A 68757-nucleotide genomic window follows, 5' to 3' on the forward strand; every position below is an offset into this window, starting at 1 on the left:
GGGGGGGGGGGGGGGGGGGGGGGGGTTACCTTACCAATCCATTTATTAAGTGTGTTAAGGGAAAATTGCATCTTTGGTCCATGAGTACTAATGATAATAACGACTCAGTCCCTGAATTATGGCCGGGTCCCTATCCGTTAAATTTGACGAAAAAATTAAAAAATATTTAAAATTTGAGGGATAAAGTAGAAAATTCATATTTTATTCTCTTTATTATATCAACACCTCTTTCACACCATTATTTTTCACTTCTTAACATCTTATTTCAATCTTCAAAAAAAAAAAAACATCTTATTTCATGATTTTCAATTTTAAAAGCATTTCAATAATTTAAGTATGACTTGTTAGAAATCTGGCTCTATAATAAATTTAAGACTCAGCACAAACAAAGAAACACTTTATCATTGTTTTCAGGCGTGTGAAGCACACTATACTAAAAGTTTGTGATTTCTCTTACTAAACATCAAGGGTAATCAAACCAAGGGAGTAACTTGAGATTTTTAGTACGTATACTTCTTTCATAAGCTCTCCAATAACTTAATCAAGAAATCGTATATCATGACAATGTATGAAAATTATATTATATATATCCATCACTTTCTCTGTCTTCTTAAAAATAAGAGTAATAAATGAGGAACTTAAGACTCAGTTATGAAAATTCAAAAAAATGATTATTGACTAAACTACTGCATATGAAATAAATACTCATTTTTTAAATACTAAAAATCTCAAGTTGTTCCGTTGGTGAATTTCTCATAAAAGCAATTTGAGAAATTTGACATCATTTTATATCTCAAAAGTTTTGGTTTGATTACATTTGTTGCTTAGTAAAGAAAATTGAAAATTGTTAGGATAGTGTGTTTCATACGCTTGAAGATAATGATCAAATGTATGTTTCTTTGTTTGTGTTAAGTCTTAAGTTTGTTAAACGAGAGTCATGTTCCTAACAAGTCATACTAAAGTTATTGAAAAACATTTAGAATTGAAGAATCTTGAAATAAGAGGCTAAAAAGTGAAAAATAATGTTGTGAAAGGGGTTTTGATATAATAAAGAGAATAAAATGTGAATTCCCTACTTTACCCATCAAAATTTAAATATTTTTTAATTTTTCGTCAAATTTAACGGCCATGACTAAACTCGCCACTTCGCAAATAACTGAGGAACTAAGCTTAGATATGGCCATAACTCAAGCACTGAGTCGGAACTTAGGTATAACTCAGGGACCAAAGATGCAATTTTTCTTGTTTTAAATTGTAGGATAGTTAATTAATTAAATTCTTTAGGTGATGGGGAAACTCATATATACTACTCGAGGATGTATACCGGGTAAATCATACTTTGTAATTGTAGTTGACAAAAGATCACAAAAAGGTAAATCGACTTAAGTTGTTCATATTAAGACAACCATGGCATGTCATATATTGGCAAATTGTGGAATGTACCATGGTTTATATTTTAATATAGACCATGAATGAATGTACATTTTTAATGTACTACCAAATAATGAACGTTCAGTATAAAAAAAAAAAGAGTATTCAATGTATAAAGAGTGAACATTATGTCAATGGTTCTCTTTAAAAAAAAAAATGAACATTTAATATATTAAAAATAAACTTTAAGTATAATGATTGGCATATATTACAACCATATATATATATTTGCGAACTTCAATTATTATATTTTGTTCAATCGTTATACCATGGACCAGGGTTCACAATGCAATACACCGTAATACAAAAATTATGTACCTTCAGTTAACATATTATGTACTTATAGTTAACAATTTCTGTATATGTAAACAAATAACTTGATAATTGTTGACACATAATATGATAGTTACACGTATAAAAACGGTCAACTACATGTATAGAATGTGTCAACTACAGATACAGAATAATTGCTGACACATAATATGATAGGACAAATTATGCTATGGACCCGGGTCCACTTTGCAAGGTGGACCGCAAAGTGGACCCAGATTAATGTTCACAATTTAAAAACTCTATGTTCACAATTTTAGAATTCTATGTTTATAATTTTAAAACTTTATGCTCACAATTTTAAATTTCAATATACAAAATTACATTACTCAATATTATTAATTTTTGAACTCTATATTCACAATATTGTTATATAGATTCAAAAATTGTGTTATATTATTGAATATAGAGTTATAAAATTGTGAACATAGAGTTCTGTAATTATGAATATATAGAGTTCAAAAATTGTGAACACAGAATTCAAAAATTGTGAATATAGAGTTCTAAAATTATGAACATAGAGTTCTAAAATTGTGAACATGGACATAGGTCCATGGCATAACAGCTGATATGATAGCTACATGTACAAAAACTGTGGTACAGAATGCGTTAACTAGAAATACATATTATTTTTGGAACATAATCTATAATACAAGGTAAATCCTGATCGATGGTATAATTTGCATTTTTTGTTCTTATTCGCATTGCATAATGAGCCACCCACAAATTATGTTTAGCAAACTATGTCATAACATAATGGCCCATTGGCCTCAGGACTAAAAAAAATAAAATATCCTTCATGAGTATTCATTAACTTATAATAAAGACAATAAACTGATAAAAGAATCATAATTCCTCATATTCTCTGATACTATTAATAAATTGTTTCACATAAGGTGTATAATAGTTTTTAATAAACATATAATACAAAATATAATATTTATTAATTCATAAAAAGTATGAAGTGTTACATTTTTACTAACAAATATTATATATTTGAGATTTATTTGACACAAAATTATTTTACACAATCTTTTGTGTGTTTTATCAGTTGTAAATTTAATTATTTTACTATACATTAATAAATATATAAAAATTCTATAGTGTAATGGATGATTGGGATTACACTCAGTGGCATGATTAGATGAGCAAACAAGAGCTCGTAAAAACGTATATATATGCACAAGTACTATTTGTATAACATACATTTAAATACTAGTTTTATACGCGCATTGCACGTATGAGTTAATGCTCAATGTTTATATTTAAATAAATATTTGAAAGTATATCAATGCAAGATTATATAGGAAAAGTTTATATATGGATAATTGAATGTCGAATTTTTTATTTAAATATCTAACTCAAAGTATATGAATCCAAGATAATATAGAAAATTAATTATAATTATTACTAAAATAAATGTTTGCAACCTTGTAAAATCGATAGTCTAAATATTTGGTCTAAAAATGATAGTCTAAATAAATACTACTTTTCATTTGAATTTTTCTAAGTGTTCTTAATTCTCTTTTGAGTAACATTGTCATTATCTTCATCTTTACTATTTGTTCTCTTCCTTTTTGTTGGTAGTGTGTTATTTGCAATTCGGTTATTGTTGGTAGCATAGATGACAACGTCATTCAATGAGATTATGATATAGGAGCTATGGACTTTCCTTTAGGTGTTCTGCTTGGGGTTCATTTGGTTCAACCATTATTGTTGAATGAGTTATTGTGGATAAAGAAATCCCTAATTTAAGAAAAAAGATTAAATAAATTAATAAAAATTTGAAAATTTAAAATATTATATATTTCAATGATATTAAAATATTGTTTCTCGCTTCAATTTGCTGGGTAATGGGTTATTATTTGTGTACTTTCATTGTCAACAAATCTCTCAAGTAGTTAATATGATTGGTTTCAAACTATTCTTTTTTATTTTTTTCATGGTATTAAAGAAATACATATGTATCATTTTTTGGTGTAACTACTAATTTATTTAATTCAATAAGAGTAAAATAGAGCGATTCCGCTTCAATTTGTTGGGTTATTTGAGTACTCTCTTTGTCAACCAATCCCCAAGTAGTTAATATAATTAGTTTCAAATTATTTTAAAATTTTTTGTTCATAGTATTAATAAAATACTTGGTAAATAAATATATAACATTATTTTGTACTATAACTTTGATATTTAATTACAAGATATTGTAAAAATAAGATAATGGACAATGTAATGAATATCAATTGATAAACTTGAATGTAAAGAATCTTTGCATGAGAGAAAATAAAGATAATATAACTAATGAAATTGTTTCTCTTATTTAATTTAATTTTTTGATAATGAATAATTTTTTCAAATAAAGGTATTGTAGACACATAATTCTAAATTAAAGAAATAGATATGTATCATTTTTTGTTGTAGGCTTGTAGCTACTAATTTATTTAATTTAATAAGAGTAAATAGAGTGAAAAACTTAATTGTGTCAAATTTGATTGAGATGAGGTTCGAACCTAAGATCTTTCTTATAGAAATTAATGGATAAGTTAAAAGTTAACAGAATATTAACGGAGAAGAAAATATTTAACGGAAACTTAACGGATAATCATAAAAGTAAGGTTAAATTAGGTAATCTCTATTAATAATATTAATCTGAATTATCTTAACCATCTATTTGATTAAATAATTTGACCGCCATTTTAGGCCTAACTCTCTTTGGCATATATATAGTAGATGAAAGGGATAAATAGCATTGAATATGGCATTCATTCCTCCATATGTAACCTCCACCCCACTAAGCACAAATTTACTTCCCACTATGGCTCTCTCTCTCTCTCTCTATATATATATATTATATATATATATTAGCTATACTTTTTTTTTATACAGGGTCTTTCTCTCTCCGTCTCGTCACTTGTGGGAATTGAACCCGGGTTCTCCCGAAATTCCTCCCCACAAAGATCCTCCCGGAATTCCTCCCCACAAAGAGTGCTCACTTGCCACTTGAGCTACCCCGTTGGGTTATATTTAAACATTCTATTAGCTAGTGTATTACAAAACCAACTGTATCCATAATGGGTATTAAAGTACTATTTAGATGGAATAAACCTACCAAATTTTAATTTTAATTTTTTGAATACTACAAAATTTTAATTAATTACTTACAAAATCATATTTTTATTTTATAAATATTATATTAAGTTAAAAAAAATTTAATTAATTACTTACAAAATCAAATTTTTATTTTATATAAATATTATATAAAGTTAAAAAAGAAGTCAAACTCCTTTTGATATTAGGCCATGCAAAAAGGCTAGAATAACAGAACCAGCGCAGGTATAGTGAGAGAGTGTACCAGAGACCACAACACTCTCGCTCCTTCATTCATTTCGCTTCTCTCTACGCATATATTATCACCATTCAAACTCTCCAGATCACACTCATCCCAAAAAAATTCCCTAAAATAAAATAGAATAAATAATGAAAAAAATATAGCATTTTACCCGCATGCTACTAAAAAACCACTTCAAAAAGTAGGTTGAATCTCTTCATCTGATCTTCTGTCTCTTATGATTTTTCCTTGGTAAAATCCAAAACCATATACAAAGAACATTTATTTTGGTTGAAGAGAGTTAGTAGTTCATAATGGCATCAAACATCACCTTGGAAGACATCAAGAACGAGAATGTTGATCTTGTATGATCCCTTTCCTTCATCCTTGTTTCTTAAGTTTTGAGAATTGTATGTTTTTTGTTGTTTTGAAGCTTTGTTTTTTGGGGTGAATTTGCAGGAGAAGATTCCGGTGAATGAGGTGTTCCAGCAGCTGCGTTGCACCAAGGATGGGTTGTCGACGGAGGAGGCGGAGCATCGGCTCCAAGTCTTCGGCCCCAACAAACTCGAGGAGAAAAAGGCAATTAAGCTACCTACCCTTCTACCTTCATTTTGTTGCTTAATTCACTAAAGGATTGCCCTTTTTTGTGCTTTTTTTTTTTATTTTAATGATGCTGAGAGTTGTTTGTATATATATTGTGACAGGAAAGCAAGGTTTTGAAGTTCTTGGGATTTATGTGGAATCCATTGTCTTGGGTTATGGAGAGCGCAGCCATCATTGCCATTGCTCTCGCCAATGGACAGGTAATTGATCAATAAATATATATATATATATACACACAAATATAATGATCATGCATGGCGGCATGCATGGCCAATCCCCGGGACAATCGGAGCAGTTGTCCCTTTCACCCCTCTTCAGAAGGAGACAGTGAGAGTAGTTGTCCCCCTTTATTTATATATATATATATATATATGTTTAGATAGTTTAGCTGGTTGTTACTTAAAATTTGATATCGGGAACAGCTCAACCATGTTATTGATGTATGTATGTATGTTGTTTCAGGGAAAGCCACCGGATTGGCAAGATTTCGTGGGCATAGTGGCGTTGCTCATCATCAACTCCACCGTCAGCTTCATCGAGGAAAACAACGCAGGCAATGCCGCGGCTGCTCTAATGGCAGGGCTCGCCCCCAAGACTAAAGTGTTGAGGGATGGGAAATGGAGTGAGAAGGATGCGGCCATCCTTGTTCCGGGAGATGTTATCAGCATCAAATTGGGAGATATTGTGCCCGCAGACGCCCGTCTTCTCGACGGAGATCCCCTCAAGATTGATCAGTCTGCTTTGACCGGTGAATCTTTGCCCGTCACCAAGAACGCCGGCGATGAAGTCTTCTCCGGCTCCACCTGCAAACAAGGTGAAATTGAAGCCGTCGTTATCGCCACCGGCCTCCACACTTTCTTCGGCAAAGCCGCCCATCTCGTCGACAGCACCCATCAAGTCGGCCACTTCCAAAAGGTAAAACATATGAGTTTATACGACTATGAGTTAAATTTGAATACAGTCCCCTGTACATTAGAGCTCAGTTGAGAGATTCTGAGTTAAATTTGAATATAGCTCAGGTGCATTATAGTACAGTTGAGTGATTCTGAATCAGGTCAAAACTGATGTTATTATATTTCATTTCTTTAGGTGTTGACGGCCATTGGGAACTTCTGCATATGTTCAATTGGGGTTGGGATAGTGATAGAGATAGTGGTGATGTATCCGATCCAGCACAGAAGATACAGGGATGGAATTGATAATCTTTTGGTTCTTCTGATTGGAGGGATCCCAATCGCCATGCCTACTGTGTTATCAGTTACCATGGCAATCGGGTCGCACCGCCTTTCGCAGCAAGGCGCCATCACCAAGAGGATGACTGCCATTGAAGAGATGGCCGGAATGGATGTTCTTTGCAGCGACAAGACTGGAACTCTCACCCTCAACAAGCTCACTGTCGACAAATCCCTCATTGAGGTTCACGCATTTAACAAACCACCACATATATATATATATATATATATATGTAGTATCTGCAAATTAATTTAGGTCTGATGGATGGATGTTTTGTTGTAGGTTTTTGCAAAGGGTGTTGATAAGGAAATGGTTATGCTCCTCGCTGCCAGGGCTTCCAGGGTGGAGAATCAGGATGCTATTGATGCTTGTATTGTTGGAATGCTAGCTGATCCCAAGGAGGTATAATCAAACACTTGGATATATTATAATTAGAACTGTTAACTTAAAACAGGCTTTGCCTGCCAGCTGAATTGTCCCGCTTCCTATCTAGGTAGGAGGTAGGTAGGGCCCACCCAGTTTGGCTTGCCCGCTCTAGGGTTACCCGTGCAATGGGTAGCCTGATCGGCCTTACCACTGTCTAGGTAAGGGTGGTCGGCCTCAATTTTAGAGGCATGTCAAAGAGCAAGTCTTAGGGTAGCCTATATTTTTAATCATTTGAATGTAGTGATAAGTGTTTGATACTGAACACTTTTACTTCTTTAATTCTTTAGGCTAGGGCAGGTATTCAAGAGGTCCATTTCCTCCCTTTTAACCCAGTGGAAAAGAGAACTGCAATCACATACATAGACTCCAATGGGAAATGGCATAGGGTGAGCAAAGGTGCACCAGAACAGGTAAAACCATACTCTTTCTATACCCACACTCAATGGTGATCAAAATTTAGCATTGCATTCCCAATTTGCTTAAACTCGTGTTTTTACGCCAGATTGTTGAGCTTTGTGCGCTAAAAGGAGACGTGGAGAAGAAAGTCCATTCAATCATAGACAAATTCGCCGACCGTGGCCTTAGATCTCTCGCTATTTCCCAACAAGAAGTCCCGGAGAAGAATAAGGACGCCGCCGGAACTCCATGGCAATTCGTCGGCCTCTTGCCTCTCTTTGACCCACCCAGGCACGACAGCGGGGAGACCATCAAGCGCGCCCTTAACCTCGGCGTCAATGTCAAGATGATCACCGGCGATCAGCTCGCCATTGCTAAGGAAACCGGCCGCCGACTCGGAATGGGAACCAACATGTACCCTTCTTCCTCCCTTCTCGGCGGCGAGAAGGGCGACGGTTTCGAGAAACTTCAGATTGTCGAGCTAATCGAGAAGGCCGACGGGTTCGCCGGAGTTTTCCCCGAACATAAATACGAGATTGTGAAGAAACTTCAGGAAAGGAAGCATATTTGTGGTATGACTGGGGACGGTGTGAACGACGCGCCGGCGCTGAAGAGGGCGGATATTGGAATTGCGGTGGCGGATGCAACGGACGCGGCTAGGGGCGCGTCGGATATCGTGCTGACGGAGCCCGGGTTGAGCGTGATTGTTAGCGCGGTTTTGACGAGCAGAGCTATTTTTCAGAGGATGAAGAATTATACGATTTATGCGGTTTCCATAACCATCCGTATTGTGCTTGGGTTTATGCTCATTGCGCTTATTTGGAAATTTGATTTCTCGCCCTTCATGGTGCTCATCATCGCCATCCTCAACGACGGCACCATCATGACGATTTCAAAGGACAAAGTGAAGCCCTCCCCCATGCCTGATTCCTGGAAACTCAAAGAAATATTCGCCACCGGCGTTGTGCTCGGCACTTACCTCGCCGTCATGACTGTCATCTTCTTCTGGGCCGCTCATCAGTCCGATTTCTTCACGGTAACATCATCCCCACTCTTTCCCTCTTTTGCCTCCTTTTTTAGGTTTCCAGAACATCCAGGCTCGTAAATCTTGCCTTGTAATCCTAGTTGCTGAAAAACTAAACCAGCAATATCTAAATTCAATAAATCGCTTGACCAACTTGACTGCTGTTGTCCTCATTTATAGCCACTACCCAAGGGTCTTTGTGACCCTAGTCAGCAAAAGACTAAACCATCTTGAGTTATATTGCGTATATTGCGTAAATCTTATATGCACCTGCTTGTGACTTGATTGGACTAAACCTGCTTGTGACCTGATTGGACTAAACCAGCCTAGGTTACGTTGCAAGTTCAATAGGCTGCTTCTATTGAGAAGTTGGACTACAGCCTAATGCAGCTTGTGACCTAATCAGACTAAACCAGCTTAGGTTGTTCAAACCAGGTTGCTTCTATTAGGAGCTAGTGTGACCAACTTGGCTGGATTGTTTTTTTTAGGGAGAGAAACCCATAGCTACAAATCAAGGTCGGCTCAAATCAAAGAAGCCTAATACCTATCTACCGGTGGGAATTTACCAACAATCTGAACAATTTGACTGGAATTCTTCCACTCTAACTCACCATTACTACATCTTCTTGCTAAACAGGAGAAATTCGGTGTAAGATCAATCAGGGATAACTACACAGAGCTCAACTCCGCTTTATATCTTCAAGTCAGCATCGTAAGCCAGGCCCTCATCTTCGTCACAAGGTCCCGCAGCTGGTCTTTCGTGGAGCGCCCCGGCCTCTTACTGCTCTTCGCTTTCGTCGTGGCACAGCTCATCGCCACCGTGATCGCCGTGTACGCAAACTGGGAATTCGCAAGAGTGAAGGGCATCGGATGGGGCTGGGCCGGCGTGATCTGGCTCTACAGCGTAATCTTCTACATCCCACTCGACGTATTAAAGTTCGGCATCCGATACGCGCTCAGCGGCAAAGCCTGGGACAACATGCTGAACAACAAAACCGCATTCACATCCAAGAAAGACTACGGAAAAGGCGAGCGTGAGGCGCAGTGGGCCACGGCGCAGCGCACATTGCACGGCCTTCAGAACCCTTCGGACACAACTAATCAGCTCTTCGATGATAATAACAACTTCAGGGAATTGTCGGAAATCGCCGAGCAGGCGAGGCGACGCGCCGAAGTTGCGAGGCTAAGGGAGCTTCATACTCTGAAGGGGCACGTGGAATCGGTGGTGAAGCTGAAGGGGATTGACGCCGACGCGATTGCGCAGTCGTACACTGTGTGAGAGAGGGAGATAGAGAGGTATATAGTAGCCGCGGAGGCGCCGATGATAAGCAAGAAGAAGAGAGTATATATATGTAATAAGAAATGGGAATCCCATTGTACTGTTTTACTTCTTTTCCTCTTCCTCTTCATCATATTCTCCTTTGAATGAGGAGTGAAGAGGGTTTGCTAATAAAATCCAACGAAATATTTATGTTTGATTTGTTGGAGACAGGGTACTTTGTTTTTCTAGGTCTTATAAAATACCGAGTGGGCTTGATTGCTAGATGGTTTTGCCTTTGAGCTTGAGCTTGAGCTGCATTCACCACCTAATTTAAGCTAGCTTTGTATTTTCTTTGTGATTAGCTCTACACCCAGAATTAATAAAATGGGATCCTGTGCTGTCATCTACACATTCTGCAATCTTCTCATCTTTGTTTGCATTATTATATTCTCCACTTATTTGCTAGGTAAACACCACCTATAAAGAACCTAAGAAGATAAACAAAGCTAATTTGGGTATAATTGATAGTAAAAATAAGTTGTGTAAATCAAGAATTTAAGATGCATTATAGGGCTGGTTTTTGGATTTTTTGTGACCCCGTTCTTATAAATAAATGAGGCATACCATCTACGAAATATATAATTTTTTACTAGTTGAGACATCCACCATCTATGCTGGGAAACAATGGTTTTGCCATACTCAATTAGGTCCTAATTATTAAAAGAAATAAGTGATTTTATTTTATTGAGCCCTATAAAAATTGAAGCCAATGTGTTCTTACCCATCTTACACACCCCAAAATCCTGCCATACCTGCGTAGGCAGCTCAGTTATAATATAATAACCTTGACCAATTATATTCTCCAACTAAATTGAAAAATGGCATTTTAGGGTTTCTGAACTCAACAAATACACAAACTAACTATAGCTATTTAAGCTTATCATCATCTTCATTATTAATGTTAGGTTGTTGTACCGGTTTCCCAACTCAAGAATCAAGATGATATGGCACATTTAACAAGAGGCAATTAATTCTACATTGAATTGAATTTCAGCCCCCCATTTGCATGCATGAAATGTGTCTTCCATTGTTTCCACCATCTCCCTCTAGTTGTGTCCACCTCACCAGCTGTATATATATTATATATATATACACACATTGACATTGTATGTGTGTATCCAGTAGTGTTTATGGAGATGAGGATGATGAATATAGTAGTGGTGGCTTTGTTAGCACTGTTGTTCATAACATCGGCGCTATTTGCAGAAGCTAGAGATTACACTAAATATGAGCAACAGATTACTAGACCAGAAAGAGATGAAGAAGAGAAAATGGTCAACGGCGTAGAGATGAGTAGAAGAAAGTGCCATCGCCGCCACCTCCGCAGATCATCAAGGCGGTGCCGTTCGCCGTTTCCTTTAGTTCCGTCCCCTCCGCCGCCCTTTTTTCACTTTCACGCTCCGCCGCCGGCAATCATCTTTCCGCCGCCATTGGATCTTTCCCCACCGCCACGCAGACCTGTCTTCCCGCGGCCGCCTTGGTTAGCTCCTCCCAACCCGCCGCCTCTCGTCCCCATATACTCTGATCCGCCGCCACCGTTTTTCCGCGTTTCGCCGCCGCTACCGGGGTTCCAGCCACCGTATTTCTCTACACCGGAACCGCCACCGCCACTTGTCCCGGTGCCATAAATCCCATTTCCCAACTCCATCTAAATTCTCACAGTATTGATTTAATATTTTACTTTTACTTTTAGTGTGAAGATTATTTGTCTTGTTGCTTTTAAAGTACGGAGTATGTATTTTCATGGCAATATGTAGTGTAGGGTTTGATTAATGTAGGATAGATCTTCTGTCTTTAATATATTTCCTACAAAAGATGATAGATTGTGCAATACGCTAGTAGTCTCATGGAATTTCTATTATACATCTACTTTAATCTTATATTACAAAATCCTTTTTTAGATGAATTTGGTGTGAAATTGGATTTCTCGTGTGAATAGTTTGAATGGTTTCAATTTCAGTTAAGTAATTAGATAAAGAGAAAAATAGAGAATATGAAGAAAATAATGGATACTCTTATTAATCATCTTTCAGTCCAATATATATAAAGGGGTGTTTGGTAAATAACTGTTAACTGGTTGAGGTCAAATTATTGCATGAACCATGGTTGTGTGGACCAAAACTAAAAAGCACATTACTTTTGTACTAAAGGTACATTATTTTTGTACTGTATGTACATTATTTGATAGTATATATCAAATAATGTATCTTCAGTACAAAAATAATGTACCCTAAAATAATGTACATACAGTACAAAAATAATGTACCTTCAGTACAAAAATAATGTACTTTTTATTTTTGGTCCACACAGCTGTGTGGACCATGGTCCATGCAATAATGATTGCTGATTGAGTTAGTGGGTTTGACTAGTTGATAGCATTAACTGATTGTAGAAATTTGTTTGGTAAATTAGTTGTTAGCTTATAGTTGATTACATACAAAATAATTTTATCAAAAAACTTATGAAAAATTTAAATTTTAGTGTTTTGGAGCAATAAGTTATTACAAAAAAACCAATTAATGAAATTGTTTGTTTAACCAAAAGTCAAATAACTAATAGTGGTCAACCAAGCCAAAATTGACTAATATGTTAACTATTTTACCAAGCATGTCCAAGACGATATACAAAGTCTTAATATGACTATAAGATTAATAAAGATAAAGAAATATTATCATTATATAATACCTCTAGTAATGTTCACATCTAATTATTTACAACACTCCTGGCCTCCATATATATATATATATATATATATATATATATATATATATATATATNCAAAAATAATGTACTTTTTATTTTTGGTCCACACAGCTGTGTGGACCATGGTCCATGCAATAATGATTGCTGATTGAGTTAGTGGGTTTGACTAGTTGATAGCATTAACTGATTGTAGAAATTTGTTTGGTAAATTAGTTGTTAGCTTATAGTTGATTACATACAAAATAATTTTATCAAAAAACTTATGAAAAATTTAAATTTTAGTGTTTTGGAGCAATAAGTTATTACAAAAAAACCAATTAATGAAATTGTTTGTTTAACCAAAAGTCAAATAACTAATAGTGGTCAACCAAGCCAAAATTGACTAATATGTTAACTATTTTACCAAGCATGTCCAAGACGATATACAAAGTCTTAATATGACTATAAGATTAATAAAGATAAAGAAATATTATCATTATATAATACCTCTAGTAATGTTCACATCTAATTATTTACAACACTCCTGGCCTCCATATATATATATATATATATATATATATATATATATATATATATATATATATATATATATATATATATATATATAAACTCAATTAGTCAATTTATACTTCATTCATGGGTCAAATAAATNTATATATATTTATATATGTAAACTCAATCAAAAGAGAAAGAGTATAGCTCTTGATTTTCAAGATCCAATCTTCAGGATTGATTTATGTAAATATCACTCCCCTGAAGATAACAATCTTCAAATTACACATTTGATATAATAAAGCTTTTCAAAAGAAATAAGGAGAGAAATTTGGTGCAATCTTCTAGATTGTCACTAGAGCGAGCATACTATATAAAAGTCTTGTGTCTCTTGTACATAGAGCTCACGTAGGTTGATTTTGACACTATATATATGTTCTGTCAAATATTCTTAAAAATACAATTTATTATTTGTGCAACACAAGATTTATTTTCCTCATTTAGGATATTGGGACGGTCATTCACCTGTCATTTGTTATAATTGGAGAGTTTTGGATAGTCCAGGGGTTAATTACACTTTTTTAGATTTAATGGTGTGATTGTACTTTTCTGATTAGTTGGATGACCATTTTGAATGTTTTTCCAAAAAATAATATCTGCTTGTATAAGATTTATGTGCAAATTGGGCCTATTTAAAAAGAAGTATTAAGATAATGAATGCAATTATTTTGAACTACATCAAAAAAGCATCTCATCATATTTCATAATTCAAATTCAAAAATAATACTCCGCAGTAATTTACTTGTGGAGTTAATTACCGATTTGGTCCCTCGACTATGAGGATTTCACCACTTTGATCCTTGACTTTCAAAATTATCCAATTGCATCCTCGACTATGGAATTTCTTTTCGAAATGGTCCTCGGTCCAAACAGCCGTTTATCAGACGTTAAAACTAAGGATAGAAATGTAATTTCCTTGGCTTTGCCTTCTCAGGTGTTATTTTCTTCTCAGTTGGCTTCATTTACAGAAAAAACGAAAGAGAAACCCTAATCCTAAAAGCTAATCTGTAATCTCAAAATCTTCCTAACTAAAATGGCGACCTCTACGCTCAATCCAAAAACTCCGATCTTCGTGTCGTCGGCGTATCACGCGGTGGAGGACTTCTCCGACCAATGGTGGCCGATGGGACCGCGTTCGCTCCTCTCCATGGTTCCGCGATTACTGGCTCCGCGAGTGCTACGCCGATGTGTTCGACTTTGATTTCTTCGGCTTCGACTTCGATTTCTCCAGCTTCGACTTCGACGCTGATGTGGACGACTTCGATTTCTCTGGCTTCGACTTCGACGCTGATATGGACGACTTCGATTTCTCCGCGAGTGCTACGCCGATCCTTTCGCTGACGGAACCGTTGTCGACTCCGGTAACACCAACCAGGAGGAGACTAAGACGGATCTGGTGACGCTAGGAGTGTTGAAGTGGTAGAAACCGCGAGTCGCGCACAAGATTCAGCAGTACGGCCAGAAGGTGCCAAAGATCGTGAATGTGAAGGTGAGGCCCAGGCCGATTCAGCAGTCGCTGTAGAGCGGATCTTCGATTCAGCAGTCGCGGTAGGGCCAATTCAGCAGTCACGGCCGCGCACAAACTTTCTCTCAGCTTCTTTGCCATCGCAGTATGGTTCGCTGCTGTTGCAATCTCCAACGTGAGAGGGGCCGCGGCCGCTGGGGTTGCCTCCCATGTGCAAGGATGAGTCGAGTTTGGAATCGGGTAAGAACATGAAGGTGAGTATGGTTTCGGAGGTTGATGTAGTGGGAACAAAGAAGGCATACCAAAGATTCAAAGATCCAAGGATATTGCGTCTAATTTGCAGTCAAAGATGAAAATGGAAGGTTGAAAGTGTATTGGTCTGAATTCAAAGATCCAAGGATATTAGATGGAGGTTGAAAGTGTATTGTTAGGAAGAAGATGACTGCTAATTTGATTTTCCTATTTTACCCCTGAAAATAGACGGAACAATAGACTGAGGACCATTTTGGTTAACGTTTGCATAGTCGAGAATGCAATTGGACAATTTTGAAAGTCAAGGACCAAAGTGGTGAAATTCTCATAGTCGAGAGACCAAATCGGTAATTAACTCTTTACTTGTGGGACACTAGGAGCGGAAAATGGGCTCATTCGGGCCTTTGCCTTGTAGTTTTATCCTCTTCGAAAGTCCACTCAAATGGGTTCGGGTCGGGTTTGGCATTTAAATTTTAAAAAGACAAAAAGGAAACCTTTCAAAAAAAAAAAAAAAAAAAAGAAAAGAAAAGGAAACAAAATCACGGAAACCGAAAACTCCAATCATTCAAGACTCGAAGCTCAGCTCAGCTCTGTGTTCCACAAACATGGCGGAGCCATGCAACGACTTGCCAGAAGAGTGTTGGGATCAGATCTTCACAAAACTCGATCGCGACTGCGAATTCGATTCCCTCTCTTTGGTTTGCAAGCGTTTCTATGCGCTCACCAATTCTCTCCGCCACCGATTATCCGTGACCGACCCGATCATCACTGGTACCCTCCCTAGACTCCTTCTCCGTTTCCCTAATCTCGTTTCCGTTAATCTCAGCAATTTCCGTGGTGATGTCACTACAATTTTCTCTGAAATCTGGCATCGCTGCTTGCTAAATCTTCAAGAACTTGATATTTCTAATCAGACCCGAATCCCCTTTGATGAGTCGATGGATTCTGGATCGGTTTTTAAGAATTTGAAGGTTTTAAAGTGCAAGAATCTGCATGTTTTAGGCAATTCTCATTTGAAGAGAATTGCTTGTTGTTTTCCGTGTTTGGAAGAGTTAGATATCAGTTTTCCTAGAGCTGAGTTGCACTTAAGATCTGAGGATCTGGAGGGAAATGAATCCGTATTTACAGATGATGGAATTGAGGCTTTATCTTTGAGTTTGAAGGAATTGAGGAAAATTAATCTTTCTGGGAATTCTTACATCACTGATAGGTCAATTGCAGCACTATCCAATTGTTTGAATCTTCGAAGTATTGAAATTTTGAGTTGCTGTTTCATTACTGCAAATGGGATTCATCTTTTGTTGCAAAACAGTGCAAAGATGAACTCGGTTTCAGTTTTTGGTATTACTTGTCAAAACAGTAATCTGATTGCTCAAGGTTTCAGCACTTATGGTCGAGCTTTGCAAGCTATTGATCTACATTGCACAATTATTTCAGATGAGTGCCTGAGTTCTTTAGCAAAAGCTTGTCTTCCTTTAAATAGGTTCTCGCTTGTGTGTTGTAAGGGTATCACATCAAATGGACTCTTGTCTCTTCTTTCTGCCTATCCATTGCTTCAATACTTGGCGCTTGAGATTGATTTCCTGACTGATGAGATTATGGAGGTCTTGTCCCTGTATTTACGTAGTGCAGTGACAATCAAATTAACGAAGTGCAGTAGGTTAACAATCTCAACCATCTTTGCACTCGCGAGAAATTGCGATGTGCTGGAAGAGCTTGACATGGAGAACACTGGATTGGGAAGAAAGAGCGGCTATCTGGATTGGTTCAAAAGCTCAACCATCTTTGCACTCACGAGAAAATGTGATGTGCTGGAAGAGCTTGACATGGAGAACACTGGATTGGGAAGAAAGGGCGGCTCTCTGGATTGTTACAAAAGCTCAAAACTCAAGTGTCTGAATATGAGAAAGAATTTTAAAGTCAGTGATAAATGCCTTGCAGGAATTGCCTTTGTCTGCCGGAAGTTAGAGAAACTTGATGTTTCCTTTTGCTCGGGTATATCTAAAGAAGGCATTGGTTTTGTTCTCCATATCTGTCCCGAGATCAGAAGCTTAAAGATTGATAGCTGTTTAGGGATCGAAAGTATTGGGGAGGGCCCAGAGTTGCCAAAACTCGAGGTGCTAAGTGCAGCTAGGTCAGGGTTGAATGACAGCGGCCTTGCAGCAATTGGGATGAGATGTTCTGGGCTCCTGAACTTGGTTCTCGAGGGGTGTATCGGAGTCACAACAAGCGGTGTAGAGGAAGTGGCGAAAAAGTGTAAAAGGTTACGCGAAATCAAGTTGGGGATGTGTACCCATGTTGATCCCAGTGTCGTTGAACGGATTGTGTTCTCTTGCCCATCACTGAGGAGAGTAACTTTTACCAACTCTAAGCTTACTGAGGAGAGTAACTTTTACCAACTCTAAGCTTACTGAAGATTTGAAAAGACTGTTGTTGCTGCAAGAATGTTTAGTTCAAGAGAGCCATTAGTTGCAATATTTGTTTGATTTTTTTGTTTAGTTAAAGAGCTTAAAAATTTGTTCATCACAAGTTATGACATTTTGCAAAGTTTGGTTGTTTGGAGGTTTGTTTCTTTTCTGAATCTTCACCAATGGATTGATATATGTAAAACGGTGTTATAATACATTAACTTAACAATATGATTTTAGTGTATTATAAGTATGTCTTAACTTATAATACATTAAAATGAACTTACAGTACACTATAAATATACTTATAACAAAATATAATAAACATATCTACTAAACATGAATTTGCAATATATTAAAAATGAATAATCCAATATGCACGATATAATTTGCTTAGGTGTATTGATGTCACTAATGTATTAATTCGAAGTTTTGATATGATTATTTTAATTGAGTAGCTAAAGTTTTTAACTTAAAAAAACTTATAAGTCCTGTTTGGTAAATGGTTATTAGATTTTTTTTTTGAATGCTACTGACTCTATTACAAATTCATAAACTACTTTCTCAACCTACTGAAACACAAAGAGACAGCAGCGCCTCCACTGAGGCTTGAACCCACCCCCTTCCACATAAATTATTAGATGATTGAGCTAGAAAGTATGATTAGTTGATAACATTAACTGATTGTAGAAATGTGTTTGGTAAATTAGTTGTTAGCTGATAGTTGTTTTGTATAATTTCTTTTCTCAAAAAGCTAATTCAAAAAGTTGTTTTGAGTAGTCTTTTAAATTTTAGTATTTTCAAGTTACAAAAAACTGTTTTCAAAAAAAAAAAAACAAAAAACTTATTAACCAAACACTTATATTGCTTTTTTAACCAAGTCAAATCACTAATAGTGATCAAATAAGCTAAAATTAGCTTATAGGCTAATTATTTACCAAATATAGCCATAATAGGTCAAGCAGAGTAGATCAATAAAAATACTCTGTAATATCTATAAATTTAACTCATTCAACAATCAACATTAGTTTTAAATTCAAAATACTATTATTTTACTCCCTTTCTCCAAAGAAACTCATACATTTTCGTTATTCCGAATGGTGGTATGTTCCAAAAATGTTATAAGAAATTATGTAAGATTTTTGAAAACTCCACATAATATAAGAATGTAAAGAGGATTATACTTTACCTAAGACTTAAAAATGCGCTTATGAGGCGCCTCAAAGTGAGGCGTAGGCGTAGGCGTAAGCGCGTAGTAGGTAGGTACTGAGGCGTACGCCTCTTTGGCTGAATTAGAGGCGTACGCCTCATACGCGCCTCACGGCTTTTTTTTAGGCGAATCAGTGTTAACCCAAAAGAAATTTAGATAAGTTAAACCTAATTTATCTAGAAACCTGACTTGCACTCTTGCAGCTCGCAACTTCGACTTGCGACTTGGGACGAGACTTGACTTTTGCGACGACGTAATTTTATATAGTACTATTGGCAATGTGGGTGTATGACACTTAGCCTTTTTTCTTAAAAAAAATGTTTTTAATGTTGTTATGCTAGTAGTGTAATTAGTGATTTTCTTTAATATTATTATTTTTTACTTATTATTTATTTGTAGGTTAATTGATGAAGATAAGAAGAATGGGAAGATAGTAATAATGATGGTAGAAATGAGATTAATCAAGCATTATAATCATTTTTTAATTATATTTTTTTAAATAAAAATTGAGACCTACGCCTCAAGGCTTACGCCTCGCCTCAACATACAAAACGTCTCAAGACACGCCTCCGTCTTTTAAAACATTGTACTTTACACAATATGTAAGTCTCCCTCTAGTTGTGTTCAGCTCACCAGCTGTATATATATTATATATACACACACGTTGTATCTATGTATCCAGTGTTTGTGGAGAAGAGGGATGAATATAGTAGTGGTGGCTTTGTTAGCACTGTTGTTCATAACATCGGCGCTATTTGCAGAAGCTAGAGATTACCCTAAATATGAGCAAGAGATTACTAGACCAGAAAGAGATGAAGAAGAGAAAATAGGGGTGGTCGTCGACGGCGAAGAGATGAGTAGAAGAAGGTGCCATCGCCGCCACCTCCGCATATCATCAAGGCGATGTCGTTCGCCGTTTCCTTTAGTTCCATCCCCTCCTCCGCCCTTTTTTCACTTTCACGCTCCGCCGCCGGCAATCATCTTTCCGCCGCCATTGGATCTTTACCCACCGCCACGCAGACCTGTCTTCCCGCGGCCGCCGTGGTTAGCTCCTCCCAACCTGCCGCCGCTCGTCCCCATATACTCTGATCCGCCGCCACCATTCTTCCGCTTTTCGCCGCCGATACCGGGGTTCCAGCGACCATATTTCTCTACACCTGCATCGCCACTTGTCCTGGTGCCATAAATCCCAATTCCCAACTCCATCTAAATTCTCACAGTATTGATTTGATATTTTACTTTTACTTTTAGTGTGAAGATTTGTCTTGTTGCTTTTATAGTATGTATTTTCATGGAAATATATAGTGTAGGGTTTGATTAATGTAGGATAGGTCTTGGGCATCAGCACTCGACCCGAATCATCAGCACTGACCAGAAGGGAGTGAACGAACGTGAAAGAGCTCGTTACGCATTAAAGAGGAGGAGCCACTCCAACGGCTCCTCAGTATTAATATCCACTTACTGAAGAACATTGAAGAGGTCACTTACTACGCATTGAAGTGGAAGCAAAGAGTCGTTGCACTCAGGCATATAAAAAGACACTCACACCCATAGAGTAAGGGGATCTGTTTCTGACACACACACATTCTTGTACTAGAACATTGTACTTCACTTATATGAATATACTCCGGTAACATATTTACCGTCACCCAAATATCAGGCACAGCTCTACATATTACAAAAGAAGGCCGCCCCGATGCCTTCCATCCAGCGGCGCCTCCTCACCCACGGCGTCGCCTCCGCATCCACGGCATCGCCTCCTCATCCACATCATCGCCTCCTCATCCACGGCATCGCCTCCTCCTTCTCCAGCGGCGCCTCCGCATCCACGGCATCACCTCCTCATCCACCAACAGCGTCGCCTCCTCCTTCTCCTGTAGTATCACCTCTTCAAGTGGCGTCACCTCATCCAGTGGCGTCCTGCTCCTCAAGCGGCGTCACCTCCTCAAGTGACGTCACCTCCTCAAGCGGCGTCACCTCATCTAGTGGCATCCTGCTTCTCAAGTGGCATCACCTCCTCATGCGGCATCACCTCATCCAGTGGCGTCCTGCTCCTCAAGTGGCGTCACCTCCTCAAGCGGGGTCACGTCTTCAAGCGGTGTCACCTCCTCAAGTGGCGCCACCTCCTCAAGCGGTGTCACCTCATCCAGTGGCGTCCTGCTCCTCAGGCGGCGTCACCTCCTCAAGTGGCGTCACCTCCTCAAGCGGCGTCACCTCATCTAGTGGCGTCCTGCTCCTCAAGTGGCGTCACCTCCTCAAGCGGCGTCACCTCATCTAGTGGCGTCCTGCTCCTCAAGTGGAGCCACCTCCTCAAGTGGCGTCCTGCTCCTCAAGCGGCGTCACCTCCTCAAGTGGCGTCACCTCTTCAAGCGGCGTCACCTCATCCAGTGGCATCCTGCTCCTTAAGTGGCGTCACCTCGTCAAGTGGCGTCACCTCCTCAAGCGGCGTCACCTCATCCAGTGGCGTCCTGCTCCTCAAGTGGTGTCACCTCCTCAAGCAGCGTCACCTTCTTAAGTGGCGTCACCTCTCAAATTCCGTGAAAATAAAATTAAAAAAAATAAAATTTTATTCCCTTAGGGCCAGCACGAGATCCGATCTCGCTAGCTACCTGACGGGAGGGTGTTAGGTAAAGCTTAAGGCTTTTCTACGAAAACACCATACTCTATCTCTTAGGGCCGACACGAGATCCGATCTCGCTAGCTACCTGACGGGAGAGTGTTTTTCTGGGTCAAGTCGGAGGCTTGATTTCAAAAACACCACACTCTAGTCCCTTAGAGCCGGCACGAGATCCGATCTCGCTAGCTACCTTACTGGAGAGCTGACCTTTGACCGAGCCTACGACTGGTCAAAGTGAGCTCGCGCACAGAACGCCAAAAAAAAAAAAAAAAAAAAAAACAAAAAAAAATCATGGCCGAGGCCTCACCCTCGCCTCGGCTATAATTCTCTTACCGTTCGAAAAAAAAAAAATTTTACACACGTTATTACTCTCAACCACCTCAACCACTCTCGTTGGCTAGGGAGTGGAGGGATTGGTGACAGTATAATTGAGCATCAGCACTCAACCCGAATTATCAGCATTGACCCGAAGGCAGTGAACGAACGTTAAAGAGGCCGTTACGCATTAAAGAGGAGGAGCCACTCCAACGGCTCCTCAGTATTAATATCCACTTACTGAAGAACATTGAAGAGGTCACTAAATGCGCATTGAAGTGGAAGCAAAAAGTCATTGCACTCGGGCATATAAAAAGACACTCACACTCATAGAGTAAGGGGCTCTGTTTCTGACACATATACATTCTTGTACTGGAACATTGTACTTCACTTATATGAATATACTCCGGTAACATATTTACCGTCAACTACATTGTAACAGAGTCAGTAGTACTAAAAAAAATCTAATCAAGTCATCATATTCCATAATTCAAATTCAAAAATAGTAATAAATTACGGAGTAATAATTAACTTGTGGGACACTAGGAGCGAAAAATGGGCTCATTCGGACCTTTGCCTTGTAGATTTATGACTTTATCCTCTTCGAAAGTCCACTCAAACTGGTTCGGGTCGGGTTCCGTTTTTTTTTTTGACCCTCGGGTTTGGTATTTAAATTTTAAAAAAGAGAAAAGGAAACAAAATCACAGAAACCGAAAACTCCAATCATTCAAGACTCGAAGCGAAGCAAAGCTCTGTGTTCCACAAACATGGCGGAGCCATGCAACGACTTGCTAGACGAGTGTTGGGATCAGATCTTCACAAAACTCGATCGCGACTGCGAATTCGATTCCCTCTCTTTGGTTTGCAAGCGTTTCTATGCGCTCACCAATTCTCTCCGCCGCCGATTATCCGTAACCGACCCGATCATCACTGGTACCCTCCCTAGACTCCTTCACCGTTTCCCTAATCTCGTTTCCGTTAATCTCAGCAATTTCCGTGGTGATGCCACTACAATTTTCTCTGAAATCCGGCATCGCTGCTTGCTAAATCTTCAAGAACTTGATATTTCTAATCAGACCCGAATCCCCTTTGATGAGTCGATGGATTCTGGATCGGTTTTTGAGAAGTTGAAGGTTTTAAAGTGCAAGAATCTGCATGTTTTAGGCAATTCACATTTGAAGAGAATTGCTAGTTGTTTCCCGTGTTTGGAAGAGTTAGATATCAGTTTTCCTAGAACTGACGTGCACTTAAGATCCAAGGATCTGGAGGGAAATGAATCCGTAGTTACAGATGATGGAATTGAGGCTTTGTCTTTGAGTTTGAAGAAATTGAGGAAAATTAATCTTTCTGGGAATTATTACATCACTGATAGGTCAATTGCAGCACTATCCAATTGTTTGAATCTTCAAAGTCTTGAAATTTCGAGTTGCTGTTTCATTACTGCAAATGGGATTCATCTTTTGTTGCAAAACAGTGCAAAGATGAACTCGGTTTCAGTTTATGGTATTACTTGTCCAAACAGTAATCTGATTGCTCAAGGTTTCAGCACTTATGGTCGAGCTTTGCAAGCTATTGATCTACATTGCGCAATTATTTCAGATGAGTGCCTGAGCTCTTTAGCAAAAGCTTGTCTTCCTTTAAATAGGTTCTCGCTTGTGTGTTGCAACGGTATCACATCAAATGGACTCTTGTCTCTTCTTTCTGCCTATCCATCGCTTCAGTACTTGGCGCTTGAGGCTTTTGATTTCCTGACTGATGAGATTATGGAGGCCTTGTCCGTGTATTTACGTAGTGTAGTGACAATCAAATTAACGGAGTGCAGTAGGTTAACAATCTCAACCATCTTTGCACTCGCGAGAAATTGTGATGTGCTGGAAGAGCTTGACATGGAGAACACTGGATTGGGAAGAAAGGGCGGCTCTCCGGATTGGCACATAAGCTCAAAACTCAAGTGTCTGAATATGGGAAAGAATATTAGAGTCAGTGATAAATGCCTTGCAGAAATTGCCTTTGTCTGCCGGATGTTAGAGAAACTCGATGTTTCCTTTTGCTCGGGTATATCTAAAGAGGGCATTGCTAGTGTTCTCCAGATCTGTCCCGAGATCAGAAGCTTAAAGATTGATCACTGTTTAGGGATCGAAAGTATTGGGGAGGGCCCAGAGTTGCCAAAACTCGAGGTGCTAAGTGCAGATAGGTCAGGGTTGAATGGCAGCGGCCTTGCAGCAATTGGGATCAGATGTTCAGGGCTCCTGAAATTGGGTCTCGAGGGGTGTAACGGAGTCACAACAAAAGGTGTCGAGGAAGTCGCGAAAAAGTGTAAAAGGTTACGCAAAATCAAGTTGGGGATGTGTGCCCATGTTGATGCCAGTGTCGTTGAACGGATTGTGTTCTCTTGCCCATCACTGAGGAGAGTAACTTTTCCCAACTCTAAGCTTACTGAAGATTTGAAAAGACTGTTCTTGCAGCATGGATGTGTAGTTCAAGAGAGCCATTAGTTGCAATGTTTTGTTTGATTTTTTTGTTTAGTTAAAGAGCATAGAGGTTGTGTGAGTAATAGAATCTGTTCATCACAAGTTATGACATTTTGCAAGTTTGCTTGTTTGGAGGTTTGTTTCTTTTCTGAATCTTCACCAATGGATTGATATATGTAAAAAGGTGTTCCTTCGTTTTGACAGTCGATGTACAATGCTTATACTGTGAATCAAAATCCATGTAACAAAATGATTTTTAGTGTATTATAAATATATCTTAACTTTTTTTTTTTTTGGGAGAAAGTATATCTTAACTTATATTCCATAATACATTAAAATGAACTTACAGTACCCTATAGTTGTATCAAAATATAATAAACATATCTACTAAATATGGATATGCTATATATTAAAAATGAACAACTCAATATGCACAATATAATTTGCCTAGGTGTATTGATGTCACTATGTATTAATTCGAAGTTTTAATATGATTTTTGATGTCACTATGTATTAATTCGAAGTTTTAATATGATTTTAGATTAATTGAGTAGCTAAAAGTTTTAAAAAACTTATAATAGGTGATAGGTCAAAGAGAGTAGATCAATAAAAAAAAAAAACTATGTATTAATTCGAAGTTTTGATATGATTTTAAATTAATTGAGTAGCTAAAATTTTAACTTAAAAAACTTATAATATGTTAAAGAGAGTAGATCACTGATTCGTTTAATGAGGCTTGACTGAAGTTATTTTTAATCTAATTTTTTTGCGAAGTTATTTTTAATCTAATTTTTCATAATATTAAGTTTAGCATTAATATATAAAATTTATATATTTAAAAACTACATTAAAGTACTATTAAACAAAAAAAAATTAAAATAACAAAAAATTCTAAAAAAATAAGCAATAAAGAAAAAATTGATTTGACCCATGAATAATAAATATAACAGATCAAATGAAACAGAGAGAATAATATCTATAAAGTTTAACTCATTCGACAATCAACATTAATTTTAGATTCAAAATACTATTATTTTACTCCCTTCCTCCAAACAAACTCATACGTTTTTGTCATTCCAAAGTTTGAATTTTTTAAATAAATAAGTCCATAGTAATCTTTTAAGATTTTCGAAATTTAAACTTAGGTGTATCAAAACATAATCCAAATTGACTATCAAAACAATAAGGGTGGTATGCTCCAAAAATGTTATATGAAATTAGGTAAGATTTGGTTGTACTCGAACATTGGTTCGAGACATTTTCTCTACCCCTTCTTACCTTGAAAGGGGACTTTACGCTCTTGAACCGAAAACCATCTTTCGGCTAACCTAGCCTCCTCTATCCCTCGGGACGCAACAAAGCTATAATACAAGAATATCCACTTGTGCCCGTAAAGGCAGCCCAAGTGGTAAGAGAGTTACACTGCAGCCGAAAGATCGTGGGTTCGAACCTCAAGCCCTTGGATTTGAGCCGGTCAGCTATGTCTTTTTACATCCCAGCGCTCAATCAGTGAGCTATTACACACCTCTTTCAAGGATGGCTACTTCTAGGCAAACCTCTTGGTTGTCTCTGCACCCGAACTGAGCGGTCATTTTGGGGCCTTAAATGGTGACCCGGGTTGTTCCCCTCTCGACGATAGAGCTTAAGTGCTTAACCCCCATCATCTCACTGGCCAACCTTGATCCCAGTAATTTTAGAGTCATATATAGTATTCAGAGTTTACCTCGATTTGGTACCACTCTTGTGGCATGCACCGAAACAGTGCTTTACACCTAAATGTCCAGTCAAACTCTTGCGACCCGCACCGAAACAACGCTTTACCCCTAGATATCCAGTCAACTGCTGCGCCTCAACGCGTTTCAAGGAAAACCAACTAGCTCTGGTTTCGAGTGACATTTCACCCCTATCTCCCTTCAACCCTTTGAGCGAAATGCAGAAAAAGAAAAGGAAGGATACTTTACACAAAGGGTTGAAGGGAGATGGTGGTGAAATGGCAAGGTTGAAGGGAGATGGTGGTGAAATGCCACTGTTTTGCCGCGGGATTTTATTATGGTTGTACTTGGTACAATACATCATTTAAAAAGAACTTATTATTATTATTATATGGGATTTTAATGGTCTTGTGCCTTGTATAAATAGGCTATGGACTTTGGCATACAAATTGGGGAAGAAGAAAACAAAAAGAAAAAGGAATTTTACTCAGTTCTCATAGAAAAACAATGACAGTATAACATTATTAATTTAAAAAAAAATAGATACCAAGTAAAAATAATAATAATTTTGAAAATGTGAATAAAAAGAAGGAAAAGATGAGTAATATAAAATATAGTTCTAAAGAACAATTTTAGGAGGAAGTGCATTTCTGCATGCTTAGCCTAAAAGCAAAAACTAATTCCTAGGCTTTCATAAAACTCACCAGGTGCCAGTTTAGTTCTTATAATCTGGATTGTCACGAAGACCAAGCGATGATAGCACCAGGCAGTAAGAATCCCAATCAGTCCTTCGGAGATACTTCAGCAACTTCTTCCTCTTCTGGACCATTGCTTGAAGACCCTTTCGAGAATGTTTATCCTATTGCATTGGGTTAAACACGAAAGCACCATGTGTTAGGGAACAAGATGCGACCTAATCTGATTCTCGGAGTGTGCTGTTATGATAAAGTGCACATTTTCCATCTTTGAAATGCCTATGAGAGGAGACGATTACATATGGAGATACGGCTTACCTTTTTATGCAGGACACCTGATAGGTGTTTGATTTTGGTCGTAAGTTGAGCCACTGCATAACAATGAAGAAAGCATTAAATTCATGTAATAGTTTACGAACACATCGTGCATTACTGACTGTATTACGTGTGACATGTAGAGTGATTTTAAATCATGTATCTCGCAAACATGACTACGAGATTACAACTAACATCCATCTACAGATGGTCATCTAAGAAGTGACAATTATGATAAAAATAAAACATCACATCCAATCACTTCTCTCTAACGATGGACAAAAACTGTGACCATAAGAGAAAAGGGGAGTGATGGGAAACCAACTCATGATTCTCCTCCTCCAATGAACTCAGAAAAATTAGCATTAAAAAAGATAGGAAAAGATGAAGTGGAGCATTCAAACAATCTAATAGAGTAACAAAAATAGAATTTCAAATTTTATTGATTTTAAGTTAGCATTCTAACAGTGGAAGAGAAACAGTGAGTAAAAGGTTTCGCAATCCAACAAATTGGCATGGAATCCAACATAAACAAAGGAAGTAAGGGACAATGCGGAGTTATGTACTTATGTATTAACAAAACTCAGAAACAAGTTACCCTGAACACGAGCAGAACCACAATCTGACTCTGACATTTTAAATTGATCTCTCACTTTCTTAAGCTCCAGCTTCATTTTCTCTGCAGATGACATGTTAACTGGATCGAAATACTGCAAAACAAGGATGCAAAATGATTATATGGAGTATAATGAAAAAATGCTGAAAAATTGTCAGAAGAACAACAGAAGACATTATCAATAGATGATACAAAGAAAGCAATAATAGAAACACAAATGAACGAGTTACAGTATGTAATAAATTCAATGTTGCTCATCAATGGAGGGCATTTTGAGGGAAAGAATTCAAAAATCATTGAAATATGTGTACCCAAAGTACACAGTAGAAACTTAACCAGTAAACCAACCATGTCACTCATGTACCAACAGGGCAACAATTGCATGATACAACCACAGAAGGGAAGCATACAACACACTGTTGCATATTTTCGAAGCAGTACATAGGCCATGTAATTTCCACATCTGCTAACAGATATTCAAAACTTTTCATGTTCTAGCATTGAACACATGCAGCCAATTCAAGCGCGTATTACTTATTACAAGTTTGCATGCTAGGTATAGCCTTACTACTCATTTGAAATTCTGGTCTAACATATAAAGCAACAAACAGCCAAACAGTACAGTGTTTAATCTTAGAACAATCACTCTCATTCTCCGACAGACCGACTTTAATCCATACATAAGCAAATATAACATAGAACAAGACTAAGTATATGTTACATCTGAAGGGCCAAGACCATTAAAGTCATGGGCTAGACCAATGCAAAGTTACAAAAGGGTATTCAAATTCCATTACTATATTTTCAAAGTAAAGAGGAAAATACAAGGAAAGTAAAACTTGCCTTCTCAACTAAGTTCTCCTTCGGAGGATGTGATAAGTAATCTGTATTTTCTCCAAGTTGGCCCAAAATATCAAGATTCCGAACTGTCTGAACCCCTATTATTGGTAGACCACATATTATGTGAATATGAGATATTTCTTATAGGTTCATACAAAATTGAGAAAGAGTGATAGACTAAGATCTATATGTGTTAGCTAAACACTACATAGAACAAGTATGCACTAGTTTTTTTCTTTGCAAATCACATTACCTAATAACAAAACCAAAGTAAAGCATGTAAAACATATTAGTTATAATGAATTTTGGCACCTACTCGTGATCTTCTCATCATCAAACTTAATGCCACGAAAAACATCCATCAAAGCTTTTCGAACTCCGCCAACCCTAGACTCGGACTCTTTCTCTTCAATCATCCTAAGTTTACGCAGTCTATCACTCAACTCTCGTAACGAAAACCCATTCTTCTTTCCCTTATGCTCAGGGCTCAATGCTCTCAACCTTTCCCCCAGCTCCTGATAAGTATAGCTGCGCACAAACTCCTGTCCAACATTTGGCCTGATATTCCCATCCTTCAAACCCTTGATATCCTTTCCAAGTATCGAGGTCGGCAATTTGTCGCTGCCAATCACCGTCGGCGGTTCTACGGGGCTCAGATTTCCCGGCCTCAACCTTAAACTATCCGTATATTTATTAAGCGACAAAGGATCATTCGTTTTCCCTAGAGCAACGCCCGGATTCTTCTCCTTGAGCTTGCTCAAACTATTTCGAATGGCGTCGAAGCGTTCCTTACTGGAGGCCGGCGGCTTTGGGGCATCGAAACTCCGCTGGTATAGCTCCTGAAATGAGATGTGCTTAGAGCGAAGTGAAGGAGAAGAAGGCGGCTGGTCTCCATCTGTAGGAGGTGGCGGCGGAGGGGGGAATCGTCTTCGTGAATCGGCTACCTTCTTCCGGATTTCATCCAAATAGTTGGCATTAGAGTGGTGGTGGTCGGAAGTGGAGAATGAAGAAAACAGGACAAAATTTTCGTGCCGCCGGTTAGGGCGGAGACGAAGAATTCTGATGGTTGCCGCCATGAGCGAGCTCTGAGGTTTAGAGGTAAACCCCTAGAATTTCTGGCTGTTTTGCTGAGGGAGCTCACTCACCGGTTCTGGTGCTCCCCTTTCAGTTCTCGGGTCGGGTATTTTGACCTAGGTAGATACGGAGTAATTAAAATTTTGAATTTTTATGCTCACCTGTTCTCGGGTCGGGTAATCTGACATAAGTAGAGTAGTAGATAATTAAAAATTGTTTGCACATAGCTTTTGTTATAATTACGGAAATATCTCACCGCATGTTTCACCCGGGACACAACCTATATATTTTTGGGTAATGAATTGTTAACCCAATGAAGAAAAACATATTTTTGAGGTACGTACAAAAATATTTTTGACTCATAAAAATGGTTTGGGAAATATGATCCAACTAAAACATTTTACTCTCTTTTTTTCAAACCTATACAAGTTCAATATAAGGTTTAAGTTGACTTTTTCGTTTTCAGTTTAATCCAAATAATAAGTCAAAATTAGGTAAAATTTTCACAAAGTAAAGACATTATGAGCATTTTAAACTAAAAGTATAAAAATGAAAATACCAATATAATTTAGCGATTACAATAAGAATAAACTTAAGTATCATTGTATCAGTACTCAAAAAAAAAAAAAGTATTATTATATCATGATTTTGTTCACGACTTATTAAATTTTATATTATTAGTTTGAGGGAAATGCATTATGTTTTTAATAGTTTCATGCCTTTGAAGACTTAATTTGAAAATATATGTCGAGGATGAAAAGTAAAATGAATTATGAATAAAATCAATAATAATTCTTGCTTGTTTAAGTTTTTGAATTGTAATCAACTAAAGTAGGTACAAATCCAAACTCACATCAGTATCTTTAGGGGAAAATGGCTGTTCAATATTAGGTACATAACCAGCATCCTTCATATGATCACCCAGTTTATGAAGCAATTCTTGAATTTCTTCTGTCCTACAAAAGAACTTGTCCTTGGCAACAAACTTATACCTTACATTCTTGATCTCAATCCAACTATAAGCTGCTTCTTTGTGCAGCCTTCTGCCATCCATACGCGTTCTCACTTCGCGCACATCATCCCACCTTCCTGCTGCAGCGTATACGTTGGATAGCATAACGTATCGTGCAGTGTTCTCAGGCTCGAGTTCGAAGAGAGCTTCTGCTGCTCGTCTGGCGAGTTCCATGTTCCCATGAACACGACAAGCACCCAAAACCGCACCCCACATACCAATATGGTCTGAACCATCGGCTGCTCTCTCAATCAGTTCTACTGCCTCTGTTAGACTGTTTTTTCGCCCAAGCAAATCGATCATAATCGAGTAGTGGTCTAAACCAGGATGTACACCGTGATCTGTTTCCATTGAGTTGAGAATCTTGAATCCTTCTGATTCTAAACCACAATGGTTACAAGCAGATAGAGCCCCTAGGAAAGTGACATGGTTGGCCTGCACATTTGCTGCAATCATCGTTTTGAACATGGAGAGCGACTTCTCGCCATGGCCATTTTGAGCCAGCCCGGTAATTAGTGAGTTCCAGGTGACTGTATCCTTGTCAGGGAACCTCTCAAACAATGTCATTGCTGAGGCTATGTCGCCACATTTACAATACATGTCCACGAGAGCATTAACTACGCATATATTATCGCTCGAACATTTATGTCTAATAATGTGACTATGCACTTGTTTCCCTTTATCTAATAGAGCTATATCTGCACAGGCAGTCAGAACTGAAACATAAGTAAAGGCACTAGGGATGATACCTTCTTCCTGCATTTGCCTGAAAAGGCACAAAGCTTTCTCGCCCTCCCCGTTCTGTGCAAAACCGCCAATTAGTGCAGTCCAAGACACCACATTTCTCAGTGGCATTTGATGGAAAATCCTACAAGCATCCTCCATTCTGGACGCTCGTGCATAAGCCGCCAGCATTGAAGTCCAGGACACGACGTCCCTCTCGTGCATTCGCCTGAAAACGGAATACGAGTTCTGAGGAAGGCAACACTTCCCATAGGCATCAATCAGGGCATTACAAAGCACAGCATTGAATTCCAAGCCAATCACAATAGCAACTCCGTGTAACTGACACAACTGTTTCAATGCACCCAAGCAAGCACACACATTGGCCAAACTAACAGCTGTGTACCCGTCCATCAAGACTTCACTTTTACACCGAGCCTGCATTAGTTTAAACACGCCTATGGATTTTCGGAAATGCCCGCGATGACTTAAGCTGGAAATGATAGAGTTATAGGTCACAAGGTTTGGTTCAGGCATTTGATCAAGCAGTTGGAGGGCATTCTTGAAAAGACCCGCTTGAGAAAAAGCAGAGATGATTATGTTCCAGGAATGGGTGTTCTTGATTGGGAGTTGATTGAAGAGGCTGTGTGATGAGTGTATGAAGCCGAATTTGGCGTACATGTGTATTAGGCGGTTGGCGAGGAAGGTGTTGAGAGTTAGTGCAGTCTTGATGAGGCGGGAGTGGATGAGCCTTCCAAGTGTGAAATCTCTGGTTTGGATGCATTTTGTGAGAAGAGTTGAGTAGTGGTGAGTGGAGCTACAAGGTATGGGTTCAGTTGATTGCTGCATGAGAGGACATTCTTCTTCTTCTTCTATGGAGGATCGCTGCCTCTATAAAACCAAACAACATCAATTGCTTATAGCATTGGGTTTCTTTTGACTTCTTTTTTTTTTTTTTTTTAGTGAAGTGTAAAAACAGCAGCCACCCTTGCTAGTAGGCTCAAACAATATTCTGTATAAATATAAGAATGAACTTCTTCTCTTTTTTTTCTTTCTAATTTTATTAATTAAATGTTTTTGTAGTTTGAAGAAAATGTGGCTAGAGCCTTAGAGGTTCCAACCAGGCAAGTTGTGTGAATGAGAAATGCCCTTATAATATTACAATTCAAACCAATATACCATGACTGCAATGCAAATTTTAATCAAAATCCATATACTCTAAAAGACCGAAAGGTATGTTCATCATACTTGAGTTAATCATTCATCACAGCCATGATGAATGCACATTGCTACAAAACAAATATTCATTCTTGTAATGTTATGTGCCATCACATTTTTGTTATGTTCATTTCATGACACTGATACAACCCTGAATCTGAAATTCATAGGCCAGTTGGTGAACTCCATGTACCAGACAACACCTCCTGCTGGTCTCTTTCTCCATTTTCTGAGGAGCATCCTACTTGATTAAGCTGTCGCTGTTTCCAGTTTTATCGGGTGCTTGTGATGCTGTGTTCGTTCCTTCGAACTCTAAGCATGTCATTAGACTCATAAGCTGCAAGCACGAGTACCAGAAGATGCACTAATGAATGTTAAGTGAACAGGAATTTGGTAGTTAGTACTGCATCCATAACAAATCAAATATACACCTCTTCCTCCAACTGCTTTATCCTCTCGTCCTTCAGCTTCAAGACCTTGCTTTCCCTATAGTTTGGAACCCAGCCCACAAATAAAACTTTAGAATTTATGCGATACAAAGGGCTGGTGTTTTACCTTAATTGCTATTGTTACGGCTAGGTCTTAACACTCAAAGAAGAATAAATTTGACAAGTTCACACAATTCACAGATGCAATATACACTAGTAACACTACTCTCTGAAATAGTACTTGAGAAAAGTGTATCGGCAGATAAATGAAGAAACCGGCCTCAGTTTATGCACATCAACCTGGAAAAACTCTAAATGTATGGGAAGAAGAGGAGAATAAATCGGAGAAGAATCCGTCCAATGGGCTTCGTATATATGTTTGACTGGTTTATTAAGTTTACTACAAGAATCCGCCCAATGGCTTAATTGTTTTATAAGCCACCCTCTCACTTATATATTCATAAGTTTGATAGATATAGCACTCTACCAGTTAAGGGAATCCCCCTCTCCTTCCTGCCACATGACCACATCTCATCTAAAACACACACAATCCATGAAAGAATTGGAAAACTGAAAAACTAACACAAGTGTACATGGGAGAGAATTGAGGAGTATCAAGTAGCCATTGCATCCAAAAGCTGAGAAACAAGGGCATTAACCATACCTTTCTTCAATTTCCACAATCTTGGTTTCCCATATTTTCTGGTTTCTCAAAAGATTGTCATAGATCTGCCAGTTGCAAACCAAAAACAATCAGTGTTCCCCCCATGAAATAAGGATAGCTGCCACTGAAGAGGAGAAATAGCACAAAAGTAAAGCTTAGTATAAGCAAATGCACCTATTTAGAAACTCACATCATCCTGAAATTTCTTCTCTTCAGTGCATTTGTCAAACCGAGCACGCAACTTAACCATCCTAGGATTCTGAATTAGAGCTTTCTGAACAGCTTCAGAAGCTTGCCTTTTATTTTCTTCTTCAGCCTCTTGTAGCAAGGAGTCAAAGTACTAAGGTAAAAAATATATTAAAAAAAAAAAAAAAAAAGTTACTACAGTAACAGAAAATGCCACTTTTCCTAAACATTCATTAAAGTTACACTAGAAAGCTAAAAGCAAGATCCATTTTAAAGATTAGTTGCCAAATGTACCCAATTTTGTAACAAAGTAACAAATAAAAATACACTAACCATTTTCTGGTTCTCAAGTTGTGCTGTCAGGAGCTCATTATACTCATTCACAATCTGCATAAAGAGAATTATGAAGATTAGAGAAAATCAATTGTCTAAACAAGTTAAAGAATAACAGACCAAACAAAAAACCGGAAATAAAAGGAGGGAATAAGGGAAAAGCGAAACATACAGCTTCAACTTTGTTGTTTTCAAGAGCTTCACTAAATTCAGGATCAACACCACATTCACAATTATAACCTTCATTAGAGTGTACACAGTGATGGTTCAACTCAACCAACTTCCCATCAGTTTTAGATTGAATTAATCTGTGAACATAGTTGTCTCCAGAATAGTCCCAGACACGTCTTGTTTCCAATTCAAGCGCATAGCAATGTTGTGTTTCTTTCCAGTGCCTCTTAGCATGTTCATCTTTATATCTGTACAGAAAAAGGCAAAAAGCAGCTTTTACTGAAAATCCATTTATTCACTTGCAAGGGGAAATCACTCACTTTCAAATGTAAATAAGAAAAAGAAATTAAAATATGGTACTAGATCAGAGGAAGTAATATCATTACCTTCCACAACCAACAAAACCACATATGACACACATCCAGAGATTCTCTGACGTTTGACAAACAATACAAACCGATTTCTCAGGCTGCTGCTGGCAATATCGACATACCTGAAACATTTTGAAGCAAACTTACCTCATCTCTCAAGTTATTTTATGTGCATCAGATGCCTCAGAATTAATATTGAACAAACATGATTAGTAAACTTTCATAACAAAGTATTTCCATCATACTTATAAACATTGCAGAGCCATAAATGTTGATGTGAATCAGTTAATTTGAGTTTTAAGATAGTTGTTTCACACTTTCACTGAATTATAATTGAAATTTCAAAATATAGAGGCATAATAATTCTGCCAATCTTTTACTTCTCTCATCCATTTTACTTTTTCATATAAATTAACAGCCATCATGGATGGTAGGAAGACACCAAAAGTCCAACATGTCAACTTGCAAGGCTTTTATTTAAAAAATAAAAAACAAACTAGTGAGGCTGTGAACAAATAGACACCATAAAGTAGGCATCTCCTTTCCATAGAAAGATGCATCCATAGAGCTTACAAGGCATAATGGAAAACTGAGTAAAGCAATGGTTGATGGATCAGGTTCTCATAACACAATTGAAAAATATTTTATTCACTAAAATTGGTTGGACCAGAGACTTGAATTAAAAACAATGACAATCAGAAATGGAAAACAAATTGGCTTAGGTAGACTAACTGGCAGGTGGTGGATATTCACCACCTGCCAGACCCTTCAATCCTTCAATTTCAATAGGGGAGAAGGGGTGGTTTATATAGACTATCTCACTATAACTTTCTTTTGCTAATTTTTCAAATAAGTGACTATCCCTAAAGATTTTCAAACTTTTAAGTTCCTTAAAAATTAAAATTCATACTTTCCTTTAAAGAAAGATATGTATGACATAAAATTTGCAATTTTTAGCTAAGTGAACAACTATTCTTAAATGAAACAATTTCCATATTAGGACTTAGGACTCATGAAGTCCACTCAATCTGACAAGATTAGTTGACTACAATCTCATCTAAACTTGAGAGAATGCTTGCATCAAGTAGAGCCTATTCTGCACAAAAAATCACCAGGAATGGCATACAATCTACAAAACCACATCTAACACTTAACAGCAATGCCTTTTACTTGAGGCTTAGCATTAGTCAACTCAAAAGCACAACACACTGCTAATAATAACATCATTTCATTTTACATGAGATACAACATATAATTCAAGATAGAGATGTTGTGTTCTTTGGCAAAAGCTCAAGTCAACGGGCAATGCAGATCATTGGAAGCGGAGGGTGGGTTGCCAATTTTTTGAGGTTGAAAAGGGTGAAGAAAGAAAAGGGAAAATAACTTGGAATTTTGTGGAGTTCTCCTTATCCTTGATTTTTTAACTTAATCAAGTTGTGTTTATTTAGCCAAGAAATCATGTTTCTATAGATGGGATACATAAGCCATACTCATAAACTAAAAAAGGAAAACAACCAAAACTATGGAACTACCAAACATTTATAAAGGAAACTACCAAATATTTGTTAAGGAAATAGAACCAAATTCAAAATAATAGTCAATCAAAGATATTCGGAAGAATCAATCTCCAGATTCCCTGATCATCTTCATTGATTTCCTTTGTCCAAATCATCACTCCCCTTTGGGACACCAAGCTTGAGATCAGGAATTTGGGAATGGTTTACTCCGGTGCCGTTAGCTCAATCAACGTGTCTTCCACTTCTTCATCAAAGCCAAGCATGTATAATTTTTGTTTGCAACGATGGTCCTTCACCCATAGGTTATCACAACTAAACACTTGCCCATTTTTCTCCACTTCAACATTTCTTCTAGTGAGAGATGCTTTATGTGTGGGGGCCTAAAAGGGTGGTGGCTGCTTTATTGTGACCGTACTACAAGATTGGTAGAGGTTAGGTGGTGGTGGATGATAATGTGCCTAATTGCCCAATAATTGTATTTTCTAAGCGTACTCTCAGGTGATATTAATAGCTTACTTTCATATAGACGAGATACATACACAATATTCCTAATTGAAAAGGAAAATAACCAAAACTACCAAACATTTATATAGGAAACTAGCAACCCTTTAAACAACCAAACATTTGTGAAGGAAATAAAACCAAATTCAAAGGGGGCAACCCCAACCAAGTTGGTCGGACAATTGGCTTGGTAACAAGGTTTCAAGTTCGATTCCCTGTGGGAGCTATCTATTAGCCTTTTGGTTTGAGCTGGTAAACTATGGGCAACCTAAATTGGTTGGTGTCCTTTGCCGGCTAGGGTCACAAGGCGGGCTTCACCCATAGCGCACTTTCGGGTAAGCTGTGAGCTTTCCCGTATCAATCAAAGATATTCAGAAGAATCAATCCCCGGATTCCCCTGATCACCTTAGTTGATTTATTACCAGAAGAAATGGTACACATGGTTGAATATACAAAATTTGTAAATTTTGTTTAGATTAAATTAATACCTATACTAATCTGCTAACATCACTCCACCTAATCAAAATTACAACACTTGCAGCAATAATATTACTCACCGGGCAAGAAGAATCTGTCCATTTTGAAATACAAGAACAATGAAAAGAATGATTGCAAATTGTAGTCAGAATCCCACTAGTGTCCTGGTCAAGCCGCTCTGCAGAGGTGATAAAAAAAGAGACAATAAATAGAGGTATAAACATGAGTGAGCTCATCAGGTGAAATCTTGAGAGGAAGGGTTTCAAAAGAATTCATGTGTTCCTCATGTGAAAGACATTGAAAAATAAGTAATTTACATTCATTTTACATCAACTTTTTTCAGATTGAAGATCATTGTAATGACTACTAAATTACCAAGAGGTTTTTTTTATCTATCAAAATATTGCCAACAGTTGGACATAATTTCTAGTATTCAAATCAATGCCATTGGCATCATAGGATTAACACATAAATTTCCTTCATCGGGAATACCAAGACAGACTGGACATGAAGGCTGTTCTGTAGAGCTTGGGGCAGAAGTCTGCAAGCGTTCAATAGAACCAGTGTAATGCACATCACCCGTGAAAAGCACATGGCAAGTTTCTTCCTGTATTAAAGATATCATAAAACAAGGTAGAAGATCGTTTGCACTTGAAAAACAAATGGGTTACTGAAGATCAAAATATCAGCAGGAGCAAAGCATACCTCAAGAGATGAGAAACGTCTGCCACTAAAATGTTTGTAGAAAGAGTCTGCAGATTTTTGCTCATCAAACCTGATCAAAATACTATATCGATCTTCCATTCCTTCGTTTCTACACCCTCACATAATACAAAAAATAGTTAGAACCAATGGATAGAGCACCGCTTTATCAGGCCAGTCCAGTCTCCAGAACAATACCTGACAATTCGCATTTCCAGCATATGTTGCACAAATGAACCACAAAACTGACAAAAATCTGAATAAGTCATGTGATTGGGTACCCCAAGCACACAGAGAAGAGGTTTTCTTTCAGCCTAAGGACATAAAAGAAAAATCAACAGACAATTCATGACATTGCATTTTATTATTTCCCAGAAATTTTTCACTAATTTCAAAATGTCAAAATCTGAGAAAACAATTAGAACCATGCAAGACAAACAGAGATGGTTCAAAAACAATAGTGATATAAGATTGCAAACAACTATATACCCATTCTTTTCGAAAAGAATTTCAAGTTTAATAAATTCCCATTAAAATATTTTTTTCCTAAAAAAAAAAAAGAAAGAAAAGAAAAGGAAAAAGCCCTAGAATAAATAAACTCCATTCAGTCCTCCACTAAATTAAAATTGAAACAGGAAAGAAATGAAGTTCATGAACGGATCAAATACGAAAGAAATGTATAAAGATTACAGGCAATTCGGGGGACGATGAGGCGACGTCATTCCGGAAGAGATGCATCACGCCCCTGGTCTCTTCGATACGAGGATTTCCAGAAGAAAAATGGAAAGCCTGAGTGATGCTAGAAGTAGATGTGGAAGAGTCGCCGGAGGCCATGGTGTTCACCGGCCGAAATCGATCATCGGAAGAAACACCGGCGATTGAGATGGAACTAGTTGAGGTGGATTCCGACATGATTTTCGCAAAGAACCTGCAGAAGACAGATTTCCCGCTGGGAGGTATTTATAGTACTGTGCCGCAAAATGGTTTCGTTACGATCAATAACGGAACCACACGTACTAAATTTTTAGGGGCGAATTTACTTGAGTATGCCATGTGCTATGGTCATTTTTTTTTTTTAAACCAAAGATAAATATATTGGGTGATATTACAAAGATAAGAAGGAGGGTTGCATAACCACTCCATACAACTAGGTACAAAAACAGACTGCTTAAGAATCGTGTGTTTAAAAAAGTGACATTTACATTACCTGGTATTACAGGTCTCTAATAAATAATTATGTTTTGATAAACTAAATTGACATATTTATGTACCAAATTACAACTTTAAAAAGTTTGAGGCCATAATTGACTTTACAGGTAAAGTTTGATGGCCTATTTGATACATTTTAAGAAAAAAAAAATGACACTTATATTTACCTAGTTTTACAGGTCACTAACAGGTAATTATGCCTTGATGACTAAATTGACATGTTTATGTATCTAATTGCAACTTTAAAAAGTTTGAGGACCTAATTGACTTTACAGATAAATTTTGATGGCCTCTTTGATACATTTTATGCAAAAAAAAAAAAGTGACATTTATATTTACCTAGAATTACAGGTCACTAACAGGTGATATGTTTATGTACCTACTTGCAACTTTAAAAAGTTTGTGAGCCTAATTGACTTTAAACGTAAAGTTTGATTGCCTATTTGACACATTTTATGCAAAAAAAAAATGACATTCATATTTACCTGGTATTACAGGTCACTAACAGGTAATTATGTCTTTATGAACTAAATTGACATGTTTATATACCTACTTGCAACTTTAAAAAGTTTGAGAGCCTAATTGACTTTAAACGTAAAGTTTGATTGCCTATTTGACACATTTTATGCAAAAAAAAATGACATTTATATTTACATGGTATTACAGGTCACTAACAGGTAATTATGTCTTTATGAACTAAATTGACATGTTTATCTACCTAATTACAACTTTATAAAGTTTGAGGGCCTAATTAACGTTACAGATAAAGTTTGATGGCATATTTGATACATTTTATGGAAAAAAGATACATTTATATTTACCTACACTTACAGGTCACTAACAGGTAATTATATTTGATGAACTAAATTGACATGTTTATGTAACTATTTGTAACTTTAAAAAGTTCGATGGCCTAATTGACTTTACATGTAAAGTTTGATTGCCTATTTGATACATTTTATGCAAAAATAAAAAAAGACAATTATATTTACCTGATATTACAGGTCACTAACAGGTAATTATGTTTTGATGAACTAAATTGACATATTTATGTACCTATTTGCAACTTTAAAATGTTTGAGAGCCTAATTGACTTTACAGGTAAAGTTTCATGTCTTGTTTGATACATTTTATGCAAATAAAAGTCACATTTATATTTACTTGGTACTACAGGTCATTAACAGGTAATTATGTCTTGATAAATTAAATTGACATGTTTATGAACCTAATTGCAACTTTATAAAGTTTGAGTGCCTAATTGCCTTTACAGGTAAAGTTTGAAGGCCTATTTGATACATTTTATGCAAAAAAAATAAAAAAAAAATTGACATTTATATTTACCAGGTATTACAGGTCACCAACAAGTAATTATGCCTTGATGACTAAATTGACATGTTTATGTATCTAATTGCAACTTTAAAAAGTTTAATGGCCTAATTGACTTACAGATAAAGTTTGATGGTCTATTTGATATATTTTATGCAAAAAAAAATGACATTTATATTTACCTGTTATTACAGGTCACTAACATGTGACATTTTTATGTACCTACTTGCAACTTTAAAAAGTTTGAGAGCCTAATTGACTTTAAAGGTAAAGTTTGATTGCTTATTTGATACATTTTATGCAAAAAAAATGACATTTATATTTACCTGGTATTACAGGTCACTAAAAGATAATTATAACTTGATGAACTAAATTGACATGTTTATGTACCTAATTGCAACTTTATAAAGTTTGAGGGCCAAATTGACTTTACATGTAAAGTTTGAAGGCCAATTTGATACATTTTATGCAAAAAAAAAAACAAAAGTGACATTTATATTTACTTGGTATTATAGGTCACCAACAGGTTGTTATGCTTTGAAGACTAAATTGACATGTTTGTATATCTAATTGCAACTTTAAAAATTTTTGATCCCCTAATTGACTTTACAAATAAAGTTTGATTCCCTATTTGATACATTTTATGCAAAAAAAAAAGTGACATTTATATTACATGGTATTACAGGTCACTAACATGTGACATTTTTATGTACCTACTTGCAACTTTAAAAAGTTTGAGAGCCTAATTGACTTTAAAGGTAAAGTTTGATTGTTTATGTGAAACATTTTATGCAAATAAATTGAAATTTATACTTACCTGGTATTACAGGTCATTAACAGGTAATTATGTCTTTATAAACTAAATTGACATGTTTATGTACCTAATTGCAACTTTATAAAGTTTAAGGGCCTAATTGACTTTACATGTAAAGTTTGATTGCCTACTTGATACATTTTATGCAAAAAAAATGAAATTTATATTTACCTGATATTACAGGTCATTAACCGGTAATTATGTCTTTATGAACTAAATTGACATGTTTATGTACCTAATTGCAACTTTATAAAGTTTAAGGGCCTAATTGACTTTACATGTAAAGTTTGATTGCCTACTTGATACATTTTATGCAAAAAAAATGAAATTTATATTTACCTGATATTACAGGTCATTAACCGGTAATTATGTCTTTATGAACTAAATTGACATGTTTATCTACCTAATTACAACTTTATAAAGTTTGATGGCTTATTTGATACATTTTATGGAAAAAAGTGACATTTATATTTACCTGCAATTACAGTTCACTAACAGGTAATTATGTTTGATGAACTAAATTGAAATGTTTATGTAACTATTTGTAACTTTAAAAAGTTTGATGGCCTAATTGACTATACATGTAAAGTTTGATTCCCTATTTGATACATTTTATGCAAAAATAAAAAAAGACATTTATATTTACCTGATATTACAGGTCACTAACAGGTAATTATGTTTTGATGAACTAAATTGACATATTTATGTATCTAATTGCAACTTTAAAATGTTTGACAGCCTAATTGACTTTACAGGTAAAGTTTCATGTCTTATTTGATACATTTTATGCAAATAAAAGTCACATTTATATTTACTTGTTACTACAGGTCATTAACAGGTAATTATGTCTTGATCAATTAAATTGACATGTTTATGAACCTAATTGCAACTTTATAAAGTTTGAGGGCCTAATTGACTTTACAGGTAAAGTTTGATGGCCTCTTTGATACATTTTACGAAGAAATAATGACACTTATATTTACCTGGTTTTACAGGTCACTAACAGGTAATTATGACTTGATGAATTTACATGTTTATGTATCTAATTGCAACTTTAAAAAGTTTGAGGGCGTAATTGATTTTACATGTAATGTTTTATTGCCTATTTGATACATTTTATGCAAAAAAAGTGACATTTATATTACCTGGTATTACAGGTCACTAACAGCTAATTATGCTTGATGAACTAAATTGACATGTTTATGTAACTATTTGTAACTTTAAAAAGTTTGATGGCCTAATTGACTTTACATGTAAAGTTCGATTGCCTATTTGATACATTTTATGCAAAAAAAAAGGAGACTTTATATTTACCTGGTATTACAGGTCACTAACAGGTAATTATGTCTTTATGAACTAAATTGACATGTTTATATGTACCTAATTGCAACTTTATAAAGTTTGAGTGCCTAATTGACTTTACAAGTAAAGTTTGAAGGTCTATTTGATATATTTTATGAAAAAAAAAATTGACATTTATATTAACTGGTATTACAAGTCACCAACAAGAAATTATGCCTTGATGACTAAATTGACATGTTTATGTATCTAATTGTAACTTTAAAAAGTTTAATAGCCTAATTAACTTTACAGATAAAGTTTGATGGTCTATTTGATATCTTTATGAACTAAATTGACATGTTTATGTACCTAATTGCAACTTTATAAAGTTTTAGGGCTTAATTGACTTTACAGATAAAGTCTGATGGCCTATTTGATACATTTTATGCTAAAAAAAGTGACATTTATATTTACCAGGTATTACAGGTCACCAACAAGAAATTATGCCTTGATGACTAAATTGACATGTTTATTTATCTAATTACAACTTTAAAAAGTTGAAGGGCATAATTGACTTTATAGATAAAGTTTGATGGTCTATTTGATATATTTTATGCAAAAAAAAAAAAAGTGACATTTATATTTACCTGGTATTACAGGTCACTAACATGTGACATTTTTATTATTACCTACTTGCAACTTTAAAAAGTTTGAGAGCCTAATTTACTTTAAAGGTAAAGTTTGATTGTTTATTTGACACATTTTATGCAAAAATGTAACATTTATATTTATCTGATATTACAGGTCACAAACAGGTAATTATGTTTTGATGAACTAAATTGACATGTTTATGTACCTAATTGCAACTTTATAAAGTTTAAGGGCCTAATTGACTTTACATGTAAAGTTTGAAGGCCTATTTGATGCATTTTATGGAGAAAAAAAAGTGACATTTATATTTTACCTGGTATTACATGTGATCAACAGGTAATTATGCTTTGATGACTAAATTGACATGTTTACGTATCTAATTGCAACTTTAAAAAGTTTGATGGCCTATTTGATACATTTTATGCAAAAAAAAAGTGACATTTATATTTACCTAGTATTACAGGTCACTAACATGTCACATGTTTATGCACCACTTGCAATTTTAAAAAGTTTGAGAGCCTAATTGACTTTAAAGTTACAGTTTGATTGCCAATTTGACACATTTTATGCAAAAAAAAAAGTGACATTTATATTTACCTGGAGTTACAGGTCACTAACAGGTAGTTATGTCTTTATGAACTAAATTGACATGTTTATGTACCTAATTGCAACTTTATAAAGTTTGAGGGCCTAATTGACTTTACAAATAAAGTTTGATGGCCTATTTGATACATTTTATACAAAAAAAAGAGTGACATTTATATTTACTTGGTATTACAGGTCAACAACAAGAAATTATGCCTTGATGACTAAATTGACATGTTTATGTATCTGATTGCAACTTTAAAAAGTTTAAGGGCCGAATTGACTTTATAGATAAAGTTTGATGGTCTATTTGATATATTTTATGCAAAAAAAAAAGTGACATTTATATTTACCTGATATTACAAGTCATTAACATGTAATTATGTTTTGATGAACTAAATTGACATGTTTATGTACTTAATTGCAACTTTATAAAGTGTAAGGGCCTAATTGACTTTACATGTAAAGTTTGAAGGCCTATTTGATACATTTTATGCAAAAAAAAAAAGTGATATTTATATTTACCTGGTATTACAGGTCATCAACAGGTAATTATGCTTTGATGACTAAACTGACATGTTTATGTATCTAATTGCAACTTTAAAAAGTTTGAGGGCCTAATTGAATTTAAAGGTAAAGTTTGATTGCCTATTTGACACATTTTATGAAAAAAAATGACATTTATATTTACCTGATATTACAGGTCACTAACAGGTAATTATGTCTTTATGAACTAAATTGACATGTTTATGTGCCTAATTGTAACTTTATAAAGTTTGAAGGCCTAATTAACTTTACAATTAAAGTTTGATGGCCTATTTGATACATTTTATGGAAAAAAAGTGACATTTATATTACCAGGTATTACAAGTCACCAACAGGAAATTATGCCTTGATGACTAAATTGACATGTTTATGTATTTAATTGCAACTTTAAAATGTTTAAGGGCCGAATTGATTTTATAGATAGAGTTTGATGGTCTAATTGATATATTTTATGCAAAAAAAAATTGACATTTTTATTCACCTAGTATTACAGGTCACTAACATGTGACATTTTTATGTACCTACTTGCAACTTTAAAAAGCTTGAGAGCCTAATTTACTTTAAAGGTAAGTTTGATTGCCTATTTGACACATTTTATGCAAAAAAAAAAAAGTGACATTTATATTTACCTGGAGTTACAGGTCACTAATAGGTAATTATGTCTTTATAAACTAAATTGACATGTTTAATTACCTAATTGCAACTTTATAAAGTTTAAGGGCCTAATTGACTTTACATGTAAAGTTTGAAGGCCTATTTGATACATTTTAAGCAAAAAAAAAAAAAGTGACATTTATATTTACCGGGTATTACAGGTCACCAACATGTGACATTTTTATGTACCTACTTGCAACTTTAAAAAGTTTGAGAGCCTAATTGACTTTAAAGGTAAAGTTTGATTGTTTATTTGACACATTTTATGCAAAAAAAGTGACATTTATATTTACCTGGTATTACAGGTCACTAACAGGTAATTATGTCTTGGATAACTAAATTGACATGTTTATGTACCTAATTGCAACTTTATAAAGTTTGAGGGCCAAATTGACTTTACAGGTAAAATTTGAAGGCCAATTTGATACATTTTATGCAAAAAAAAAAAAAAAAAGTGACATTTATATTTACCTGGTATTATAGGCCACCAACAGGTTGTTATGCTTTGAAGACTAAATTGACATGTTTGTATATCTAATTGCAACTTTAAAAATTTTGAGCCCCTAATTGACTTTACAAATAAAGTTTGATTCCCTATTTGATACATTTTATGCAAAAAAATAAGTGACATTTATATTTACATGGTATTACAGGTCACTAACATGTGACATTTTTATGTACCTACTTGCAACTTTAAAAAGTTTAAGAGCCTAATTGACTTTAAAGGTAAAGTTTGATTGTTTATGTGAAACATTTTATGCAAATAAATTGAAATTTATACTTACCTGGTATTACAGGTCATTAACAGGTAATTATGTCTTTATGAACTAAATTGACATGTTTATCTACCTAATTACAACTTTATAAAGTTTGATGGCTTATTTGATACATTTTATGGAAAAAAGTGATATTTATATTTACCTGCAATTACATGTCACTAACAGGTAATTATGTTTGATGAACTAAATTGAAATGTTTATGTAACTATTTGTAACTTTAAAAAGTTTGATGGCCTAATTGACTTTACATGTAAAGTTTGATTCCCTATTTGATACATTTTATGCAAAAATAAAAAAAGACATTTATATTTACCGGGTATTACAGGTCACCAACAAGAAATTATGCCTTGATTACTAAATTGACATGTTTATGTATCTAATTGCAACTTTAAAAAGTTTAAGGGTCTAATTAACTTTACATATTAAGTTTGATGGTCTATTTGATATATTTTATGAAAAAAAAAAGTGACATTTATATTTACCTGGTATTACAGATCACTAACATGTAAAATTTTATGTATCTACTTGCAACTTTAAAAAGTTTGAGAGCCTAATTTATTTTAAAGGTAAAGTTTGATTGTTTATTTGACACATTTTTTGCAAAAATGTAACATTTATATTTATCTGATGTTACAGGTCACTAACAGGTAATTATGTCTTTATAAACTAAATTGACATGTTTAATTACCTAATTGCAACTTTATAAAGTTTAAGGGCCTAATTGACTTTACATGTAAAGTTTGAAGGCCTATTTGATACATTTTAAGCAAAACAAAAGTGACATTTGTATTTACCTGTTATTACAGGTCACTAACAGGTAATTATGTTTTGATGACTAAATTGACATGTTTATGTACGTATTTGCAACTTTAAAAAGTTTGAGAGCCTAATTGACTTTAAAGGTAAAGTTTGATTGCCTATTTGACACATTTTATGCGAAAAAAGTGACATTTATATTTACCTAGTATTACAGGTCACTAATAGATAATTATGTCTTTATGAACTAAATTGACATGTTTATGTACCTAATTACATCTTTATAAAGTTTGAGGGCCTAATTGACTTTACAGATAAAGTTTGATGGCCTATTTGATACATTTTATGCAAAAAAAAAATGACATTTATATTTACCGGGTATTACAGGTCTCGAACAAGAAATTATGCCTTGATGACTAAATTGACATTTTTATATATCTAATTGTAACTTTAAAAAGTTTGAGGGACTAATTGACTTTACAGATAAAGTTTGATGGCCTATTTGATACATTTTATGCAAAAAAAAAGGTGACATTTATATTACCTCGTATTACAGGTCAGTATAACATGTGACATTTTTATGTACCTACTTGCAACTTTAAAAAGTTTGAGATGCTAATTGACTTTAACGGTAAAGTTTGATTGCCTATTTGACATATTTTATGCAAAAAAAAATGACATTTATATTTACCTGGTATTACAGGTCACTAACAGGTAATTATGTCTTTATGAACTAAATTGACATGTTTATGTACCTAATTGCAACTTTATAAAGTTTGTGGGCCCAATAAACTTTACAATCAAAGTTTGATGGCCTATTTGATACATTTTATGGAAAAAAAGTGACGTTTATATTACAAGGTATTACAAGTCACCAACAAGAAATTATGCCTTGATGACTAAATTGACATGTTTATGTATCTAATTGCAACTTTAAAAAGTTTAAGGGCCGAATTGACTTTATAGATAAAGTTTGATGGTCTATTTGATATATTTTATGCAATAAAAAAAAGTGATATTAATATTTACTTGGTATTTCAGATCACTAACATGTGAAATTTTTATGTACCTACTTAATTGCAACTTTAAAAAGTTTGAGAGCCTTATTGACTTTAAAGATAATGGTTGATTGTTTATTTGACACATTTTATGCAAAAAAAAAAAAGTGACATTTATATATCTAATTATATATCTTTATGAACTAAATTGACATGTTTATGTACCTAATTACAACTTTATAAACTTTGAGTACCTAATTGACTTTACAGATAAAGTTTGATGACCTATTTGATACATTTTTTATGCAAAAAAATGACATTTATATTTACCTGGAGTTACAGGTCACTAACAGGTAATTATGTCCTTATGAACTTAATTGACATGTTTATGTACCTAATTACAACTTTATAAAATTTGAGGGCCTAATTGACTTTACAGAAAAAGTTTGAAGGCCTATTTGATACATTTTATGCAAAAAAAAAGTGACATTTATATTTACCTGTTATTAGAGGTCATTACCAGGTAATTATGTTTTGATAACTAAATTGACATGTTTATGTAATTAATTGCAACTCTAAAAAGTTTGAGGGCTAATTGACTTTACAGATAAATTTTGATGGCCTATTTGATATATGTTATGAAAAAAAAAAGTGACATTTATATTTACCTGGTATTACAGGTCACTAGGATGTGACATTTTTATGTACCTACATGCAACTTTAAAAAGTTTGAGAGATAATTGACTTTAAAGGTAAAGTTTGATTGTTTATTTTACACATTTTATGCAAAAAAGTGACATTTATATTTACCTGGTATTACAGCTCATTAACAGGTAATTATGTCTTTATGAACTAAATTGACATGTTTAAGTAACTAATCGCAACTTTATAAAGTTTAAGGGCCTAATTGACTTTATATATAAAGTTTGAAGGCCCATTTGATACATTTTATGCAAAAAAAAAAAAGTGACATTTATATTTACCTGTTATTACAGGTCATCAACAAGTAATTATGATTTGATGACTAAATTGAAATGTTTATGTATCTAATTGCAACTTTAAAATGTTTGAGGGCTAATTGACTTTACAGATAAAGTTTGATGTCCTATTTGATACATTTTATGCAAAAAAAAAAGTGACATTTATATTTACCTGGAGATATAGGTCACTAACAGGTAATTATGTCTTTATGAACTAAATTGACATGTTTATGTACATAATTACAACTTTATAAAGTTTGAGGGCCTAATTGACTTTAAAGGTAAAGTTTGACGGCCTATTTGATACATTTTATGCAAAAAAAAAGTGACATTTATATTTACCTAGAATTACAGGTCACTAACATGTCACATGTTTATGTACCTATTTGCAACTTCAAAAAGTTTGAGAGCCTAATTGACTTTAAAGGTACAGTGTGATTGCCAATTTGACACATTTTATGCAAAAAAAAAGTGACATTTATATTTATCTGGAGTTACAGGTCACTAACAGGTAGTTATGTCTTTATGAACTAAATTGACATGTTTATCTACCTAATTGAACTTTATAAAGTTTTAGGGCCTAATTGACTTTACAGATAAAGTTTGATGGCCTATTTGATAAATTTTATGCAAAAAAAAAAGTGACATTTATATTTACATGGTATTACAGGTCACCAACAAGAAATTATGCCTTGATGACTAAATTGACATGTTTATGTATCTGATTGCAACTTTAAAAAGTTTAAGGGCCGAATTGACTTTATAGATAAAGTTTGATGGTCTATTTGATATATTTTATGCAAAAAAAAAAAAAGTGACATTTATATTTACCTGGTATTACAAGTCACTAACATGTGACATTTTTATGTACCTACTTGCAACTTTAAAAAGTTTGATGGCCTAATTAACTTTAAAGGTAAAGTTTGATTGCCTATTTGACACATTTTATGCAAAAAAAGTGACATTTATATTTACCTGGTATTACAGGTCATTAACAGGTAATTATGTTTTGATGAACTAAATTGACATGTTTATGTACCTAATTGCAACTTTATAAAGTTTAAGGGCCTAATTGACTTTACATGTAAAGTTTGAAGGCCTATTTGATACATTTTATGCAAAAAAAAAAGTGACATTTATATTTACCTGGTATTACAGGTCATCAACAGGTAATTATGCTTTGATGACTAAACTGACATGTTTATGTATCTAATTGCAACTTTAAAAAGATTGAGACCCTAATTGACTTTAAAGGTAAGTTTGATGGCCTATTTGATACATTTTATGCAAAAAAAAAAAGTGACATTTATATTATTTGGAATTACAGGTCACTAACATGTCACATGTTTATGTAGCTACTTGAAACTTTAAAAAGTTTGAGAGATAATTGACTTTAAAGGTACAGTTTGATTGCCTATTTGACACATTTTATGAAAAAAAAAAGACATTTATATTTACCTGCTACTATAGGTTACAACAGGTAATTATGTCTTTATGAACTAAATTGACATGTTTAAGTAACTAATTGCAACTTTATAAAGTTTGAGGGCCTAATTAACTTTACAATTAAAGTTTGATGGCCTATTTGATACATTTTATGGAAAAAAAAGTGACATTTATATTTACTAGGTATTACAAGTCACCAACAAGAAATTATGCCTTGATGACTAAATTGACATTTTTATGTATTTAATTTCAACTTTAAAATGTTTAAGGGCCGAATTGATTTTATAGATAAAGTTTGATGGTCTATTTGATATATTTTATGCAAAAAAAAAAGTGACATTTATATTTACCGAGTATTACGGGTCACTAACATGTGACATTTTTATGTACCTACTTGCAATTTTAAAAAGCTTGAGAGCCTAATTGACTTTAAAGGTAAAGTTTGATTGTCTATTTGACACATTATATGCAAAAAAAAAAAGTGACATTTATATTTACCTGGAGTTACAGGTCACTAACAGGTAATTATGTCTTTATGAACTAAATTGTCATGTTTATGTACCTAATTGCAACTTTATAAAGTTTGAGAGCCTAATTGACTTTACAGATAAAGTTTGATAGCCTATTTGATACATTTTACGCATAAAAAAAAGTGACATTTATATTTACCTGCTATTACAGGTCACCAACAGGTAGTAATGCTTTGATGACTAAATTGACATGTTTTTGTATCTAATTGCAACTTTAAAAAGTTTAAGGGCCTAATTGACTTTATAGATAAAGTTTGATGGTCTATTTGATATATTTTATGAAAAAAAAGTGACATTTATATTTACCTGGTATTACAGGTCACTAACATGTGACATTTTTATATACCTACATGCAACTTTAAAAAGTTTGAGAGATAATTGACTTTAAAGGTAAAGTTTGATTGTTTATTTTACACATTTTATGCAAAAAAGTGACATTTATATTTACCTGGTATTCAAGGTCATTAAAAGGTAATTATGTCTTTATGAACTAAATTGACATTTTTAAGTACCTAATTGCAACTTTATAAGGTTTGAGGGCCTAATTGACTTTACATATAAAGTTTGAAAGCCTATTTGATACATTTTATGCAAAAAAAAAAAGTGACGTTTATATTTACCTGTTATTACAGGTCATCAACAGGTAATTATGTTTTAAAAAGTTTGAGGGCCTAACTGACTTTACGGATAAAGTTTGATGTCCTATTTGATACATTTTATGCAAAAAACAACTGACATTTATATTTACCTGGAGTTACAGGTCACTAACAGGTAATTATGTCTTTATGAACTAAATTGACATGTTTAAGTACCTAATTGCAACTTTATAAAGTTTAAGGTCTAATTGACTTTGCATATAAAGTTTGAAGGCCTATTTGATACATTTTATGCAAAAAAAAAAAAAAAGGTGACATTTATATTTACCAGTTATTACAGGTCATCAACAGGTAATTGTGTTTTGATGACTAAATTGACATGTTTATGTATCTAATTGCAACTTTAAAAACTTTGAGGGCCTAATTGACTTTACAGATAAAGTTTGATGGCCTATTTGATATATTTTATGCAAAAAAAAAAGTGACATTTATATTTACCTGTTATTACAGGTCACTAACATGTGACATTTTTGTTTACCTACTTGCATCTTTAAAAAGTTTGAGAGCCTAATTTACTTTAAAGGTAAAGTTTTATTGTTTATTTGACACATTTTATGCAAAAATGTAACATTTATATTTACCTGGTATTACAGGTCACTAACATGTAATTATGTCTTTATAAACTAAATTAACCATGTTTAATTACCTAATTTCAACTTTATAAAGTTTAAAGGCCTAATTAACTTTACATGTAAATTTGAATGCCTATTTGATACATTTTAAGCAAAATAAAAGTGACATTTATATTTACCTGTTATTACAGGTCATCAACAGGTAATTATGTTTTGATGACTAAATTGACATGTTTATGTACCTATTTTACACTTTAAAAAGTTTGAGAGCCTAATTGACTTTAAAGGTAAAGTTTGATTGCCTATTTGACACATTTTATGAAAAAAAGTGACATTTATATTACCTGGTATTACAGGTCACTAACAGGTAATTATGTCTTTATGAACTAAATTGACATGTTTATGTACCTAATTACATCTTTATAAAGTTTGAGGCCTAATTGACTTTACAGATCAAGTTTGATGGCCTATTTGATACACTTTATGCAAAAAAAAGTGACATTTATATTTACCGGGTATTACAGGTCATCAACAGGTAATTATGTTTTGATGACTAAATTGACATGTTTATGTAACTATTTGTAACTTTAAAAAGTTTGAGGGCCTAATTGACTTTACAGATAAAGTTTAATCGCCTATTTGATACATTTTATGCAAAAAAAACTGATATTTATAATAATATGGAATTACAGGTCACTAACATGTCACATGTTTATGTACCTACTTGAAACTTTAAAAAGTTTGAGGGCCTAATTGACTTTACATATAAAGTTTGAAAGCCTATTTGATACATTTTATGCAAAAAAATGACAATTACATTTACCTGGTATTACAGGTCACAAACAGGTAATTATGTCTTTATGAACTAAATTGACATGTTTATGTACATAATTAAAACTTTATAAAGTTTGATGGTCTAATTGTGTTTACAAATAAAGTTTGATGGCCTATTTGATACATTTTATGCAAAAAAAAATTGACATTTATATTTACCTGGAGCTACAGGTCACTAACAGCAAATTATGTCTTTATGAACTAAATTGGCATGTTTATGTACCTAATTACAACTTTATAATGTTTGAGGGCCTAATTGACTTTACAGGTACAGTTTGAAGGCGTATTTGATTAACTTTATGCAAAAAAAAAATGACATTTATATTTTACCTGGTATTTCAGGTCACCAACAGGTAGTAATGCTTTGATGACTAAATTGACATGTTTATTTATCTAATTGCAACTTTAAAAAGTTTAAGGCCCTAATTGACTTTATAGATAAAGTTTGATGGTCCTTTTGATATATTTTATTCCAAAAAAAAAGTGACATTTATATTTACCTAGTATTACAAGTCACTAACATGTGACATTTTTATGTACCTACATGCAACTGTAAAAACTTTGAGAGCCTAATTGACTTTAAAGGTAAAGTTTGATAGTTTATTTGACACATTTTATGCAAAAAAGTGACATTTATATTCACCTGGTATTGAAGGTCATTAAAAGGTAATTGGGTCTTTATGAACTAAATTGACATTTTTAAGTACCTAATTGCAACTTTATAAAGTTTAAGGGCGTAATTGACTTTACATATAAAGTTTGAAAGCCTATTTGATACATTTTATGCAAAAAAAAAAAAAAGTGACATTTATATTTACCTTTTATTACAGGTCATCAACAGGTAATTATGTTTTGATGACTAAATTTACATGTTTATGTATCTAATTGCAACTTTAAAAAGTTTGAGGGCCTAATTGACTTTACAGATAAAGTTTAATCGCCTATTTGATACATTTTATGCAAAAAAAACTGATATTTATAATAATCTGGAATTACAGGTCACTAACATGTCACATGTTTATGTACCTACTTGAAACTTTAAAAAGTTTGAGGGCCTAATTGACTTTACATATAAAGTTTGAAAGCCTATTTGATACATTTTATGCAAAAAAAAAAGTGACATTTATATTTACCTGTTATTACAGGTCATCAACAGGTAATTATGTTTTGATGACTAAATTTACATGTTTATGTATCTAATTGCAACTTTAAAAAGTTTGAGAGCCTAATTGACTTTAAAGGTAAAGTTTGATTGCCTATTTGACACATTTTATGCAAAAAAAATGACATTTACATTTACCCTGTATTACAGGTCACTAACAGGTAATTATGTCTTTAGGAACTAAATTGACATATTTATGTACCTAATTACAACTTTATAATGTTTGAGGGCCTAATTGACTTTACGGGTAAAGTTTGAAGGCCTATTTGATACATTTTACCCCAAAAAAAAGTGACATTTATATTTACCTTTTATTACAGGTCAGCAACAGGTAATTATGTTTTGATGACTAAATTGACATGTTTATGTATCTAATTGCAACTTTTAAAAGTTTGATGGCCTAATTGACTTTACAGATAAAGTTCGATGGCCTATTTGATACATTTTATGCAAAAAAAAACTGACATTTATATTTACTTGGAATTACAGGTCACTAACATGTCACATGTTTATGTACGTACTTGAAACTTTAAAAAGTTTGAGAGGCTAATTGACTTTAAAGTTAAGTTTGATTGCCTATTTGATATATTTTATGCAAAAAAATGAGATTTACATTTACCTGGTATTACAGGTCACTAACAGGTAATTATGTCTTTTTAAACTAAATTGGCATGTTTATGTACCTAATTACAACTTTATAAAGTTTGAGGGCCTAATTGTCTTTACAGATAAAGTTTGATGGCCTGATTGATACATTTTGTGCAAAAAAAGTGACATTTATATTTACCTGGTATTACAGGTCAGTAACATGTAATTATGTCTTTATGAACTAAATTGACATATTTATGTACCTAATTACAACTTTATAAACTTTGAGGGCCTAATTGTCTTTACAGATAATGTTTGATGGCCTATTTGATACATTTTATGCAAAAAAAAAAAAAGTGACATTTATATTTTACCTGGAATTACAGGTCACTAACAGGTGACATGTTTATGTACCTACTTGCAACTTTAAAATGTTTGAGAGCGTAATTGACTTTAAAGGTAAAGTTTGATTGCCTTTTTGACACATTTTATGCAAAAAACTGACATTTACATTTACCTGGTATTACAGGTCACTAACAGGTAATTATGTCTTTATGAACTAAATTGACATGTTTATGTACCTAATTGCAACTTTATAAAATTTGAGGGCCTAATTAACTTTACAGATAAAGTTTGATGGCCTATTTATACATTTTATGGAAAAAAAGTGACATTTATATTTACCTGCAATTACAGGTCACTAACAGGTAGTTATGCTTGATGAACTAAATTGACATGTTTATGTAACTATTTGTAACTTTAAAAATTTTGATGGCCTAATTGACTTTAAAGTTAACTTTGATGGTCTATTTGACACATTTTATGCAAAAAAAAGTGGCATTTATATTTACCTGGTATTACAGATCACTAACAGGTAATTATGTATTGATGAACTAAATTGATATGTTTATGTACCTAATTGCAACTTTATAAAGTTTAAGGGCCTAATTTAATTTACAAGTAAAGTTTGAAGGCCTATTTGATAAATTTTATGCAAAAAAAAAAGTGACATTTATATTTACCTGGTATTACAAGTCATCAACAGGTAATTATGTTTTGATGACTAAATTGACATGTTTATGTACCTACTTGCAACTTTAAAAAGTTTGAGGGCCTAATTAACTTTACAGATAAAGTTTGATGGCCTATTTGATACATTTTATGCAAAAAAAACTGATATTTATAATTATCTGGAATTACAGGTTACTAACATTTCACATGTTTATGTACCTACTTGAAACTTTAAAAAGTTAGAGAGCCTAATTTACTTTAAAGGAAATGTTTGATTGCCTATTTGACACATATTATGCAAAAAAATTACATTTACATTTACCTAGTATTACAGGTCACTAACAGTTAATTATGTTTTTATGAACTAAATTGACATGTTTATGTACATAATTAAAACTTTATAAACTTTGATGGCCTAATTGTGTTTACAGATAACGTTTGATGGCCTATTTGATACATTTTATGCAAAAAAAAAAAAATTGACATTTATATTTACCTGGAGTTATAGGTCATTAACAGCTAATTATGTCTTTATGAACTAAATTGGCATGTTTATATACCTAATTACAACTTTATAATGTTTGAGGGCCTAATTGATTTTACAGATAAAGTTTGATGGCCTATTTGATACATTTTATGCAAAAAAAAAAAGTGACATTTATATTTACTTGGTATTACAGGTCACCAACAGGTAGAAATGCTTTGATGACTAAATTGACATGTTTATGTATCTAATTGCAACTTTAAAAAGTTTAAGGCCTAATTGACTTTATAGATAAAGTTTGATGGTCTATTTGATATATTTTATGCCAAAAAAAAAGTAACATTTATATTTACCTGGTATTACAGGTCACTAACATGTGACATTTTTATGTACCGCCATGCAACTTTAAAAAGTTTGAGAGCTTAATTGACTTTAAAGTTAAAGTTTGGTAGTTTATTTGACTCATTTTATGCAAAAAAGTGACATTTATATTCACCTGGTATTCAAGGTCATTAAAAGGTAATTATGTCTTTATGAACTAAATTGACATGTTTAAGTACCTAATTGCAACTTTATAAAGTTTAAGGGCGTAATTGACTTTACATATAAAGTTTGAAAGCCTATTTGATACATCTTATGCAAAAAAAAATGTGACATTTATATTTACCTGTTATTACAGGTCATCAACAGGTAATTATGTTTTGATGACTAAATTTACATGTTTATGTATCTAATTGAAACTTTAAAAAGTTTGAGGGCCTAATTGTCTTTACAGATAAAGTTTGATGGCCTATTTGATACATTTTATGCAAAAAAAACTGACATTTATATTTACTTGGAATTACAGGTCACTAACATGTTACATGTTTATGTACGTACTTGAAACTTTAAAAAGTTTGTGAGCCTAATTGACTTTAAAGTTAAAGTTTGATTGCCTATTTGACATATTTTATGCAAAAAAAAAAAAAAGATATTTACATTTACCTGGTATTAAAGGTCACAAACAGGTAATTATATCTTTATGAACTAAACCGGCATGTTTATGTACCTAATTACAACTTTATAAAGTTTGAGGGCCTAATTGTCTTTACAGATAAAGTTCTATGGCCTAATTGATACATTTTATGCAAAAAAAAAAAAGTGACATTTATATTTACCGGGTATTACAGGTCACCAACAAGAAATTATGTCTTGTTAACTAAATTGACATGTTTATGTATCTAATTGTAACTTTAAAAAGTTTAAGAACCTAATTGACTTTATAGATACAGTTTGATGGTCTATTTGATATATTTTATGCAAAAAAAAAAGTGACATTTATATTTACTTGGTATTACAGGTCACTAACATGTGACATTTTTATGTACCTACTTGCAACTTTAAAAAGTTTGAGAGACTAATTGACTTTAAAGGTAAAGTTTGATTGTTTATTTGACACATTTTATGCAAAAAAGTAACAATTATATTACCTGGTATTACATGTTACTAATAGGTTATTATGTTTTTATGAACTAAATTGACATGTTTAAGACCTAATTGCAACTTTATAAAGTTTAAGGGCCTAATTGACTTTACATGTAAAGTGTGAAGGCCTATTTGATACATTTTATGCAAAAAAAAAAGTAACATTTATTTTTACCTGTTATTACAGGTCAACAACGGGTAATTATGTTTTGATGACTAAATTGACATGTTTATGTATCTAATTGCAACTTTAAAAAGTTTGAGAGCCTAATTGACTTTACAGAAAAAGTTTGATGGCCTAATTGATACATTTTATGGAAAAAAGTGACATTTATATTACCTGCAATTACAAGTCACTAACAGGTAGTTATGCTTGGTTAACTAAATTGACATGTTTATGTAATAAGTTTAACTTTAAAAAGTTTGAGAGCCTAATTGACTTTTAAGTAAAGTTTGATTGTTTATTTGACACATTTTATGCAAAAAAGTGACATTTATATTTACCTGGTATTACAGGTCACTAACAGGTAATTATGTCTTGATGAACTAAATTGACATGTTTATGTATCTAATTGCAACTTTATAAAGTTTGAGGGCTAATTGACTTTACATGTAAAATTTGATGGCCTATTTTATACATTTTATGAAGAAAAAAAAATGACACTTATATTTACCTGGTTTTACAGGTCACTAACAGATAATTATGCCTTGATGACTAAATTGACATGTTTATGTATCTAATTGCAACTTTAAAAAGTTTGAGGACCTAATTGATTTTACAGATAAATTTTGATAGCCTATTTGATACATTTTATGCAAAAAAAGTGACATTTATATTACCTAGAATTGCAGGTCACTAACTAGTGATATGTTTATGTATCTACTTGCAACTTTAAAAAGTTTGAGAGCCTAATTGACTTTAAACGTAAAGTTTGATTAACTTTTTGACACATTTTATGCAAAAAAAATGACATTTATATTACCACGTATTACAGGTCACTAACGGTAATTATGTCTTTATGAACTAAATTGACATGTTTATGTACCTAATTACAACTTTATAAAGTTTGAGGGCCTAATTGTCTTTACAGATAAAGTTTATTGGCCTATTTGATACATTTTATGCAAAAAAAAAAGTGACATTTATATTTTACCTGGAATTACAGGTCACTAACAGGTGACATGTTTATGTACCTACTTGCAACTTTAAAAAGTTTGAGAGCCTAACTGACTTTAAATATAAAGTTTGATAGCCTATTTGACACATTTTATGCAAAAAACTGACATTTACATTTACCTGGTATTACAGGTCACTAACAGGTAATTATGTCTTGATGACTAAATTGACATGTTTATGTACCTAATTACAACTTTATAAAGTTTGAGGGCCTAATTGTCTTTACAGATAAAGTTTATTGGCCTATTTGATACATTTTATGCAAAAAAATGTGACATTTATATTTTACCTGGAATTACAGGTCACTAACAGGTGACATGTTTATGTACCTACTTGCAACTTTAAAAAGTTTGAGAGTCTAACTGACTTTAAAGGTAAAGTTTGATAGCCTTTTTGACACATTTTATGCAAAAAACTGACATTTACATTTACCTGGTATTACAGGTCACTAACAGGTAATAATGTCTTTATTAACTAAATTGACATGTTTATGTACCTAATTACAACTTTATAAAGTTTGAGGGCCTAATTGTCTTTACAGATAAAGTTTATTGGCCTATTTGATACATTTTATGCAAAAAAAAAAGTGACATTTATATTTAACCTGGAATTACAGGTCACTAACAGGTGACATGTTTATGTACCTACTTGCAACTTTAAAAAGTTTGAGAGCCTAATTGAATTTTAAGGTAAAGTTTGATTGCCTTTTTGATACATTCTATGCAAAAAACTGACATTTACATTTACCTGGTATTACAGGTCACTAACAGGTAATTATGTCTTTATGAACTAAATTGACATGTTTATGTACCTAATTGCAACTTTAAAAAGTTTGAAGGCCTAATTGACTTCACAGATATCGATTGATGGCCTATTTGATACATTTTAAGCAAAAAAAAAATATTTATATTATCTCGTATTACAGGTCACTAACAGATAATTACGCCTTTATGAACTAAATTGACATGTTTATGTAACTAATTGAAACTTTAAAATGTTTTATGGCCTAATTGACTTTACATGTAAAGTTTGATCGCTTATTTGATACATGCAAAAAAAAAGAGACATTTATATTTATCTGCAATTACAAGTCACTAACAGGTAATTATACCTTGATTAACTAAATTGACATGCTTATGTACCTAATTGCAACTTTATAAAGTTTGAGGGCCTAATTGACTTTACAGGTAAAGTTTGAAGTCCTATTTGATACATTTTATGCAAAAAAAAAAAAAAAGTGACATTTATATTTACCTGGTATTACAGGTCACCAATAGGTAATTATGCCTTGATGACTAAATTGGCATGTTTATGTATCTAATTGCAACTTTAAAAAGTTTGACGGCCTAATTGACTTCACAGATATCCATTGATGGCTTATTTGATACATTTTATGCAAAAAAAAAAAGTGACATTTATATTTACCTCGTGTTATATGTCACTAACAGATAATTACGCCTTGATGATCTAAATTGACATGTTTATGTAACTAATTACAACTTTAAAAAGTTTGATGGCCTAATTGACTTTACATGTAAAGTTTGATTGCCTATTTGATACATTTTATGCAAAAAAAAAAAAAAAAAAAAAAAGTGACATTTATATTTACCTCGTATTACAGGTCACTAACAGGTAATTATACCTTAATGAACTAAATTGACATGTTTATGTCACTAATTTCAACTTTAAAGAGTTTGATGGCCTAATTGACTTTACAGATAAAGTTTATGGGCCTATGTGATACATTTTATGCAAAAAAAGTGGTATTTATATTTACCTGGTATTATATGTCACTAACAGGTAATTATACCTTAATGAACTAAATTGACATGTTTATGTCACTAATTTCAACTTTAAAGAGTTTGATGGCCTAATTGACTTTACAGATAAAGTTTATGGGCCTATGTGATACATTTTATGCAAAAAAAAAAAAAAAAAAAAAAAGACATTTATATTTACCTGGAATTACAGGTCACAAACAGGTGACATGTTTATGTACCTACTTGGAACTTTAAAATGTTTGAGAGCCTAATTGACTTTAAAGGTAAAGTTTGTTTTCCTATTTGAGACCTTTTATGAAAAAAAAAAAAGTGACATTTATATTTACCTAGTATTACAGGTCACTAACAGGTAATTATGTCTTGATGAACTAAATTGACATGTTTATGTTACTAATTGAAACTTTATAAAGTTTGAGGGCCTAGTGTCAGCTCTACGTCTCTGCTGTCAAACATTGATCTAATAGTCTCCTCATCCCAGCTGCTTTCAGATTGGTCTTTAAGCATGTCAACAATTGCATGATCCATCAAAGGAAATGGGAACGAAATCACTTTGGATTATTATGATCCGGTAACCATGTGCAATGGTAATTGATTCAAGTTTATAAACTTAATATACCGCAAAATTGATCAATCATTGTATTGTAAACAACTAATTTAATTGAATGTTTATTTTTAATATATTAAATGTTCATTGTTGAATTTATGGTCACGGAATAGTCAGACGGCATACCAACACAATCGTAAAATAAATTAAAGGAAAACAAGATAGCAAATTGAAATAATTGCAAAATAATTGAATGTGCCCTAAGAATATAGGTTATTTATATAAGATTTGCGGGTCTTGGAAATGAAAGAAATGAAAGAAAAAGAGTTAATAAATTAGATCTTAGGAAAGCTTTTTAAATTGTCACACTCATTTCCTAATGTTGAAAAAGGAAATCCCACTCATAATCTAAAGGACATTTTTGAGAAATCTTCTCTAACCATCTCTGAGTGCGGCACCCGGTCGGGCATACTTATATTTTTCTTTTTACCTCTTCATGGGCTAAGTGAGTTTATAAAGTCTAGGATAATAGGATATAGTTCGACAAAATCGATAAACTACCTTGAATTATCAATAAGAGCATCTACACTAGAAGTCTTTTGTTGGTTTTTTATGGGGTCCCTTGTGATGTGGAGGATAGAGAATATGGAGAGAGAGTTTTTTTTTTTCCTCTTGCAATTCATTGGTTTTTTATGGACCCAAGGAGAGAGAAGAAAACAAAAGAGGAAGCATCAGTTTGCGCGTTCCGGGTGCACTTCAGCACTCAACCGGACGCATTAGGCACTGCTTTTTTTTTTCTGTGTCAGAAAACAGCTTTTTCCTTTCCTCTCACTCTCCCCTCTCTTCTAGTGTCATCTAAAAAATCGTGTAAAACTTTGATTGATATAGATGCTCAGAGCATCTATATCAGTTAATGCATTTTCACGATTTTTTAAGTTCCACATAGGAAAGAGAAAGATGGCAAGAAAAAAAAAAGGAAAAAAAATAAAATTTGAAGCTATCATATGAAAAGTTAAAAAAAAAAAAAAGAAGCTTAAAATTAAAGAAAAAAACGCGCCTACTATTGGGCGCACTGGCTGCGCTCCACGCACGGCAATTCAGAGGTCTTTCTTATTTTCTCTCAATTGGGAGGTCCCACAAAAGCATTACATTTGAAGGAACAAAAAATCATTTAAATACTCATATCCACATCAATAAAAAAAATCATCATTTAATTTTTTATTCTGAAAAAACCTTTAAAAGTCTACAAGTGTGGAGGCTCTAATAATTGTACTTCTTTGGGATTGTACCCAAGAAAAGTAATTAAAAGAAAAAAAAAACTACCATTGATTGATCCTAAAGAGTTATATTATATTATATTATATATGTATTAGATTTTATTTTTTAATTTTGCTTTGGGCTTTGCTTACAAGTGTGATGTTAATGGCTAAAAAAGAATACACAGGTGGCCCTGGGGCCAGTTATTATGTCATGGATTCGGGTCCACCTTGTAAGATGGATTCGAGTCTATGTTCACAATTTCATAACTTCGTGTTCATAATTTTATAACTCTATGTTCACAATTTTATAATTCTATATTCACAATTTCATGTTCACAATTTTATAATTCTATGTTCACAATTTCATAACTCTATATTATGAACATAGAGTTCTAAAATTGTGAACATAAAGTTCAAAATTACATATATAAATTGTGAATATAGAATTCTAAAATTGTGAACATGAATTATAAAATTATGAATATAGACTCAGGTCCACCTCGCATTCTTGACCCAGGGTTCATAGCATAATTTGCCCCCTGGCGCATACCAAAACAATTATTATTGCTTCGCATTAATTGTCTACTGTACTTGGAAACTTCATACATAACATTCTTATTTTGACAGATTATGAGTTTTTACGGTGGTAATTAACCATCAAGACTTACACGTTCAAGATTATTTTTGCCATGAACCGAACTTCTTTTCTTTTTGACTGGTGATTTTTTTGTTCTTCAGGCGTTTATGTGAGTGACGAGGAGAATTCACTATCATTATCAGACGATATGTATTTACTTAATTAATTAATATAAGTTACCGATAACTAATTGACTTAAACAAATAAAGATAAGAGTTAATTTCTAACTTTATGATTACCTTGCTAACAATACTAATTTAAGGAGTGTTTGGAAACGAAAATGACTTCTAGAAAATGTTTTCTGGAAAATGAGTCATTTTTTCAGAAAATAGTTTCATTTTCAGTGTTCGATTGCATTCTGAAAAACTATCTTAGTGTGTTTGGTTCATTTTCTGGAAGATGTGTAGAATTGTATAATTAAACATTTTAATTATTTTATTTAGAATATAAAAATATTTATAATAATATTAAATATAATTTTATTTATTACGGAGTTTTTTTTTTTTAACACCACTGGTTTTCGGCATAAACTAGACCTATGGTTTCCGCGGGAGATCTTGTTTCAACCAAATTTTAAGGGAAGTCATTTTTCGTCAAAATTGCCATATTTTTCCCTGTCAATGAAAAATGTTTTCATTTGATTGAGCTTCCCAAACACATCTTGGGTTGTCCCTACGCTTCGCCTCTTTTATTTGCCGGAGACTTGTACTGGTCAGGATATGGTTGTGTTCTTCTTATGATGTCAGGATATGGCTGTGTTTTTCTTAGGCCATCCACACCAATGAATAATACACTATTATTGAAAAAATAATACCAACATGGCAAGAGAGAGGTGAGGTGAGAGAATAAAAAAGTTACTCCTTCAAAACAAAGGTTCATAGCAGTAAAGTGGGCCCCCAAAACATTTTGTCCAACCACACACACGTGCGTGGCTGTCACTATGGGCCTAGCAGGCGCGTGTAGTGCATGCTCAGGCAAGCCTGACTCATCTACTTTTTAATTTTTTTTTTAATTTGTTTTATTTTTTTCCTCCCCTCCCACTTTCTCTTTCCTAATCACACCTACAAAAACTCATAAAAATCTATGAAATAACCTCATTGATAAGGATGCTCCTATAATTTTAACTTAGATTTTATCCTATTTACCTTTACTGATGTTGTATTAAACACATGAGACAACATATCTATATGGTAACTTAGTACAACACAGTCTTGGGCAGCCAAGAAAAATACAGTAACGTCATCAGAAACCTGCTAGCCACAAAAGGCTTAAAGCTTACAACAAAAGGGATAGAATAACAGTTTGCAGCAGAAATATAAAGAGCTAAAATCAGTATAATCTCAGCCAAAATGACTAAGGATACATTGATATAAACTTGTAATCGTAAGATCACGAGTTTGAATCTTAGCCTTCTTGATTTGAATTGATCAGCTATGAGCTACTTAGATTGATTGGATTTAATTACCTAATGCACACCCAGGATAAAGAAGAATAGATGAGAATTTCATTGACCAATTCTAGGCAAAAAAGGGTCAATTTTTACCGGCCTCATCCTCGAGAACAATATCAGTAAACCAACGGCTGCAAGTATACACTGAGCAAAACGCCTGCAATGCCACCATGGACAGAAGCATGATTGTGGCCATGAAAGTCAAAAACTTCCAGGAACCAAATATATACGCCCTCGCGAATTTGATGGCCTTCACTTTCCACCTCTGACTATAATACTCATTCACTTCCTCAATCACCTCATCCAAGAACTGCACCTTCGTTAACCTCACGGATCTATCCATCCCGTTCCACAACCCCGCCACTTCCGCTTGGCTCTTCAGTTGGCTCACAATAACCCCTTTACTTATCAGAACCATCGCGTCTTCTTCAGTGTCCACAATCCCGTTCATGAACTCCGTGTACCGGGCGAGAACCAACGGCCCTTTCGCCCGGCAGGCCTCGTAGGCTACTAGGTTCCTCAGAACAACCTCGGAGTTTATGTCGAGACAGACTACGGGGAGGGATAACGTTGCTGTTTTTGAGTCGAATGAGAGGCTGGAGATGCCGTTGTTAGATGGGACGAAATTTATGCCCGCTCTGGCTAGCTGGGTTACTGAGGGGATTGTGATTTCTTCTATTAACGGGGCTTTGTCGGAATCGGGATTGGAATCGTCTGGGTTTTCTTCGTCTTTTTCTTCCCCGGAAAAGAAGAGCTTTTCGACTGTGTCTTTGAGCTTGTCCACCCCTGGAACCTTGGAGACGAGGTCCAAGGGCATTTTCGTCAAGGCTTTAATTGAGCGAGAAGATGTTAGTTTCTTGAAAACGTTTACTTTTCGAATCATCCCCCAAACCTTCCCAAAGGCTTCCTTGACATGGCTTGAATGCTCGAAAGTTGCGGCTTTGTCGTCCTCGTCTTCTTCTTGCTGTATTATTATTTCCTCGCCGCCGGCGTGCTCTCCCTCCATCTCCGGCACGATTGCTCGGAACAAATAGTCGAGCAAATGGGCAAAACCATCCAATTGGTACGTTTTGATGGCGATTTTGGATGTCTTGAAGGGCGAAACGTCTTTGGAGAGCCCCATTAGCATGGCGAGGAGCGTTTCGTCGGAGACCTCCGGGGAGGAGAATTGCGACTGCAACATTGTTCTGAGGATGAAAAGTGGGATTTGATTCTCCAGCATTAAAAAGTCTCGGAGCAGAGCGTTATGGGACGATTTCTTCCCTTGGAGATCGACCAAATGGGACATCTTCGAAGAAATGGCGGCGCCGACAAGGCGGCCTTCTTTGACGGCGTAAATCTTAAGGAACTCGAGCAAGAACGCGGTGTCTATGGCCAGCATCAAGGCTAAAGTATCGCACCCAAGCTTCAGGGGCTTGTCGTAGGAAACCCTGAGCTTGGACTCGACGGCTTTGATTTGGTCGACGAGGTGGTCGAAGGTGATGAGGGGCGATTTTATCTGTTTCTGGAAGATCTTCGCGGCGTCGATTTTGTACTTCTCCATCTCGAGAACGTCGTGGTTTAGGAAGTGGTAAGGCCCCATGGAGACTTGCTGCGGGACGTAGGAGTCGGGGTCGCACGCCATTAGAGATTTGGGGACGGTGAAGACGAGGACGCTGAATTCCAGCTCTTCTTGGAGCTCTTCACGGAGGGTCCGGTTGATATGGCCGACCCATCCTTTCTCGTCGAAATCTGAAGTTGTTGTGGTTTTCGATTGGTACGAGGTCATCTCCGATCCCTTGCCTGCTAGCTGGAGGAAGTTCTTTGATGAAGCTAGCTAGTTCAAGAAACTTATGGTTTAATATGGAGGAGAGAGAATGAGAGATGGATGAAGATTCACTATAACACTATAAATCTATAATAGTGGCTGACATGACTGGTTGCTACAACATGCACACGCATATATATATTGATTGAGAGATAGATTTTGGTACACACTGTACTTGAGCTATATTTTAAAAGATCACTATAATACTATAAATCTATAATACGGTAACATGTAATTTCTTTATATACATGAATGCCATATGAAAGTTAAATCAACATACATAACCTCTTTTTTTTTTTTTTAAGTTATTCAAATATTTTTTTAAATTAAAATATATAATATACTTGGTGACATTCATGTATACTCATAAGGAACTCCTTGAATAGGTATATCTCACACCTCTTACCTATCGTATACGTGCTTGGTACCCATGCGGACCACTGAAAGGGATCGATCCTTTCCGACTGTTACTGACCAACGACTTGACCTTCTTGACCTTAAATCGAAAGCTGAGCTAAATGGAGGTTGTCGCAACGTCTTACTGTAGGAAGAACTCTCCAGACCTTCTTAGGTCGGGATAACCTTCCCGAGCTGATCCACTAGGATTGACAGAGCTCAATATCTCAGTGGATTGGCAAGAATCTTTTAGCACGTGGTTGGGGAAGCGCCTTTCCCGAGCTCCCTAGTGCATGTTCAACACGTGTCTATCATGTCGGGCCTCTGGCATGTGTCTCCTTCTCGCCTCTATAAATACCGCATTTGTGGCGAGGAGATGGGACTTTTGGCATTCTCACATACCTTATAGAAGCTCGGGACGGATTCTCTGGCCTCCTTTCAGTACTCCGAGCTTATAGACTTAAACCAACAAGCAGACTAGGAAAGGATCACCGTTAGGGATGGAAATAGGCTAGGCCGAGCCAGGCTTTAGAAAATTAGGCCTGGGCCTGCTATTGAAATCTAAAACCTGGGCCTGAGCCTGTATGTAGGCTTTTTTTTAGGCTCAAGCCTGAGCCTACAGTTGGCTTGGCCTAGCCTAAAGCCTTTTTAAAAGCCTATAAAAAGGCTTCAAAATAGATCCTAAATAGGTTTTGAGCCTATTTAAATAGGCCTTGAACCTATTTAAGGCCTACATTTTAAAGCCTTTTAAAGTTTACCTGTAAAAAATATATTAAAATGTATATAAATATTAAAATGTATATATATATATAAATATATTAGATATAAAATGTAATATATAATAATTAATATTAAATATAAATATTATAATATATATATAAATAGGCTAGGCCTGCGGGCTTGTAGGCTAGGCTTTTAAATATAGACCTAGGCCTATTTAACTAAATAGGCTTCTAATTAGGCCTAGGCCTGGCCTTTTTATTAAATAGGCTAGGCCAAGCTAGGCCCTAAGTAGGCCAGGCCGTAGGCCCCTATGAAGGGGTCTGGCCTATTTTCACACCTAATCACCGTGATCCAACCCTCGTATTTATACATATTTGTAAGAAACAATGTATTTACTACGTCATATACAAAGAAAATTACATGTCAAAGTCACACACCAATATAACTTGCAATAACATGTGATTTACGGATGTAACCAAAAAAAAGAAGTCATAATTACACTTTTTAAAGAGTTCAAGAGGTAATAGAATTTTTTTAATTTTTTTTAATTTTTTTTTTTGTAATTGGATGCAATTGACATTTCTCCCTGTTTTAAAATTATATTTTGATATATTTCTAAAACTAATTTCTAATTTGAAAATTCTTTTGATCTTTCTCTTTCTGTACATTAAATTCTCTCATTTTCTCTGTATTACTTTCCCTCAAATTTCTTTTCTCCCCTCTCCCTCATTCACTCATTCATCGTCTATGTCTTCCAAGGAGGGGAAAGAAGATAAATAATATTATATTTTCAGTCAACCCAAAGTCTACTTCAATCAACCAATATTTAATATTCTTAAATAATAGGCTCTGTTTGTCAAAATTTATAATTTACTCTGACATAAAATATATTATTAATTGTTTTTAACTTTAAAATAATAATTTAGTTTGAAACTTCATTCTAACTTTATAAGTTAACAATTTAGTTGGTTTGGTGGTTGAGTAGCTGACTTGATAATCTCAAAATTTCAAGTTCATTACAAGTAACTTAGATTGATTTATCAAATTTAGTGTCTTCTTACAATTTATTAACTTTCTAAACAAGTAATTCCATCAAAAAAATTTATCCCTTATCAACTAGTTTAACGTTTTTAACTTAAAAATGAATAAAGAAAATTTTATTTTTAGTCCCATAATTATTGTGATATATATTCACATTTAATTCTCAGTTTTTTAAGTTGGTCACATATAGGTTGTGTTTACTTTACTTTATAATTTTCTTTACCCTAATCTTTTATTCTCAATTATTCTTTATCTTCTATGCCAAAGACCTTGTGGTCTAGTGGCATCCGGTGTCTCGGTTAATTAACACCCCCACATGGATGATGGGAGTGGGTTTGAGCCTCAGTAGTACTCAAAAAAAAATATATTCTATATTTTTCATTTCTTTTTCTTAAAAAAAAAGTTAATATTTTCAATTTGTAAATAAAATGCACGTTTAGTCTCACAACTTTACTGAAATTACTATATTTGGTCTTTTATTATAATTTTTATCAAATCGACATTAATTTTTGAGATGGTCTAAAAATTTAAAAATCGTATCGAATTGTCTTTTAAATATTGTTTATGAATATTTTTAAAAAATAAATGAGACTAAGGTTGCAAAATTATATCGAATTATAAGAGGGAAGGAGTAGGTTTAATTTCCCATTCTCCTCCCAAACAACATAATAATATTAATTTTTATTCAAATTTATTTTCAAGTAAACAAATTTCTTTTAAAATTAATTTTTAAAATCTCAATACCAATATAATTTTGATTCTATTATGAAGCCATATTTTGTGGCCATTATGCTTCAGATGTTAATTATCTATCCTAGTTTATAGGAAAGCATATATATATATATATATATATATATATATATATATATATATATATATATATATATATATATATATATATATATATATATATATATATATATATATATATATATATATATATATATATATATATATATATATATATATATATATATAT

At 34.1% G+C, this 68757-nt stretch overlaps 8 protein-coding genes across 9 annotated transcripts; 4 read left to right on the forward strand and 4 right to left on the reverse strand.

The window, feature by feature from the left end:
- Positions 1-5400: 5400 nt before the first annotated feature.
- Positions 5401-10047, forward strand: LOC116032708 (plasma membrane ATPase 4-like). Its single transcript, XM_031275405.1, has 9 exons — positions 5401-5451; positions 5546-5665; positions 5791-5889; positions 6152-6604; positions 6779-7105; positions 7205-7324; positions 7636-7758; positions 7851-8780; positions 9406-10047. The coding sequence occupies exons 1-9, from the start codon at positions 5401-5403 to the stop codon at positions 10045-10047; spliced, it is 2865 nt and encodes a 954-aa protein (XP_031131265.1).
- Positions 10048-14377: 4330 nt separating this feature from the next.
- On the forward strand, positions 14378-14866 carry LOC116033297. Its single transcript, XM_031276050.1, has 3 exons — positions 14378-14460; positions 14576-14705; positions 14768-14866. The coding sequence occupies exons 1-3, from the start codon at positions 14378-14380 to the stop codon at positions 14864-14866; spliced, it is 312 nt and encodes a 103-aa protein (XP_031131910.1).
- An 800-nt stretch (positions 14867-15666) lies between these two features.
- On the forward strand, positions 15667-17466 carry LOC116033298 (F-box/LRR-repeat protein 4-like). The gene has a single exon (XM_031276051.1). The coding sequence runs from the start codon at positions 15667-15669 to the stop codon at positions 17464-17466; it is 1800 nt and encodes a 599-aa protein (XP_031131911.1).
- Positions 17467-22378: 4912 nt separating this feature from the next.
- Positions 22379-24106, forward strand: LOC116033299 (F-box/LRR-repeat protein 4). Its single transcript, XM_031276052.1, has one exon. The coding sequence runs from the start codon at positions 22379-22381 to the stop codon at positions 24104-24106; it is 1728 nt and encodes a 575-aa protein (XP_031131912.1).
- Positions 24107-26291: 2185 nt separating this feature from the next.
- LOC116031523 lies at positions 26292-29441 on the reverse strand. Its single transcript, XM_031273747.1, has 5 exons — positions 28577-29441; positions 28264-28358; positions 27403-27514; positions 26808-26860; positions 26292-26653 (listed from the first exon to the last, which is right to left on the reverse strand). Exons 1-5 carry the CDS (start codon positions 29334-29336, stop codon positions 26510-26512), a joined length of 1164 nt encoding a protein of 387 aa, XP_031129607.1. The 5' UTR covers positions 29337-29441; the 3' UTR covers positions 26292-26509.
- Positions 29442-30137: 696 nt separating this feature from the next.
- LOC116032066 (pentatricopeptide repeat-containing protein At2g13600-like) lies at positions 30138-32020 on the reverse strand. Its single transcript, XM_031274463.1, has one exon. It carries the CDS (start codon positions 31916-31918, stop codon positions 30161-30163), a length of 1758 nt encoding a protein of 585 aa, XP_031130323.1. The 5' UTR covers positions 31919-32020; the 3' UTR covers positions 30138-30160.
- Positions 32021-32254: 234 nt separating this feature from the next.
- On the reverse strand, positions 32255-38586 carry LOC116032707 (BRAP2 RING ZnF UBP domain-containing protein 2). The gene is made up of 12 exons (XM_031275404.1): positions 38328-38586; positions 37836-37951; positions 37641-37749; positions 37428-37542; positions 37016-37113; positions 34456-34562; positions 34071-34317; positions 33899-33952; positions 33570-33719; positions 33380-33444; positions 32719-32773; positions 32255-32624 (listed from the first exon to the last, which is right to left on the reverse strand). Exons 1-12 carry the CDS (start codon positions 38547-38549, stop codon positions 32529-32531), a joined length of 1434 nt encoding a protein of 477 aa, XP_031131264.1. The 5' UTR covers positions 38550-38586; the 3' UTR covers positions 32255-32528.
- Positions 38587-63520: 24934 nt separating this feature from the next.
- Positions 63521-65707, reverse strand: LOC116032653 (putative UPF0481 protein At3g02645). Of its 2 annotated transcripts, none has more exons than XR_004100767.1 (2): positions 63842-65707; positions 63521-63786 (listed from the first exon to the last, which is right to left on the reverse strand). XR_004100767.1 is itself a non-coding variant. In XM_031275322.1 (2 exons), the coding sequence occupies exon 1, from the start codon at positions 65577-65579 to the stop codon at positions 63894-63896; it is 1686 nt and encodes a 561-aa protein (XP_031131182.1). In that variant the 5' UTR covers positions 65580-65707; the 3' UTR covers positions 63521-63789; positions 63845-63893. The 2 variants fall into 2 exon arrangements, 1 of the variants encoding a protein (XP_031131182.1); XM_031275322.1 differs by having other exon boundaries at positions 63521-63789; positions 63845-65707.
- Between the last annotated feature and the right edge of the window lie 3050 nt (positions 65708-68757).

The sequence above is a fragment of the Ipomoea triloba genome, chromosome 10 (assembly GCF_003576645.1).
Source record: "Ipomoea triloba cultivar NCNSP0323 chromosome 10, ASM357664v1".
Lineage (NCBI taxonomy): Eukaryota > Viridiplantae > Streptophyta > Magnoliopsida > Solanales > Convolvulaceae > Ipomoea > Ipomoea triloba.

Coding starts and splice junctions, on each gene's coding strand:
- LOC116032708 (XM_031275405.1), top strand. CDS start 5,401: ATGGCATCAAACATCACCTTGGAAGACATCAAGAACGAGAATGTTGAT. Junction 7,325..7,635: donor TGCTAGCTGATCCCAAGGAG/GTATAATCAAAC, acceptor TTAATTCTTTAG/GCTAGGGCAGGTATTCAAGA. Junction 8,781..9,405: donor ATCAGTCCGATTTCTTCACG/GTAACATCATCC, acceptor CTTGCTAAACAG/GAGAAATTCGGTGTAAGATC.
- LOC116033297 (XM_031276050.1), top strand. CDS start 14,378: ATGGCGACCTCTACGCTCAATCCAAAAACTCCGATCTTCGTGTCGTCG. Junction 14,461..14,575: donor GAGGACTTCTCCGACCAATG/GTGGCCGATGGG, acceptor CGATTTCTCCAG/CTTCGACTTCGACGCTGATG. Junction 14,706..14,767: donor CGGAACCGTTGTCGACTCCG/GTAACACCAACC, acceptor TTGAAGTGGTAG/AAACCGCGAGTCGCGCACAA.
- LOC116033298 (XM_031276051.1), top strand. CDS start 15,667: ATGGCGGAGCCATGCAACGACTTGCCAGAAGAGTGTTGGGATCAGATC.
- LOC116033299 (XM_031276052.1), top strand. CDS start 22,379: ATGGCGGAGCCATGCAACGACTTGCTAGACGAGTGTTGGGATCAGATC.
- LOC116031523 (XM_031273747.1), bottom strand. CDS start 29,336: ATGGCGGCAACCATCAGAATTCTTCGTCTCCGCCCTAACCGGCGGCAC. Junction 27,515..28,263: donor AGGAGAACTTAGTTGAGAAG/GCAAGTTTTACT, acceptor CTTGTTTTGCAG/TATTTCGATCCAGTTAACAT. Junction 26,861..27,402: donor TGGTTCTGCTCGTGTTCAGG/GTAACTTGTTTC, acceptor ATTGTTATGCAG/TGGCTCAACTTACGACCAAA.
- LOC116032066 (XM_031274463.1), bottom strand. CDS start 31,918: ATGCAGCAATCAACTGAACCCATACCTTGTAGCTCCACTCACCACTAC.
- LOC116032707 (XM_031275404.1), bottom strand. CDS start 38,549: ATGTCGGAATCCACCTCAACTAGTTCCATCTCAATCGCCGGTGTTTCT. Junction 37,750..37,835: donor CTGGAAATGCGAATTGTCAG/GTATTGTTCTGG, acceptor GTGAGGGTGTAG/AAACGAAGGAATGGAAGATC. Junction 32,774..33,379: donor ATTGTGGAAATTGAAGAAAG/GTATGGTTAATG, acceptor TCCAAACTATAG/GGAAAGCAAGGTCTTGAAGC.
- LOC116032653 (XM_031275322.1), bottom strand. CDS start 65,579: ATGACCTCGTACCAATCGAAAACCACAACAACTTCAGATTTCGACGAG.